Source organism: Labrus bergylta, chromosome 15 (assembly GCF_963930695.1).
Source record: "Labrus bergylta chromosome 15, fLabBer1.1, whole genome shotgun sequence".
Lineage (NCBI taxonomy): Eukaryota > Metazoa > Chordata > Actinopteri > Labriformes > Labridae > Labrus > Labrus bergylta.
This window is the reverse complement of record NC_089209.1, coordinates 1,749,983-1,817,468: the sequence shown is the minus strand read 5'-3', so window position 1 is coordinate 1,817,468 and position 67,486 is coordinate 1,749,983. Positions and strand designations below refer to the sequence as shown.

Below are 67,486 nucleotides of genomic sequence, written 5' to 3'. Positions count from 1 at the left end.
GTCAAAAACTGATGGACGCACAATGCATAAATAAATAAAAACAAACAAAGCGTAGTGGTTTACCTCACATCACATCTGGATGAGATCCGCCTGTTGCTGCAGATAAAGAGTCGCTGATTCTGTCGAGGCTCGTTGAAACAGTCGGACGTGTTTTGACAATGCTCACTCTTACATTGTGGAGGACACTCGAAAATGTCATTCAGGAAACTTTCCTAAAGGTTAACAATCACCAGAATGCAAATTCTGACAATTTGCAGTAAATTAGACCACCATTAGTTTAACCCACCCAGAGAAACACCAACATGAAAATGACTCCCCCCCCCCCCCCTCCCCCGTTGGCTGGAAACCTGCTGAGGAAGAAACATTAAAATGTGATAATGTGATTGCTGCAACATAGTCTCCGTCTGTGTGTACCCATTAGATAGTGAGTGTTTTGTGAACTTCTGCTACCTGATGTTTCATTCCTCTTCTTGGAGAAACAGGTGTATCCTAATATTGTCTTATTGCAGCTGAGCAGTCTGGTTTCAGCAGCAGGTTTCATCCAAATTAAAATTCTTTAACTGCCACTAAATGGTAGCTGTATCATATATCCATTAAGCTAACTATTTAGCCCCATATCATATCCCCAGGGTTATCATTTTTTATGATGATGACTTTAACTATTTGACCTGTTTCATTTGTGATGTTCTTCCATAGAGATATGGCAGTGGATAGAAACAGAAACCGGCGAGAGAGAGAAAGAGAGAGAGAGAGAAAGAGAGAGAGAGAGAAAGAGAGAGAGAGAGAGAGAGAGAGAGAGAGAAGAGAGAGACAGGGAGAGAGAGAGAGAGAGAGAGTGGGGAACACTATGCGGGAAAGGAGCCACAGGTAGGATTTGAACCAGGGCCGCCTGCTTGGAGGACTACAGCCTCCATTATTTAAAATGTTTAAGATAAGATAAAATAATCCTTTATTTATCCCACAACGGGGAAGTTTACAGTGTTACAGCAGCAAAGAGCAAAGATTGCAAACAAAAAGTGAACACAGTACAATTTAAATTAAAATTTAAAATTAAAATTAAAATTTAAAATGTAAAAAAAAATAGATAGGATACCACAATTGGTTTTTCACAAGTTTTTCACAAGTTTTCTGTTTATTTATTCGAAATAATTACAACAAAAGCCTTTTAGATGGTTTTATTTTAAGCAGTAACAATTATAAAATCAAGTGAAAGCAGTCACATACTTTTTAAATAATGAAATTCTACTTCCTGTTTAAAAAAAATAATATATTTGTTTTTATTTAAAATGTATTTTGATAATATGTATTTTTATGGTCTTTCTTCATATTTAATATTCATAATTGTTTTTTCTATGTTTTTAAGGTTTATAACGGGATCCCTGTCCCCTACAGATGTGATGACGAGTTTGGACATCATTCTGAATCTGAGCACAGCTAACCGCGACACCGAGAGGAGTGACACCGAATACGACGGGTGACCGTTTTCTATGTAACACCTGAAGCTAAAAGTCCCGTCTGAGAAGTTCCTGAGGGGAGATGAAGTGAACAGCAGCCGAGTGATGGAAACCCAACAGGACAGCTCGAGAGGTGAGATGTTCCTTTTACTCCTGATAGTCCACAAGTTGAAGCGGTAAGCTCGTTTAAAACCGTTAAATTAACGTAACGTCCGTTAACCATAACGGTTACTCTTAAGCTAAGGAGCTAGCTTAGTGGTTATTAAATATCAGTTATTTTGATATCAACTGTAAAAGCTTCTAAAAAGTGTAGAAGTGAAACCCTTTACCATGTTCATTTAACGGCCTATTGAAGCTTTAATTTACTATTTTGGGACTTTTATTCACTTATTTTGGATTCAGTTTGCAGCCGTGCACAAAACAGTTTCTCACTTTGATTGTCTCTATTAGAATAGAATAAAATAAATAAAATAAGTACTCAAAATATCAGAACTAAGAAGGGAATATAATACACCAGGATTTAACTAAGCATTACTACTCTTAAATAGGAAGATTAAATGTAAATGTGCAAAAACAGAGTAGTAAATGGACAGTATTGACATCAGTTAAAGTGAAGGAGTGTAGACATATGAGCAGAAACTATTCAATATAACGGAGAGTAGTTTGTAAATGTAACAGATGACAGTATGGAGAGACAGAGATGATCATGATGACAGTTCTCTGCTCACATGAGGTGAGCTGTTGTACAGAGTTGTGTTGTACAGTTCTCTGCTCACATGAGGTGAGCTGTTGTACAGAGTTGTGTTGTACAGTTCTCTGCTCACATGAGGTGAGCTGTTGTACAGAGTTATGTTGTACAGTTCTCTGCTCACATGAGGTGAGCTGTTGTCCAGAGTTATGTTGTACAGTTCTCTGCTCACATGAGGTGAGCTGTTGTCCAGAGTTATGGCCTTCAGTAAGAAGGATTTCTTGTATCTGTCCTTGTGACAGCAGAGTTGAATCAGACTGTTGGAGAAGCTGCTCCGCTGTGTGTCCAGTAGGGTGATCAGGATTATCCATAATGGATAACAGTTTGTTCAATATTGTTGAATTATTCTTTATTTTATTATATTTAACTGTACAGTTTTACATATTTGTATATTATGTATTTTGGTAGGTTTAGTATTTGTATATTTCTCTTTTATTTTTCTATTAGGCATCTGTTAGGACAAGTGATATAAATCAGAAAATAGCTTCAAAATGTCTGTGCAACACATCCGTTTCATGCTCTTTATTAAAACCATGTTATTTTGCATCATTCCTATCAAATTTATCAATGAATATCAAAAAGCAAAACTGTTAAATAGCTTAAAGTTTGAACTTGGATGTTTAGAGTTCTTCTGTTGATAAAGCGGAGCGTGATATTCTGTCACAACTTCACCGACTAACAAGGTGCATGAAGAGTGAACGGCTTGAAGAGGTCAAAAAGATTGTAGTATGAAGATCAACTTTTATTAACATTGCTGGAGCTCTTTGACCTCTTCGTTTCCAAACTGAAATACAGTTTAGTCTTATTTCAGACAAGTGGAAGTATGACTTCTTGATATATAAACAAACAAACTGACTTCTTTGACTGATTAATATTGAGATATGTTTCAAAACTAGTAGGAATGACTGTTTAGCATTCCATCCATCCATTATCCAATACTGCTTTTACCATGGGGGGCTGGAGACGATCCCAGCTGTCCTCGGGCGAGAGGCGGGGTTACACCCTGGACTGTTCACCAGCCAATCACAGAGCTGACATATGGAGACAGACAACCAGCCACACTCACATTCACACCTACAGACAATTTAGAGTCAGCAGTTAACCTAAAGAGCATGTCTTTGGACTGTGAGAGGAAGACAGAGAACCCACACATACACGAGGAGAACATGCAGACTCCTCACAGAGAGACTCCTGAAGGACGGGGATTCAAACCAGGAACCTCCTCACAGAGAGACTCCTGACAGACGGGGATTCAAACCAGGAACCTCCTCACAGAGAGACTCCTGAAGGACGGGGATTCAAACCAGGAACCTCCTCACAGAGAGACTCCTGACAGACGGGGATTCAAACCAGGAACCTCCTCACAGAGAGACTCCTGAAGGACGGGGATTCAAACCAGGAACCTCCTCACAGAGAGACTCCTGACAGATGGGGATTCAAACCAGGAACCTCCTCACAGAGAGACTCCTGAAGGACGGGGATTCAAACCTTGGAACTTTATGATGACATGATGATTTGGCACTTACTGTTGCACGTTTTATAAAACAAATAGCTGCAGCTGTGCTTCTTATTTTAATATGTTGTGCAGTCCTTGACAAAAGCAAAACATAATACAGGAAACAGAGAATTTGCATTTTGCGTAAAAATCAACTTAAACAACCAATCCATCCTCAGATTGGTTGGGGAATAGTTTGTTTCTTGAGTAAAAGTGTCACCATTACAAAAGTTTGGTAAAACATTTATTTTCTGATAAAACTATTAATGAGGCTGAGTTTAGAGGAACACTTTTGTATTTCCATGAATGTTTTTGCTTACTGACTCTCTTCCAATCCGTCTCAGGAGCTAGTCAGGCAGCATGGATTCTCCAGAAAGCCAGGGTGGCCCTGGCAGTGGCAATAATAAGGAACAGGCCCCCGAGTATGAGTGGCAGAGAGCACGCTGAGGCTTTAGGCTGCAAGCTGAGGACTCAGGATGAAAGCTGGAAGAAGAAAGCCCAGGAGCTGCAGCAGGAGGTGCTGAGTCTGCGTCAGGAATCACTGATCAACAGAGTGACGTCCAACACAAAGAGCTCCACTGAGGCAGCAGGTAGGACTCTGTTGTGCATGTGTGCACAGAACCTGCTGAGGAGAAGGGTTCAGATGTGTTAGACTAAGTATGCATACCAGACTTAAGATAATACCTTTTTCTAAAGTGTTATATAGCCACTTCAAGCAATCAGCAAAATCGCATGAACTTCTGCAAGCTACAACATGTGGTGACATGATTGGTTAGAAAACACTACTCCACGGCAAGATTCATTTGTAAAGTAGCTTAGGCACTCGGGTAAACAAAGTAGTACATTTTCCTCTGATAAGAAGTGAAGGAGAAGAAAAAGGTGGCATGAAAACAGAAGTTAAAGTAGACAAACTTCTAGCTCTATAGGATAAAAAGGGTTAGACAGTAAGTCATATGAGAATATGATCATAGCAGCAGGAGCATCTCTGGGTCCGACTTGTCTCTGATAACTTTGGTATTCATCCTGAAATGTTGTTTTCACTCTAGAGACGTCAAAGTTTAAGAATAATTCATGCCGTGACCTGCACACTGGCTGTGGAAGGTGAGCTGCTGTTAAAACAGAGCAGACACTTTAAAAAGATACGGGAGCACACAGTGTGACTGCGCTGATGCTCTTTAGTGTGAGGAGAGGAGGATATCTCAAGGACGGGAACATCCTGACACGAGTCCTCAGAGGAGCTCAGACACCAAGCGGACCGTCCTGACGTTATCTCGCAGGCTGCTAATGATCACATAAACACACTGCTCGTGATGGAGACAGGTTTTTATCACTGCTGCTCCCTCCTTTTGGCCCGCTCACCACGGTTACAATAAACACCTGCTTGAAGTGGAAGCAGGTGTTTTACTTCGCTGATGTTGTCTTGTGTTGTCTTGTCTTTGCTGCGTGCCTCTGTTAGAGACGCTGGAATTTTACCACAGACAGTTTACGCCAAGGCTGGACGCTGTGAATTAACTTATTATTTTACCTGCTTATGAAGATGACTCTCCCATTATGATGAGCAAGTAGAGCTTGAGTAGGAAGGAGTGGATTCAAACCCACTGCCGCTGCGATGAGGACTATGGCGTCTGTACATGGGGAACGCAAGATAACCGCTAGGCTAAAGATAAAGATAAAGATAAAGATAAAGATACATTTTATTGATTCCTCATGGGGGAAATTTTCACAACAGCTCAAGAAACAGGAATATAATTATCAAAAATAACAAGAAGTTCAGAAAAAATACAGTAATAGAATAATACTAGATATGACACTTCCACTTGTGGCGCCCCGTAGGCAATAGTAAAATAAAGTCCTAAAAATGTTTTGTGTCTGTGCGGTGGTGGCAGTGGGGCAGTCATATTCTGAATTAATTCTACATTTATTTTATTGAAAAACGACTACTACATTTACAAGTGTGACAGGGAACGATGTTACTAAAGCAGACCAGCAGGGGGAGGGGAGCAACTGTGAAATAGCCCCGTGCCAACCTTTGCATGAATGGTTGAAATGATCCTGTAAAGTTGCTCCTTGTTGCTGAAAGAGCAGAATAACTACACGAGTCAGTTTATTTATTTTGATGGTGACCTCTGTAGAAACCCAGACTCCTGGCAAAGTGCACGTCTCATGAATGATGGGCACAGTATGTACTTAAGTCTGTCTTTATGCCTTGTTTTCAGAGGTTACTCTTTTTCTATTTGCCAGCGCAGAACTTACGTCTTACTTCTGCCTGTTGCCAGATATGACAGGTTTAAATTATTTAGTCATTTATTTCTGTGGCACAGGCAGCCAAGTTTCCCAGTAGATAATCTGTCATTTTGAAACAACTCCCCACTCTGTGTAAAAAGACGCACACAGTGAAAATCAGTGAAGTCTTTATGGCAGCATCGGCTTCAGGGGAAAACACTCGTCCTCCTAAATGTAAAAGCTGGAGGGTCCGAGGGGAGACGTTCAGGAGAACAGCCGGAGAAAATAATAACCAAGGTCCACCTGTTCAGAGAATTATGAGCTGCAGCCTCCATCATCATGACTTTAGGAGCCCACTGAGGAGATGACTTGAAATACAACAAAGAATTATAGTCTTTCCTAAAATATGCTTGTTTAAAAGCACCACTGCTGACTTCTCCTCGATGTTTTCCTTTTTTTAATATTCTTCCTTTTAGTCCGCTGTGAATCAGAGCCACAGAAACAAACAAATGATTTACATACGGAGAAAATGTGAGAGTATAATTTAGCACAATATCCCTCCAGAATATGAAGAGGGGTCCTGATGTGTTTCTGGTTATGACAATGAAAATATACATTTTCAGAAAAAGAACTAAACACACCGTGCTGGATGAGGCACATTTGCAAATTTCCAGGGTGATTTAAAAAGTGTCCTGCAGGGATTATAGTGGACACGCTTGACTGTAATTATGTGTTAATATGATGCTCATGGTGTAATTATATAATAATCATTCAGGAGGATGACTCATATGTCATTGCTTTTTGCTCTCCAGACGATATTGGATGTTTTTTCATCGATCCGCTGGTGTCCTTGAGTCCCAGAGCCCCTTCATGAACGAGGTCTTCTCTGACCTCCATTCTGTCCTTTGATAGTGTGACATGAAACCAGAATGTATAGTCGTTATGTTTCTGTCAAGGCTGTCTCCTAAAAACTAGGGATGTTGCAGTTTAAATTCAGAGTGACTGTAGGTCCAAAGGGAAGAAAACAGTCAACATTAGGCATGGATTATTTTAAAGTTTATCCTAAAGCTTGCTTGATTTCAGACGGAGTTCGCTCTGTGCCAGAGTTTGAGTGTGGAGGGAGCGGTTTGAGAAAGGCCCTATCCGTTCACTGGGCTTGTTTACATCTGGGTTGTAGAGTTACAGCCAGTGTAAGGCTACAGCCCCAGCTAGTGTCAGGGTACAACTTTGGCCCCTGGAGCAGACAAATAAGTCTCCTTATGCTATGTTTTGTTGAACTGTCACGTCACAGTCTCTGATTGCATACATCACTCTAAGCAGAAATATTAAGGAAGCAGGAAAGAACAAGGCCACACACTAGGGGTCGACGATATTGTTTTTTCAGAGCTGATACCGATACAGATTATTAGTAGTTAATTAGACCGATAACAGATATTTGGAACAGATATGCATTTACAGTAAAAATGAAAATCTACTGTAGAAATTTAGTATTTGGAATATTATAATTCCCAACAAAAGACTTGCTGCTCTCATCTCTCTGGGCGAGTCAGTGGCACCCAGACCTCTGTGATGATTGGAAATTACTCGAGAGATGTCTAGCCAATCAGATAGTGTTGTGGGCGGGACCTAGAGGGGAAGACACACCTGCAGTGACGCTAAAGTAGCCATCTTTTCCAATTCTTCAATTCTATCGGCGATGGATACAACAAAACGTGCATACACATAATCAGCCGAATGCTGAATGTCAGCCCCCAATAATCGTCCAGGGTGATAATTGGTCGACCACTACCCAACACACACAGCATAAAAAACACGTGCAAAGACGTCACCAAGTTATTCTAGAAAGTTAAATTCATTTCAAGTGTAAACATGCAACATTTTGGACGTTAGCAAGAATGCCACAATAAAGTAAACAATACATGAGAATAAAAAACAGAAATACATTGTAAACAATTCTGATGAAAATGAGGCCTAGATTAAACAAAAAAAAGTTGTTGTTTTTTAATCTAAATTTCTGTTTTTGAATCTCTCAGGTCAGGACAGCTCAATGGACGTTTCTCAGGATCTGTTTGGTCCAGGTAGTGTGGTGCTCAGCTCAGACCTTCAACCAGGCTTCGACTCAGAGACCCCTGAACTCATGCTGGAGGACCCACAACCTGCCATCACTCCCCCTCCGCCTCCCGTCCCCTCCAGTCTTCAGAAAACTCCTCGCACTAGAGCCGTCCTCCCTCATGTACACTTCCTGCAGTCTCTGTGCGCTCTGCACCGAGTAGAGGGGGACAGCAGAGGTCTGGAGTCGCTCTGGTTCTGCTCAGACGGGGACGCAGGGTCGGTGCTGGTGGACTCTGTGTGCCTGCTCCTTGACTCGGTGGTGTCGGCGTGCAGGGATCCCCCTCCGCTGGGACCTGCCGACCTCGTCCTGCAGGGCTGCCAGGTGGCGGCTCGGGCCATGGACCTGTTCTGCTCCCAGAGGCTGCCGTCTGCGGAGTTCATGAGACGGGTGGAGGAGTCACTGAGGGAGCTGACGGTGATGCTGCTGCACGGTCATCAGAGCAGCCGGGTGAGTAATATGACCAGAGGGATGAGGGTTTCTGCATGAACACAACCGTTACTTATTGATTCAGTACGGAGGTCAACAGCTGCAAAAATACCCCCCTCCTCCACCCCGATAGAGAATGAATGTTCAAATATAGAATAAGAGTTGACAGCCATAAAATGCACTGATTGTTTCTGCTGCTGTGAGTTCACTGAGTCCAATTCTGAGTCGTCAGTATGCAAGTTCAAGAATCTGAGTCATTCACTCGAGTACGACCAAACTGGTGAAAGTATTTGTGATTGAATTTGTGTTTCTTGTACTTTTGTTTCGCAGCTTTAATAACTCTTGGTAGGTCTGCGTGTGCTCTCCTGTAGTCCTCCTCCCTTCAGTGTGGCATGCTTTCACCTTTTGTGATTATAATAAGAAAGTACCTTAGCTGATGCTGGTCACCTGTCTTTTATTTTCTCTGTTCCTGGTGTTTCTTCTGCCTAGCAGGAACGAAGACTGTGTTTAATCAAATTCTTCAATCTCATCAAACTGGCATTAGGATCCCAGTGGGACGTCCAGTTTAAGCTGAGCAGAAGAACGACCTCACAAACACGGATCATAGTGGGTGGTGGTGGTGATGTAATGGAAAAATCAAAAGGGGCTTTTATTAGTATGCCCATCATTTATTTTAATGGGGTGGAGAAAATATATAAAACGCCTCTTAATATAGAGCAGTGAAGTTCAACAGCACAGCAAACTACATTCTTTATGTGAGCAAAGGAGAATTATGTCCCTTCTTACAAAAGTCTGTGAATAGTTATTAAGCCTTTCATCCCTCACAATTTATGACGATGAAAGGTCCAATCAGTGAGCTGTGTAGAGAGTGAGATGATAAAGGTATCTTACTCTCTGATGATTAAGGAAACATGTTGAAGTGCTGGCTTCTCTGACAACAATGCAGCAGCCAGTATGTCCTCCTTCTAACTTTAGATTCTGCTCCTGAATGCTCTGGATTTGTTTGGACCAGAGAAGGTAGGCGCTTTTAAGACACCCCCCCCACACGGCCGTTTTGGACGCCCCTCGGTTTGTCAGATATGAGAGCAGTTATCAGGTCAACAGGTGTTGCAGCGATGGAAGCGGTCAAGAGAAGTGGTTCAGATAGAAGTGATTGTACCCGACCTAAAAAGCCTCTGCATGTTTCTAATAAGCTCCACGAGCAGAAACGTGCTCAAACTAGGATCAATATTGGAGATGCTTTTGAAAAATGGAGAGAGGTTAGAACACAGAAAGGTTTACAGACCTATGCAGAGCTGGATAAACACTGAAGCTTCAGAGTCCACCACATGGTGACCTGAGTGAGCATCGAGGAGGAGGGGGGGAGACAGCTTTGTACACAGAATTAATTTGCATCTAGGCAAGATGGCGTCCATCTGATCATGTTGTTGCAGAATTACTGACTTAATATTCCGATAAACCCAACTTGAGTAGAAGAAGAAAGCTGTCATGTGTGTCACTATTTGGCTCCATGTGTCTGGATGTAATTCCCACAGGGTACATCAGGGCTCCTCTGTTTTAAACGGAGTGGTAATATAATGCAAATGGAGTTGAAGGAGCTTGTTCGGCAGTTTCAGAAGTTAGATAAACATTAACTTCACCCACATTAAGTTTAAATACTACATAGTCCCCCGTGAGCATCATTAAAGTTTCATAATATTTAGCTTACTGCAAGATTATTGGAGTTTGTGTAAAAAGATATGTTGACTCAGTTTAATGTATTCAGCTTTCGGGCAAATGTTAAATTGGATGATTTTCCCCTTAACAACCAAACCAGTAAAATGGGTCGAATACATTTCTGCATAAATATGTTTTTGATTAAAACAAACGGCTGAAAATAATATGATGGAAAACACGATGACTGAAGCTTTTCATTATTTTCAATCTTCTATTTCCTGCCTCCAATTAAATGTTGTTTCTATAAAATACATATTAAATAGATCCATTGACTGTAACCCAATCAAGCAGCAGTTCAAGAGCCCCAAATATGGCGCTGACTGTGATAAGAACCCCCCTCCCCCCACCCCCAGAGAGAAACAGAAAAGCCTCCCGTGTTGGAGCTGCATGTTTGACTTTGCAGGTTTGTGGAGCTTTCTCAACACGCTGAAGCAACGTGCACGAGGATTCACAAACAAAGATACAGTTTGATTTGTTCAACGAGAGAAGTTTCTTTTTTCACTTTTACACCAAACAGCATGGGGAACATGGCTTTAAGGAGTTCTAGGGCTTGTTCAGTTCCCCTTAATGCGTCAGTATCAGGGTGCAAAAGGGGTTGTATGATGTCTCTTTTTATTCCTGGGTGTGATAAGAATCAAACCAATCAGGGTGTCATCTGTCACTCTTGCTGTGGAAACACAATCAGTAGTGTAAATTGGTATGTGTAAATTGGGATTACCCTTCAATTGTCAAAGAAAGGCAGCTTACTCTCATCATTTTTCAGTGAGACAAAGCTTTGCACATGCATCCTTCCTTACTTTCTACCATTATATCCCAGCTTAGTCTTTTTCTTTCCCTTGAAATGACATTGCGAGTGTTTCATTACAGTGAAGATGGCGTGCAGTATATCCTGTGTTATTAAGTTAAGCCTTCACTCAAAGCTCACCCCGGCAGCGGGTTGTACGAGTCACTCACTGCCTCGCTCATGTGACCGTCATGACAGGCCTCAGCAGCTGGGAAATGGAGATGAAAGTGAGCCCGAGCTGACAGGAGTGAAGTCATCCCATCTGGCTTAAACTACGAACATGGCTGCAGGCGGTCCCCTCCTTTCAGCAAAACTCTTTCGCTCCGTTTGTGTCGTGACCAATCGAGGAAGAAGAGGAGTATTTTTTGTGAAGCGTGCAAAGTGATGTTTTGCAGTTGTCAATGAAAACAGATGATTGTGTTGAAGAGGGTGTCGAATGATTTAGATTTAATGAGCCATTAACGGAGCTCCAATCTGTCTGTGAGAAACTTTTAATGCCCCCGCGGAGACATGCCGTCTGATAGGACGAGTAACTCCGAGGCAGACGACCAATCACAATAATGTGGAGTCATTTCAAAGAGCTGGAACACCATTAGTACAACTCAACATGGTGTTATAGTGAGGTGCTTCATAATTATGATGGAATCAGAGCTTTATCATTTTAACCGCTCATAGATTCAGATGTGATGAATAAAACATCTAATTATTAAAGCTGTACTGACTTCCTTTTTTACCTTGTTTTATGTGGGAATGTTCTCGGAAAGCCAACCCATACTTTAGCTGGCTTCAGGGACTCCCCGACTCTATGAATTATTTGGTAATATTTGTTATTAAAAGTTTGAGAAACTCTTATTTAGAATATAAAATAAAAGAAGGAATCGCTGCTCCAGTGAGGTGGAAAATTGGCTTTACCTCTCCGTGCCAGTATATGGGCACTAAATCCAACAACTCATAGAAGAACAAATATCAATAAAGCGCCAACAAAAATAAATACCAATAAATAACTAAAAGAGCTTTAAGGAATGGACCAAACAGAAGACATAAAAACCAAACAATGCATAAAACAGGTTCGTATTAGTAGAGAGGCTCTCATAGAAACCAAGTGTCAGAAACCAAATGTAAAATCAATCTGCCTCACAGTTCTGACCTCAATAGAAACTTTCTTATGCATGGTAAAATGGAGCCAGTAGGGGTGACCCCATAGAGTCGAATACTCAACGATGCATTCAGTCGACTGCCAGTCTCTCAGTCGAGCACAAGGATCGTTCCAGTCCAGCTGTATGGGGGTGTTTAATGTCTAACTTTACATAGATTTGTCTGTTTTCTCCAAATAATTCATGACTCAGAGAGCCTCTCTTGGTATAAATATCACCCTAGTAATACCTTTAATGAAGTTCTGAAAACCACTCTTACTCTAAATCAATCTCCTTCTTGTGACCCAAAAGCCGACGGGCTGACTGGATGGCTGGTAGAGACAAAAGTGGGGGAGATTTATGGAGCTTATCTGGTTCAGAACGGGGGGGAGGCCCCGCCTTTCAACAAAGGCTGTCATTGGCTGTCATGCGGTTGTTGTGTCATTGACTATTTTATGCAGTCCGTGGATCGTAATGGATCTAAAGTGTTTGGATTATATCTTTCACTGGATTTGAATCGTGGGGCTTTAGAATGGTGGATTATTATGATCAAGAGAGTTAAGTAAATCTTCAAATGGTCAGTTTAAAGACGTTGTTTGTTTGTCGGTGGTCTGACAGGTGTGTAGATTGTAGCTGTGGTGGTCTGACAGATGTGTAGATTGTAGCTGCTGTGGTGGTCTAACAGATGTGTAGATTGTAGCTGCTGTGGTGGTCTGACAGATGTGTAGATTGTAGCTGCTGTGGTGGTCTGACAGATGTGTAGATTGTAGCTGTGGTGGTCTGACAGATGTGTAGATTGTAGCTGTGGTGGTCTGACAGATGTGTAGATTGTAGCTGTGGTGGTCTGACAGATGTGTAGATTGTAGCTGTGGTGGTCTGACAGATGTGTAGATTGTAGCTGTGGTGGTCTAACAGATGTGTAGATTGTAGCTGTGGTGGTCTGACAGATGTGTAGATTGTAGCTGTGGTGGTCTAACAGATGTGTAGATTGTAGCTGTGGTGGTCTAACAGATGTGTAGATTGTAGCTGTGGTGGTCTGACAGATGTGTAGATTGTAGCTGTGGTGGTCTGACAGATGTGTAGATTGTAGCTGCTGTGGTGGTCTGACAGATGTGTAGATTGTAGCTGTGGTGGTCTGACAGATGTGTAGATTGTAGCTGCTGTGGTGGTCTAACAGATGTGTAGATTGTAGCTGCTGTGGTGGTCTGACAGATGTGTAGATTGTAGCTGTGGTGGTCTGACAGATGTGTAGATTGTAGCTGTGGTGGTCTGACAGATGTGTAGATTGTAGCTGTGGTGGTCTGACAGATGTGTAGATTGTAGCTGCTGTGGTGGTCTGACAGATGTGTAGATTGTAGCTGTGGTGGTCTGACAGATGTGTAGATTGTAGCTGTGGTGGTCTAACAGATGTGTAGATTGTAGCTGTGGTGGTCTGACAGATGTGTAGATTGTAGCTGTGGTGGTCTGACAGATGTGTAGATTGTAGCTGTGGTGGTCTAACAGATGTGTAGATTGTAGCTGTGGTGGTCTGACAGATGTGTAGATTGTAGCTGCTGTGGTGGTCTGACAGATGTGTAGATTGTAGCTGTGGTGGTCTAACAGATGTGTAGATTGTAGCTGCTGTGGTGGTCTAACAGATGTGTAGATTGTAGCTGTGGTGGTCTAACAGATGTGTAGATTGTAGCTGTGGTGGTCTGACAGATGTGTAGATTGTAGCTGTGGTGGTCTGACAGATGTGTAGATTGTAGCTGCTGTGGTGGTCTGACAGATGTGTAGATTGTAGCTGTGGTGGTCTAACAGATGTGTAGATTGTAGCTGTGGTGGTCTGACAGATGTGTAGATTGTAGCTGTGGTGGTCTGACAGATGTGTAGATTGTAGCTGCTGTGGTGGTCTGACAGATGTGTAGATTGTAGCTGTGGTGGTCTAACAGATGTGTAGATTGTAGCTGCTGTGGTGGTCTAACAGATGTGTAGATTGTAGCTGTGGTGGTCTGACAGATGTGTAGATTGTAGCTGTGGTGGTCTGACAGATGTGTAGATTGTAGCTGCTGTGGTGGTCTGACAGATGTGTAGATTGTAGCTGTGGTGGTCTAACAGATGTGTAGATTGTAGCTGCAGTGGTCTGACAGATGTGTAGATTGTAGCTGTGGTGGTCTGACAGATGTGTAGATTGTAGCTGTGGTGGTCTAACAGATGTGTAGATTGTAGCTGCAGTGGTCTGACAGATGTGTAGATTGTAGCTGTGGTGGTCTGACAGATGTGTAGATTGTAGCTGCTGTGGTGGTCTGACCTGCACACACTGGGCTGTCAGTGTGTGTGTCTGCATGTATTGGACATGTGTTTTATGGTTATAAGTTCATATTAGTGCAGATCTAATGGGTGGAAAAATGATGGATCTAGTCCTATCAAAGAATAACTTGTTATTTAAAAAAAGCCTTTTAATGCCTTTCATGTTTCTCTTTGTTTCGTTCAAATAACTTTGAAACTCTCCTGAGATTCTGCAGTTAATTTATGCAGACTATTTCGGCTTTTCATCATAACACCTTTTTGCTTGAGCTGCGTGTTTGACTCCAGATTACTCTGTTTCTCTTTGATACCAGCGTGGTTTGATATCACCAATCTCTGATGTTCAGTGTGTGTGTAATTAATGTTTTTGAGGTCTTTCTGTCTCCCTCAGCCTGCCTCACCTCGCCGTATTTAGTTTCATTTTAGGTTTTTCCTTTGAGTATTATTTGGACCAGGCCTTGGTGAAGGTGTTAGTGTGAGTCAAACGTGGACCTGAAGACTCAGAGGACTAGCTTTTAAAATGTGCTCACTCAGCTGTGGGTCTCACAGGTCACTGATCTCAGCTGTGTCTGCTGCTCAAAATGCAACACCTCGTGACTTCAGCACATCTTGGTCTGTGGACACAACTGTGCCCGGAGAAACGGGGTTCTCTGCCTTTTCTATTATGGATGACCCTTCTCCTGAAAGAGCTGCAGTCTCAAGTTGTAGCTTTGAGAGCTGGAGCTGAAACCTACACAAAAGAAGCGTTTGTAATAGTTGGAGATCGTTGGACTTAAATGAGGAGCTGCTAAACCTTTGACAGTAGTTGGAGAAAAAAAAAACATCCAGTTTTATTCAAAGCTCTTCAGTAACTCGACCCTGCTAACAGTTTTATTGGAAAAAAAGATTTAAAAATGTTTGCACGTTACAACAGGAGTGTGCACACACTTTTTTAAAGGTTTATCTTTTTACCTTTAATGTCTTTATTTTAGAGACAGGAAGTGGATAGAGTCAGAATCCAGAGAGAGAGAGAGAGAGAGAGAGAGAGAGAGAGAGAGGGAAATGGCATGCAGGAAATCAGCCATAGGTCGAGAGAGAGAGAGAGAGAGAGAGAGAGAGAGAGAGAGAGAGAGAGAGAGGGAAATGGCATGCAGGAAATCAGCCATAGGTCGAATCACAACACTTTTGGGATTTACCATCTGTACATGGGGCGCACACTAATCACTAACCACTAACCACTAAGCCACTGTAACCCCCCAGGAAGCGAGCACATACCTAGGTGAAGCGCTGACGCGTGGATCCGGCTTGGGCAGAGAGCTGAGCAGTGTGTTTGTTTCACCTTTGTCCCCTCGGCTGATGGGTGCCTCACGTTTTCACTGCTCGTCTCTTAGTGTTGCAGTGCGCACGCCATGACACATGCCCGTGTGTGTGAGTCTGAGATTGCCACAAAATTGGCTACATTTGTGAGGACCAGCAGGTCACCGGTCAAAGCTGAGCATGCTGAAAAGTCGTCCGATTCTATTAGTGCATCTTTAGTTTTCAGTGTTGATTCAATCAATCAATCTTTATTTGTATAGCGCCAATTCACAACAACTGTTATCTCCAGACACTTCAGAAAGAGCAGGTCTGGATCTTACTCTTTGTTATATTATCTAAAAAGACCCAGTATTAATCCTCCACGAGCACTAAGCTACATTTAGCAAAGTTACAGTTAAGAAGCGAGCAGAACCAGACTCCTGATGAACAGCCATGTGTTTGAACAGAGGTTATGTAAAGCTGTGCAGGGAGGTCGTCTCTGACATTATCATAAAGCTGTAAACTGCCCTCCAAACAAAACTAACCTGAGAGCCCCATCAGCCCTAAAAACATCTTCATCTATTTTTATCTTGTTGCACACGATAAGAACTTGTTCCAATGATTATCTTTTGGGCATGAGATAAAAAATGCTGCATGTTTTCAGACCGTGAAGGCATCATACTTTAACACTCTGACAGCATGAATACTTTGTCTCACCTTGTGTATTTTTACTTCAACAGAACTCTGAATGCATGACCTTGTTGTATTTATAAAACATGCTGCAGTTGTCTTTACATGAATTAGATCAGCTTTAGGCGGGGTTATTGGACAGTGAAAGGTTGTTTCTCTCACTTTGACCACAGAGCTTTATGATTTCCAGCACACTAAGCATTTTTACATGCAGAAGATGATAACCTTCTCATACTCTCTCTCTTTATCAAAGATTGAATTTCTCTTTGAATTGCTCAATAAGGCTGTTGCAAATGACTTTGAGGATAGGCGCTAATGAATTCTTTATATTTCTGACGTTCAGTGAACACCCCATCGCTCTGCCAGTCAAACTGATTGTTCAGGACAATCCAGATATGGAGGGGAGGGGGGGGGGGGGGGGGGGGGGGGGGTTGGTCGTCGGAGATGAAGGGCAGGGGTAATTATAATATTGGAAAGACTCCCGACACGATCAAGCAGTGCCAGCAGAGGGGAAACGTCCGCCGGGGACACGATTCTAAAACATTCTGACACCAGACTAATCTGTCAAACACGCTGCTCAGAAACAATTTCATATTCAGGCTGGGAAGAGACTCGGATACTCGGGGTCTCCATGAAGCAGCCCTCCATAGATTTCAGCTACACTTCCTCACATGTGACAATATGGAGGATTTTTTGAAGCACAGTTTGAATAGCCTTAAAGAATTAGTGATACTGACAAACTCTGTGTGGATGTCTCACCTCCAGATACTCTGCAGTATAAAAGTCCTACTCTGTGATGGATCCCATTCTGCACGCCCTAAGCTGCTGGGATTTTTTTATTTGGAGGGATTCATTTTCAGCGGCAGTGCCTGGCATGAATGTTATCAGAAGGAGCAGCTCTCCTCTGTTTGTTTTCCATCTTGTTTTGAAAGTAACTCTCTGCTACATTGACGGTGAATTGTTGTGTTACAGCAGTGACCAGCGAGCCCCATCACATAGCTGCGTGTCCACACAAGTACACTGTAGCTCTCTTTTATGTGACACGCCATTTTTTCCCCTGTAAAAGGTGGAAGAAAGGCAGTCGGTCTATGAAAGTCGGTTTCCATGAATCACAGAGCGGGAAATTAGTTTCTGGAGGCAGGATAAGGGAGGTGCGAGGGTGTGTTGCACTCTCTCAGAGTTTGAGATATGTCTTCTACAGGCTCCTGTAGTTCTGCTTCACTGTCATGCAGGGCAGAGTGTAATACATCTTTCTGAACATACAAGCCTGTCTGCAGTGATGTATGTTTTTAACCTTTGGCTGTAGATTCATTCTCTGACACGTCCTCTACATGGAGGACACAGAGCTACTCATCCAGGTGCTCGTGCTTTGGTCAGACTGCAGGAGAATGATTGCCCTCTCTTTTTGGAAGTGATCAAGTGGATTTCTTGTGCAGACATAACCAGTTTTTCTTCTGTTCTTGCTGAAGCTGCTCTGATGCACTTCTGTCACTCTGGATTTAATATCATCTTTGTGTGTTGAAGCAACTTTGACATTCAATTCCACTTGTTTAAAACGTTACAGTCTCTGTTATTTTAGGATATTTTGTTTTGAAAAAGATATCCTTCTCCTCATCAAAGGAGTAAATCAAAAGTAAAAAGTCTCAGAGCTCCTCAAAACATGTGTGTGAAGTTTCTTGTTCTAAATCCACTCTGATCCTGTATTTGATCATGTCTATAAACCTCTCTATTTCAGCCCTGCTCAGAACAGGCTGTTTCTGTGTCTGTACCTTTAAATATGTAAATGAGCTGTGTCTGACCACGCCCCCTCTCTGGAAGGGCTTGGGTGTACTCGGTGCTTTCTCGCTCCATGTCCTATTGTTTACGGTGAGAAGGCAGACTCAGAGGGCAGAACAAACACCTAGCTGTGGGAGTGTCACCCACCTGGGGGAGGGGCTACTGCCCTTTGTGATGTCATGAAGGGAAAATCTCCAAACGGCCTGTTTGAGCACACATTTTCTGAAAAGTGGAGCAGGCAGAAGACTGAGAGGATGGACTTTTCTCATCATCGGGAGGTTTGAAGACAGACTAGAGACACATGTTAGAGTTAGAGGAACATGGTGAAGTGGATTTTGTATAATATGGGACCTTTAAAGAACTTTATATAACATATTACTAACCAGAAGCTGCCCTGAGAGAAAGAGAGGGAACACATCCTAAGTTGCAAAAATACGTCACTGAGTGTTCAGGAGTTTACCTGCACGTTTTGGCATTTAAAAACAAAGAAATTACCCAATAGCAGATGCCTAGGACTTCTGTTTTCGTTGCTGTGGTATTGAATTAAAATGATTTGATTTTAACTAGAATCATATTGAAATTGAACGTTCTGTATTACATCATTCCTATTGATATCTGACTTCTGCAGCAGAGGCATCACGATAAATATGTCGATCTAACAAAAATCTGAAAAAAATCACAATTTAGCAGCTACAGCTGGGGAACATTTGGGAATCTCCCTCAAGTGTAGATTAATAGTGCAGCATTATTGGAAACGGCGAATGGACGATGTAAAGTCAATCTTCCTTTGATACTTCAGTGAGTCTCCATTGTTTTTCATCTCTTCTCTTAAAACCTCAGCGAGCTCGTCAAACAAAGAAAGCGTCTGAACGAGTCCTCTACAAGTGTCAGCAGAGTGCTCACAGGCTGAGTGTGTCCCATCTCGAGGAGAAAAGCCGACGGCAGGCCTCTGCCTTTAGAGCCGCTCACCTCCACGAGGAGAGCTTCTCCTTTCTGAGTCAGATCCTCAGACACACCTGGAGGAGTCGTCACGGTCGAGGAGGAAGGAGATTGTCCGGGGGTGAAGAGCCCAGACGATGAAATTGCAGATCCTAAATCCCAAGTGGCCTCGTTCAAATGTCACTCTCTCTCTCTCTGTGTTCAGCTGCAGACATAGTTCATGTAATAACCTTTCAGAGAGGGGACGAGTTTAGTGTCTCACACCTGCCTCACCATACCGTGTAGCCTCTTGGCTTGTGACCTTTTATTACTGTACATGACATCTATCTCAAATCATGTGTTTAAAAACCTTTAACTGAACGCTGAAGTACGCCTTTCATCACCTTCTTTTTGAAGATATATCGCTTTGGCTGTGGGGCCGCTGTGCCTCAGTGTAAACTGCACGACTAGCGATGTGCAGCCAGGCTGAAATTCACCTCGACTAGCACCGTAGCATTAGGTCATCAAAATGAGGTTGAAGATGACGCCTTAGAATACAGCTGCAAAAAGAAAGTAGTCTAAACAAGATCATGCCCCGCCCCCGCTGGAGGTCTGTTTGTCAAAGGGTTTATCCAGGTGTTACAAATGGTTTAAACATAAAGATATATTGAAGGTCATTAGTCCGCTCACAGTCAGATCTAATTTACTGGAAGTAACATATTTTCTAAGTCCAAGAAAAAGCAGCAATAACTCAAAAAAAGAAAGAGAAGAGAGACTAAAAAAAAACGCCCACCTCCTCACAGACACATCCGATAAAAGCTCCCTCTCCCGATCTTTGGCTCTGAAGCTAGAATACCTGGATCTGTTGACCTGAGAGGTCAGAGAGAGAGAGTCAGGAATACACCGAGGAGCTGAAACCAAAGCTTGAGTGCTTTTTAGACATTTGTAGAAATTCTTTTTTTAAATTCAGAGTCCACTCAAACATTTTATTCTCTGTTTGGCCTCTTCAAAGACATTTTGAGGTCACTAAAATGAAGACTTTTTAAACAGCCTCCTACCATGAAGACTTCAGTTTCTGTTTAACTGTTCGGACATCACAGACGGAGACTTTTGGGGTCAGTGGTGAGAATCTTAATTTGTGCATCCTTCAGCTATAACAATATCAATCAAGCAATCTTTATTTGTACAGCGCCGATTCATAACAGATGTTATCTCAAGACGCTTCAAAAACACAGCAGGTCCAGGCCGTACTCTTTGTAAGTAAAGACCCAACATGAAACCAGCATGAGCACAGCACGAGAACGATCCACTGAAAATCAAACCGTTTTTCTTTTTCATTTTTCAAACTAGTTCTAACAAAATGAAACCTGCAGAGGATCGTTCAGACAGCTGTCGCTCTGTTTGTCACGATTAACAGGGAGATGCTGCTCATTAACTCCAGTGATAAACCCGAGGGTTGTTACTGACAGATTCACGCCAGGCTACAGGATTAAATTAGACATTGTCCATATGAGCAGAGGGAGCAACTTGGGGTTAAGTGTCTTGGCCAAGGACACATCGGACCCAATATTTCATGCCTTTATTTTTTGCACAAAATGATGAAGAGTAGTATTGATAAGAGTGTTGATAATTATCTGTGTCCATCAGCAGTGTTGGTGTTGATAAAATCCTAACGACAGTCGTCCCTACTAAGTAAGAAACTGGTCTCTTTAGGCTGAAGAGAGGGCCTCATCAATCTCCAGCCAGAGACGATCTGTTTTGGGGAAACTGAACAACAACCTCCTCCCTTCAGTTGTTTCAAATTATGAATTCATCTGTTGATAGGATAATCAGACAGACAATTTCCCATAATGTCCTCATATCATGCAGCCCTGGGGCAATCAGCAGCAGAGGCATTACCAAACAAATTGAATTCTGTGATCTGTTTTTTCTCTCATCCCCCCTCTCTCTTTATCCCTGAAGAAAACAACCAATCACGCCCATCGGATCAGCTTTAAACATCCCTTTCTGCACTTCACAGTCCGGACTGAAAAGGCAGCAATGGTCAAAACGCCCTTGAGCCAAATCATTTTTTCCTCAGCTGCAGCCGTGGAGCCTGCCTGCTGGCAGCACAACAGAGGGAGCCATGTTTGGCTGCAGAAAATCTGAAAAACGGAGTGAATATGAATCAGCCTGTTGTTGAATATGAGCGTGCATGTTAAACAAAAGCCCTCGCGGATCAGAAAAATTAAAACCTGCAGGAGCGGCTCACTGAGTGCTGGCTGTGTTTGACTTCAGGATGTAGCAACCAAAAAACTGTGTCTACCAATATTTCATATTCTTCCTTCAGTCGACAAACCCCCAGAGGCAAACCAACACTGAATGTATCTACACGGTTAGTTGTGTGTGTCACCGCCTGATTTCTCATCTTTTTCTGTTCCATGGAGCTCCATTGTTTTTCAAAATCTATGAAAACAAATCAGTTAGCCACAAACACACACTGTCATTTATTTTGACTCAGTCCAACATACACTTCACTGCTGCCAGAATAACCTCACTAAAGCACGAGTCCATGTCGATAAATCCGCCGCTTAAAATAGTCCCTCATCTTTTTAGTTTTGGGATTTCCGTTTGACAAAACAAGACCTTTGATAAAGTCTTTGGCCATGTTTACACAACAACAACGATCTCAGCCGAAAAACCTCTTCTTGCAATTTGGCTGCTCGTTTATACAAAAGCATTTTGGGTGACGCAAGGTTTGAAAACGAGTTCCAGAGTGCAAACTTTAAAAACTGCATCGTTTTTGTGATAACTGGCAATCTGCAGTTCCTCTAAAAAGTTATACTTTTTGCACATGTGCATTACAGGTCCAGTCAATGGTCATGCACAAGTAGTTGGACTACAACAACAATGGCGGACTCCTGAGTAAAGTTTTTGAAAATGTCAACTGGCATGACTCCTGGCTGACTTTTTAGTTGTTTGGTTGAGGTTGGCAAAACTAGATTCGAACTAAGATCCTGATAACACTCTTGTAATGTTGAATACATGTCTTGAGGGGTCAGTCTTACTTTCAATGCAAACTTATTGAAGTGTGTGACTGGTAGAATAAGAATCAAAGGATGTACAGATTTTTGTCTTGTTGATGTTACGTTTGGTAAAAAGGCGGTTCTTAAGTCTTTGTATCAGTGAAATAATGTTTTTTTTCCCTCCCTCCAGCTCCAGGCTGCAGAGAAGCTGATGGAGTACCTGATCACGCTGGGAAGTTGCAGCATGTCAAAGTCCTTTCTCATCCGTCACATCCTCTCTGAAATCAGCTCAGTGGCTGATCAGCTCTGGCAGGCCTTCCAGGTAAATACCCCCCAGCGGCTCTCCACACGTGCTCCTGCATTTACATCGGCCTCTTCATCTCTGTCTGCTGCTCTTCTCTCTGGGCAGCGGTTGATCCCTCTCTCAGGATTCTATTCTGTTTCTGTAGTTTTAGAGTTTTAGACACAACTTCCAAAGCAGGTTGAAAATGTAATGTTTCATATAAACAGAAAGTTAGCCTTGAAATTAGGGCTGGTTTTATTTTTGGGCTTTTTGTGCCTTTAATGGAGAGATAGGACAGTGGATAGAGTTGGAAATCAGGGAAAGAGAGAGGGGAATGACATGAGGGAAAGGAGCCACAGGTGGGATTTGAACCCGGGCCGCCCGCTTGGAGGACCATTGCCTCGATACATGGGGCGCGCACACTAACCATTGCGCCACCAGCGCCCCAGGCTGGGAGGTTTTGGTGAAATATTTGATCACACAAATGTTTGGGAGCTCATGTCACCCATCGGTTTCTGACTTTTGAAACCGATGATGGCTGACAAACCGTTACACCGCGCCCACCTGTCAATCAGGTCAGCTACACGCCTTATTGTGAATAACTCTTATCCTTCATCAAATCAAAACTGATGAGTCATCAAAACATTCACCCCCCGTACAGTGTGTGTCCATCCAGACATGAGCTAATCACACCTATTTGGTTTTTTGAACCAGGCTGTAAACATGTTCATCTCTGCTGTAAAAACAGGCTTTTTAGAATGGGTGTGTATGTGACTTCCTGTGCTTCTGCAGCCAGCCTCTAGTGGACACTCCAGGAACCGCAGGATTGTCCAACCTTTCTTATGTCTTTCACAGAAACATACACTTTCCCCCCGCCAGCTTAAACAATGCTTATTCAGTGAGCTGCAGTCTGTCCTTCAAGTGCAAGAAAAAAAAGGGAGGTAAACTTGTTGCTATGTCTTCCCACTGTTTCAGAGGTAGAGCAATAATGTCCTGTTTATCAGTGATGTTTGCGATCTTCTGTCTAGAGGGTTTTAGCAACAAGCGCTGATCAAATCAAAACGTTTTATTCTCATACTCTTGTTTCATTTCAACTTCTCTGCTTCTATGAAGTCGGCCTTTGTGCACGGCTCCAGGTACAAACAGTTTGCCCTATTGACTTGTTTTCCACGGCCACTTCTGCACCAACACGATCAATACTGCGTCCTACCTGTTGCTTGTTTGCTATGTATTCAAACGTCTCCCAGCGGCTCGGACGGCCACCTGACCCACAGGCTGGGCGAGAGCTGGACAAAAAAGTAGAGCTGAGTGTAAGAACACTGGGGGTTCTTGGAAATGGAAATGTGTGAAACAGAAAAGGATACAGATGATTTCCCCCCTTCACCCCTCCTGCTGAGCTCCCCTCCTACTCAGCGGGGTCGGTCATGCTCACTTGTGCGTGTTTTCTCCACCTCAAGAGAGCCTCTCGAGGCAGCTGATGCCAGAAAGAGGATTTTATCAACACTGCATTTTTTTTAAGGGCCAAGTTAAAGAGAGAAAAAAAAAATAGCTGAACCCACCATTCACTGGAGATTCTGACAATGCAAAACAGCCTTGTGCTGCCAGCGAGCCATTGTCTCCAACAAACCGAGCTGTTATGGGTTTCTGAGAACAAGAATCTGAAGGCTGAATCCTTCTGGAACTGTCAGAAAAACAGCAGAGCTACGTCATCGACCTCAGTGCTTCTGGTTAAACTGTCCCAGTGAACAGAAATTAACCAACGTGTAGGCGCAGACCTCTGCTTGACATTTCTGAGGCCCACTGGGGTCTTCCTAATATCAGAAATGTAATTTGGTACTTGTAAAAACCAAACAATATCGATACTTGATACCACAGAATTACACAAATACACTGGTGAGATTTTTAGAGACGTTGCTCAGGACAGTGAAACGCATTAAAGACGCTCATGCTCTAAAATATGGGTGCACATAAATCACATGCATTCCAAATATAAATTATTTTTGAGACTTTCTTTTAAGATGGTGGGAGGTAATGTTGGGTTGGTAGCCCGTCACCTCAAAAGAGCAGTAGAGGAAACACTGTTTTATTAGTGCATTCAGGAATCAAAGTTCTCCGTCGCTACGATGGATTTCCATTAGTTTCCCAATGGTGATGATATTTTGTCAGAGTTCATCAGACAGAAAAAGTCGAGGAGAGTGGAATTTATATGATGTGGTGCACTGCCCGTAAAGTCTCCCTGTAAACACCACCTGCTGGCCATTAGAAAGAATGCAGGTTTGCACATTTGCAAACTTCATATCAGCCACCACACAAATCTGGTGTCTGACTTTGGTGCTTGCCCTTGAAGCCATCAGTGGCCAATTGAAATGTGTCAGAGTCCACCCCCCCACCACTCATCTTTATTCTTTCAAGGCCAGAGACGGGACAAAGAGATTGCTTTTGAAGACTCGTTGTGTTTGAACAATCAGTCACTGGATGATCTTATTTGCTTGGAGCTCCATGCCTGCTGCTGTCTCCGGTTGGTTCGGCCCGGTGCTGGAGGAGGTCCCAGGGGGAGAGTCTATGCCTCCCATTATGTAAAACCGTGTAGCTGACTACATCTATATTCACATTAACATTTTACGCTCTTAGCTCCAGAGTGAATGATAATGAGTCCAACTTCTGATCCTTCACCCCCTTCTATCACCACCACTGGAAGCAGAATGTGGAAGTTGAGTTTTCTGAGTTTAACTCGAGAGAGTAGAAAGTTTAGAAGCACCCGAGTCCTTGTTGGCAAACAAGAACATTTAAAACACGGATATTACAAGTGCAGGATTTGTCCACTGGCATGCTCATCCTAAGTTACAGAAATAAAACAAAAACATTAACGGTGGAGTCAGTGAATGTTTGTAGCAGTTTGTAAACACAACAAACTGGGCCCCTCCTGCTGGGAGTTGATGTTTTAAATAGTTGTGAAAGTGGCAACAAAAGACTGGAGAAGGTTGTGAAATGCTAAAAGAAAACACCTTTTGGAACATCTCAAAGTGAATGTTTGAATGTTAATTGTCAACAGATTTGTCACATTTTTGGGTATAAATGTCCAAACTTTTTAGGAAATGGGGATATAATTGTTTGGATCCAACATAATAAAAGTTTTAACTAAGTGTGTTTGGGAGTGTTTGCATGAAGAAAAACTCTACTTTTTACTGTTTTATATTTTATATTTATGTTTTATATTTTAGATTGTTTATTTTCCCGATCAGACACGGAGCGAGGAAGATGAGGGTACAAGATATGATCTGTAGGAGGCTAAAATACAGGGAATATCTTACATTTGGAAAAGAGCGGCGGTGACGTCAACAGAGCCGTTCTGAAAAGTTGAAAGATTTTCAAGTTTAGCGCTCGGAGTGGCTAAAACGCCAGGTGGACATGGGGCCTTAGGCAGCTGTAGACCAGCAGCTCCTGTGTTCTGTGAAGTTAGGTATCAGTTTTAGTGAATGTAGTTTGGTGGCTTTGAAAAAAAGCCATGCTACATTTTGTTTCTGGCTCGGAACCAACAAAGACCAAAAACAAGTTGGCCTGCAGGGATCCTTTCTGTAACGTTGTCAGACACTCAGAACAACAATCTGATCCTGTCAGGGACTGAAACAACTTGTTTTAATGGACCTGCTTTGATTGGGCACATTTGCCCCCGAGGATTGTGAAGCAGCTCATTTTGCTGCATGAATCAGTCAACTGGAGCATTTCTAAAAATGTTCACAAACATAGACCCCAAAATATGTAAAGATAGGGCCCAGCTTTTTAAAATGCTAGCAATATCCTTTTGTGAGGTAGCGCACAATAACATCACACTGAGAGTCACTTTGCAGAGGACCTTTTGGGACTCCACAAAAACCCTCTGGGAGTTCCTTGTCCCCTGTTTGAAAACCAGCGAGCTCGGCAGCTTCCACACTGACTGTGAGCTTTAATATACTCCCCAGGCTGAGCCGAGGCCATGAACAGACCCCCACCTCAGCTCTTTGTCAGCAGCAGCAGACTCCTGCCCCACATTCAATCACAGTGAAATGTATTCCCAGCATGGAGGTTTTCCTTTGTGTGGAGAGGTGTCATGGCTGTGACATATGAGAAGTGAGCGAGGGTTCCTCCGCCGGCCTTTTGTTCACTCACCAGGCTCCTGATTTTTTGTTATTCAATGTCAGGACCAACACGACTTTAAAAAGGGAGCGCACACTTGTTGAAACGAGGACATCATTTGGTGACTGAATTGTTTGGCTTCAAGGGGAGACTAAGCATTTAAAGTTGTATCCGCTGGTTTGAAAAGTGTGAACAGAACCAAAAGGAAGATTTCTTTCCTTGCAGATAATGTGTTAAAGAACAATTTTAGAAACTGAATATGAACAAAATCCATCAGCAGACTGTGAACAGTTCATGCTCATAATAAGCACCCTGTATAGGCCATATATGTGTGTGTGTGTGTGTGTGTGTGTGTGTGTGTGTGTGTGTGTGTGTGTGTGTGTGTGTGTGTGTGTGTGTGTGTGTGCAAATCAATGGCAACCATGGTAACAAGCATGTGCGTCACCACGTAGATTCACCTGATCTGAACTGTGAGTGTTGGATCGGGTGCTGGTATCCTGATCTGAACTTTGGCGGTTCATCAGGTCCATTAGAAAGTGTTGAACTGTACAAGATGTTCAATCTGTCTGCACCTGTTTCTCATCATCTGTAACATACAGTCCATCTGCTCTCTTAGGATTCAAATAGTGCTCCTTAAGTAACGGCAGAAAGCTGAATTTGGTTGTGTATTTTTTGCTGCTTCAAATGTACAGTTTGTTCCATATTGTCCTCATGTTCCCATTTCATGTTGTCAGTGTGTGAAACCTAAAGAGCAGCTTTGCATTATTTGCAACTTAAAATCTTCTTCCTGAAACGTTCAGCAGCTGTCTCTTTAAGGCCCGCCTCCCCACGTGCCCACTCTCTTCCGATTGGCCAGCTCTCCTGGCTGAACCCTGCAGGGCTTCCTGGGGAGGGCCGCTCTTGAAATCGGACTTGGTCTGAAAACCGGTCTCGAGACCACCTTTTGAAGGGTCATGGTTACCTCTCAAAAGCATTTTTACTCAGTCTTGTCTCGGTCTCAGACTGGACGGACTCCAGATTTAATATCGAGACCGGACAAGACCACCACCTCTTTCTAAAAGAATAAATAACTTCAATTCTTTTGTAGTTTGATTTTTATCCCCCGGTTACGGCCGCAACCTTCCCGGTGTTACGGTCTAAGAGTGTGACACGCCACCTGCACCCAAGATGAGGATTTGTCAGAGATATTTATGGTCTTGGTCTTCTCTCAGTCTCACCCTGCTTTGGTCTTGATCTCGGTCTTGGAGCTTTCTGGTCTCAGGTATGTCTTGGTCTCGGTTAGTGTGGTCTTGACTACAACACCAGTGAACACAGAGTTAAGAACAACAAAACCAGAAGGAGTTTGACTTCGTTTTTTAGTCAAGGATATTAAAGGACTATATATTTGATATCTGTGTTTTGTATATTTTTACCTTTAATGCAACTCAACACGACCGTCTTTGTGACACTTTAGTAAATGGAAAGACATGAAAGTGGGTTTTTATTTACAGTAAATCCTCAAGTTCTTTGGTTCATATAGAACTAAAGAACTCGAGGATTTAATGGCTCTGAAGATGCATTGGTAATGATAAATGAAGTAATAGAAACTGTCCAATCAGTGGAGAACATGTTGTCTTTGAGGTTGCTTTTAAGAAGTAGGCCTTAAATTAATTACCCAGAAGCTTAAAGTCAACTTTACAGTTTTGATTTCATAGTGTGGACTGAGTGAACACACCCGCAGCTTGTTAAGAGTATTTTCAGCATTGGCCAAGGCAGGTTCAGCCTTTTAACAATTTAGCTAACCAGCATGTGCAGACATGCCTGCAGCAGCCCTGCAGCAGCACATCTGAGAGCAGCGGATAAAATGCCTGAGCTGCTAGAAAGACCCTGCTCTGAGCAATAACAGCTATTGGTTTTTTTTCTTCTTTAGCACTCAGACGTCAATTTCAGTATCGTTTTTTTGAGGCGTGTGCGTCATCAGGTATGTATTCTCATCTCTGTTCCTGGTGAACAACATTGATTACAGCCATAAGAAAAAGGCCATTAGTCATACTAACTGCAAATTGAAAAAAAGTCTGTGCATTCTTCTGAAGGTGAAGTAGCCTCGGTTCGAGACTTCCTCTGTTGGCTGATTTTCATAAAAACTCAGGGACGTTCATTGTGTCTCTCCTTGAAAAATGTGATCATCTACTTTTGCTTTATTCTCCTGATTGATAATGACACACTGTGTCTGAACGATGCTCTGCCATTTACCTCGGTCAGCAGGTGATTTGAATGCACTGTGCGTCTGGCGGGCTTCACCACTAACAATAAAAACTGATGTACAGAGAGGTACTTGTTGCTGAAAAATGCCGAGCATCAAAAACAATGTTTGATTATATGTAAATCTCAAGGGGATAAAGTTAAAAATGCTTTCATCATCTGTATTTCTCCCAGCTCAGTTCTACAAAACAGCCTGCTACTCTTAGAAAGTTACGGCAAAAACTCAGTCTCCCTGAAAAAGTTCATGTCTGCACCGGGCACTAAACCCAGCAAGGTGAAGTCAGTAATACTCACCTGTCTGTCAGCGGTTGATTTCTGTAAAGGCGGGGTAAATACCACAAGATATGCAGGCCAGATTTACCCGACTCTCCCGCTTCAAATGAAGTGTGTAAGGGCTGGATCTTTTGATGTTTCTGAATATGATCTTTTCAGATTTTACTCAGCTTGTAGAGAGCTGATAGCAGAGTGCATCTTAAGGGGAACAAATGGACTTTCCAATCCGAGGGAAAAATGTTCTTTGGCCTTAAAAAAACAAACAGATCACCAAAGTCATTTTTGAGATGCAGATTATGACGGTCACTGTCTGCCTCCCTTATTTCTAGAGGAATTGGTTCGTCCAATTCAGAACACCAGGGCCTGTTGTTAAATACATGTTTCACTTTATAGATATAGAATGATAATAAATAATAGCTTTATTTATATAGCATCTTTAAAAACAAATGTATACAAAGTGCAACATGACAACAGAACAGAGATCAACAGAGAGGGCAAAATTGTAAAAATGCAAATAACAGGAATAATATAGATTCAACAGGCAGGTATGGAGAGGCAGTTCAGTACAGTGAAGGAAAATTAGATTAAAATAAACCAGGAGAGAACAACATTCAAATTGAGGGAGAGTGGGACGACATTACATCACAGGCTGTAAACACAGAATGAAGACAAAAAGAATAAATGAATGAAGCAACAGAGAGCTAAAAGAGTTAAACCATAAAAGGAGTAGGAATTTAAAAAAAACTAAGAGCAGTAAAATGAATACAGGAAGGGATACATTTAAAGAAGAGAAAAATAAAAAGGTTAAAATCAATAAAATTGATAAAAGGAAGGGATAGATCTTTAAAGGAAAAATCAAATAAAATATAAAGTCTATAAAAGTGAGTTTTATGAAGTGATTTAAAAGATGCCACTGACTATATAGCTCACATTAGGCAATGTTAGTCCTCCGGCCCTTCGTCTTCTGCGATGTCTTACAGCCTGCACCATCTGCAAAAAAAGAAACACACACATTCTGCTCTCGACGTTTAACTAAATGTATTTTAGAAATGCACAGTTTCTGCCTTTCTCAAAATGTCTTAATTTGGGTTCTTCTGCAGTTCAAGTTCATTTTGTTCCAACCTTAATCATCCTTTGAACCATGAACCCCGTATTGTGTCGTGTTCTGACCCATAAGCTTTTATATGGCTACCATCAAACTCCTGAGTAGTGGTTATATTATCATTACTGTATGTCTATTCATCAGCACACACCACCTGCCTCAGACCCCCTCTCCCCTCCTCCAGCTGGTGGTTAAGAGAGCAGATCGCCTCCATCTGTGCAGAACTCAGCTGAGCTGACTCAGGCCTTCTCGTCCCAGAGGTTAGAGGACGGGCGATGATGGTTGAAGGGCTTTGTGTCATGTTCACACATCATCACACCTCTCTCGTGTTACCATTCGCGTCATAGCAGGGGAGACCTCTCCGGGCCCCTCGGAGTGTTTGCCTGCACTCACATTCAGGACGACGGGATAACAAGGAAGGCAGCTCGAAGAAGGTTTTCACGCTTATTCAATGTATGTTACACATTATAATGGCTGTAAAAGAGCATAGCTAGTGGCTTTATTTTGCATTGTTTGTAGTTTCTCTTTGTTTCAGTGCAAAAGTGCTGCAAAGTCCAAATATTTTGTAATGGTTTGTTGTTTCTCTTTTCTTTGTTTAAATCATTTCCTTTTAGTTTGGTGGAAAAAAGGCTGCAAATTCAGAAATGATGTAAATTTAAAAAAACACACACAAGTACAAATATGGAAATGTTACAGTGTTACAATTCACTGAGCAGACGCTTTTATCCAAAGCAACTTACATCATAGAGTAGGTACAACACTAATCCATTCATACACCGCCACAGTAGCAGCGGGAGCAATGTGGGGTTAAGTGTCTTGCCCAAGGACACATCGGACATGTTGCTCAGCTGGGGATCGAACCCTCAACCTTTCGGTTGGGTTCTTCTGCAGTTCAAGTTCATTTTGCCCCTCAACCTTTCAACCCTCAACCATTTTGCCCCTCAACCTTTCGATTGAGAGGCGACGACTCTACCAGCTGAGCCAAAGCCGCCCATTACAGAAATGCACTGCAAATACAAAGAACATGTATCCCCAAAGGCTTAACAAGCATTAAAAATAAACCAATGACCCGTGGTCTCAGACTTGGAGGGGCTGACTCTCATCCCACCTGCTTCACACTTGTCTGCAAAATACCCCAATGCCTGCTGGGTAGGTCAGTCTCCCCTGGGCTTGGCCATGAGTTCCTGTCAATGAAAATCTCATGTATTAAAAGTGTATCATCAGTTCCCTGTCTGCACTATCCTTCCAATCATGTACCCTCAGATTCACTTCAAGGCAAATTTAAGCACGACGTATGGCGGCACTCTGGGCACGTTGCCTAGCGATGTAGCATCAACTTGTTGGGCGTGAGAGTGAGTGGAAGTTGACAGCCGTCCAATTATTCAGTTAGCTAGCTCAACTCAAAAACAACTAACATGACAGAAGGCATAACGATGCATCATTTTCAACCAGAGTCGATGGAATATTATTTTCTCAAATTCAAAGTAGAAGCTTAGCCTCTCCAAAGAAGAGCGATTTGAAACAGAATTTCAAGACCGCAGAAATGTTACAAGATAGATCCCTGCTATTCAACTGTATGAACCCAGACAGTTCAGAAGTTTAAAGACCAGTTAGTAACGCAGCAGTCAGTGTTCACCAAGCCTAGCACCAATGGTAAGACTGTGACAATATCATCACCAGTTGAATTCCTGCTAAATGTATTGCCTTAAAGCATGGAAAAGTGTCTACCCTGTCAGAGGTACTTTCTATAAACACGAGGGGTTTTGTGTGCATTATTTGACAGACTCAGGTAAAAGGTGGTGGAGGTGTTACAGTCAGCAACAGGTTTCTGAGGCCACTCTTCCTGTCTGACATACATCCTCAGAGAGGTTGCAGCCGGGTGCCTCTGTCCTTGGAGCAGCGCAGCATACAGATAAGCTGTGCCATCTGGGCGCTGCGTTGTTCTGTCAGAGGGCGTGACAGTCAGCGACACACAGCAAACATCCTCAGCCCCTCAGGACAGAGCCAACACAAAACCCAGCAATAACACTGAACCAGTGGGCAGTGGAAATGTGGCTCTGATGCCATTACTATGCACCCTCAGCTGTCACTGTCCCCGTGTCTGCTTTTCATGCAAACTGTGGTTGGTCAATGGCTCGCTGTCTTATCTTCACCCCACGTTTTTGAACTGATGTACTGCAGAGGACGGTACGTGTATGAAGAAGAAAAATACACAAGATCACATTTTGATCCTGTTCAACAAGAAATAAAAGAAGACAAATTTGATTATATACTTTAATAACTGGGAATAAAGTGCTAATCTAAAAGAGGCGTTGACAATTAGAGTCATTATGTATAGCTGAAAATAATTATTTAATAACTTATAATTTTCATGACTATCTTTGACTCATTTCACACAGGTTGTGTTTTAAAAAAAAAGATGAGATGAGCGGTATTTTTAATGACTTGCTATTTAAAGGAGCAGTATGTGACTCTGACACCTAGTGTTTAAAATGGGTCTGTAAACCTTTCTGTGTTCTAACCTCTCTCCAGTGTTCAAAAGCATCTCCAATATTGATCCTAGTTTGAGCACGTTTCTGCTCGTGGAGCTTATTAGAAACATGCAGAGGCTTTTTAGGTCGGGTACAATCACTTCTATCTGAACCACTTCTCTTGACCGCTTCCATCGCTGCAACACCTGTTGACCTGATAACTGCTCTCATATCTGACAAACCGAGGGGCGTCCAAAACGGCCGTGTGGGGGTGTGTCTTAAAAGCGCCTACCTTCTCTGGTCCAAACAAATCCAGAGCATTCAGGAGCAGAATCTAAAGTTAGAAGGAGGACATACTGGCTGCTGCATTGTTGTCAGAGAAGCCAGCACTTCAACATAGCATGTTTCCTTAATGATCAGAGAGTAAGATACCTTTATCATCTCACTCTCTACACATCTCACTGATTGGACCTTTCATTTGTAAACTTCTGATTTAAAAAAGAGAGCAGAAACCCTCGGAACAGATTAATCACTCAAATGGTAAAACCACATAATTTGGTGTTGACCTGGGAATGGTTACTGCAATATGACTAATTGTGTTTGGCTGAAGCTACCTGTGAAATTTCCACAGTTTTTAATTTGCTGTAATTCTTATTAATACAGCTAGTAAGAAATTGGAAGATGGCCTAAACTTTATTCAACGTATGAAACAATTGATTAATCAAGAAATAAACATGATACTTTGTGCTTCTCCTGGCTGGATTTCCTTTGAGTTATTACAAGTTCCCTGTTAGCAGACGATGTGGTGGCTTTCCTAGATCACCGTCTTATCATCGCTTCTTTTGGCATGAGATCCTGAAACTCCCCCGTGTTATCGTCTTCATTAGAACGAGCTGATGAGCCTCATATCTGTCCGGAGTCCAGGCTGAGTTCTGTTAATGATGTAAAGTTTGTTTTTGGGATGTCTAATCTGGCTTTTGGGTGAGTTTACAGAACATGCAGAGTTTAGCGGTGGCAGCAGAGCCAGAGGTAATGAACATCACAGCTGATGCTTGTAAAGGACGGTGCCAGTTCAATTTGCACCCTCTGGCTTTGCGGCTTTCAGTCAACGCTCAGGGAATATTTTTCTGGAGTACATCACCTTTCATTTCTGCGTATTAGAAGCCGCCCCCCCCCCCCCCCTTGACTTTCAAATCCATTTTTTCAGAGCGCTTGATGCCTGATAGTTTCTCTGCCTCCGAAGAGATGAATCTATTCTCAGAAATAGTAAGTCTAATGGAGCTGCTCTGTCCGTGTGAGTGGGGGTGATAGGAGGTGTGAGACGAGCCGGCGTGCAGATAGATGACATTATCATAGAGTTGAATTCATGTACCTTAAAGCTAAATTCCCCTGGTCCTCACATGTAGCTGCAGAAGGTTGAAGTCGCTGTTTTCAGGACATGGGAGAGAAATCTAAATCCTCGAGTCACTGTAATCTGACCCTTTTGTGAATCTGCTTTTTTAAGAGCAAAATGACGAGACGCTGAGGGATATATGCTGTGTTGGATTGCTCCATGGAGTATCAGGTTTTCCACAGAAATGTCGGGTCTTGCAGTTTGTTTTGCAGAGGCATGCTGAGGTTTGGGGCTTTTTAAGGTGACAGTGCAGAGAGAAGTCAATTAGAAGTTCTAATGTGAAATCTTCCCACCTGGGGGGAGATGTTGCAGGTAGAGCCTGACTAATATTTTCACAGGGTTTAAAGTATCTTGGCCAGATCTCCAGAATGAGGCTGTGAGGGGAAATTAAAATAACACAATGTGGGAATTTGTTCTGGGTGTGGTATGTGTGTGAGTAACGCAGCTCTCACTCTCACTCATACCAACTTTAGAAGCCAATCAGAAGCAGAGCAAGGCAACACTGGATGTAGGGATGTTGTGCTAGCATTTTAAGTTTGGCTCAAAATGGAAAACAGATTCATGAAACCTGGTGAAGATGTCATAGCAGTTCACAGAGGACGTTAACAAGTGACGCTGGGCGTGGTTAGAAGACACTAGTCGAGACCGGAAGCTGTTTGGCAGATGTTGCTGTAAATTGAAGGAACTAGGCGCTTGTTTGTGGACGGTGAGTTTAAGGAAGCTATATGCACCATTGGTCAGGGCCCTGGGTTCTGGTCTTGCTGGGCCCTGGACACTTGGCCACTTTGCCCGGCTGCCGTACATTTTCCCCCTTACATCAATTATTTGTCTTTTGTTTCAGGGCCATGAAAAGCCAGCAAAATGTGTTCTGATCTTCATCTAAGTCTCAACTCTAGACAAACACAGTCTGCTTAAACTAATACAACACAAATAATGACATGTTTTCATGTTTTTGTTGAACACAACATGTAAACATTCACAGTGCAGGGTGGAAAAAGTATGTGAACCCCTAGGCTAATGACTTCTCCAAGAGCCAATTGGAGTCAGGAGTCAGCCAACCTGGAGTCCAATCAATGAGACGAGATTGGAGGTGTTGGTTAAAGCTGCCCTGCCCTATAAAAAAACACACTTACGTTTTGAGTTTGGTACTCTCAAGAAGCATTGCCTGATGTGAACCATACCTCGAACAAAAGAGCTCTCAGAAGACCTACGATTAAGAATTGTTGACTTGCATAAAGCTGGAAAGGGTTACAAAAGACTCTCTAAAAGCCTCGACGTTCATCAGTCCACGGGAAGACAAATTAGACAGCACTACCGGCAAAACATCCTGTGGACAGATGAAACCAAAGTTGAGTTGTTTGGAAGGAACACACAACACTGTGTGGAGAAAAAAAGGCACAGCACACCAACATCAAAACCTCATCCCAACTGTGAAGTATGGTGGAGGGGGCATCGTGGTTTGGGGCTGCTTTGCTGCGTCAGGGCCTGGACAGATTGCTATCATCGACGGAAAAATGAATTCCCAAGTTTATCAAGGCAGGAAAACTTAAGACCATCTGTCCACCAATTGAAGCTCAACAAAAGATGGGTGATGCAACAGGACAACGACCCAAAGCACAGAAGTAAATCAACAACAGAATGGCTTCAACAGAAGAAAATACGCCTTCTGGAGTGGCCCAGTCAGAGTCCTGACCTCAACCCGATAGAGATGCTGTGGCATGACCTCAAGAGAGCGATTCACACCAGACATCCCAAGAATATTGCTGAACTGAAACAGTTTTGTAAAGAGGAATGGTCCAACATTCCTCCTGACCGATGTGCAGGTCTGATCTGCAACTACAGGAAACGTTTGGTTGAGGTTATTGCTGCCAAAGGAGGGTCAACAAGTTATTAAATCCAAGGGTTCACATACTTTTTCCACCCTGCACTGTGAATGTTTACATGTTGTGTTCAACAAAAACATGAAAACATATAATTGTTTGTGTGGTGTTAGTTTAAGCAGACTGTGTTTGTCTATTGTTGTGACTTAGATGAAGATCAGAACACATTTTATGGCCAATTTATGCAGAAAAATAAGAAATTCCAAAGGGTTCACATACTTTTTCTTGCAACTGTATGTGTGCCTAGCACTGGTTTGGTCGCAGGGATTATTGTGGGGTTCTCACTCAAGGACATGTTGACACCTGGACAGGTGCAGCGAGGGATCGACCACCGACCCTGATATTAGAGGACAATCACCCGTCTTCCTGCTGAGCCACAGCAGGTAGAGCCATCGTCCATCTGTCCCGTTTGAGAAAAGTCAAGGTGGAATAAACACATCATTATATTAGAAGAATTAAAAGACAACAACCTGGTCAGTTTAATCCATCTGCTGATGTTGTGTAGTGTCTGTCAGGCACCGTGCAATATGTGGATTTACACTATTTACACTAATAATAATAATAATAAAAGCAGTGAGATAAATCTGAACTACATTTATGTCTTGGTTTTCGTCAGACTCCTTTGTAACTTTTCTGGAATAAAAATGTGATTTTTACTGTCATAGTTATTGACCGTTTAATAAAAAATAACTCTGCAACAGCTTACATGACCATCTCTCCTTCTCACGCAAGTTAAAACCTACTTCCCCACTGACTTCTAAAACTGTCCATAGCTTTCACCTTTCATGGAGACACTCTCAGTGTTGGGGAGGAGCATCGTCCGTATGAAATGAGAACAAACTGGACAAGCTCGTTTTTATTGCGTTTTTAAGGCTCTGTAGGCAAATTCCCCCAGGGGCTACAAAGGTTCTCCACTCTGTCTTTGGTAAAACAAAAAGTTTTGTGCTCTATCATCTTGCCCTGAGCTTCAGAGACTGCCAAAGTTACATAGTGCTGAAAACAGGCGACCGGGGGGTGCTCTGTGGACACGAGAGAAAGACGCCACTCTCCCATTAGATCGACTTTCAAACTACTATTTTAAGTTACTTTTGGGCCGTTTTGGAGTTATTACAGCTGAAGAGAGACAGGAAATGTTGGGAGGAGAGAGCAGGGGGATGACACGCAGCAAAGGGCTGACGTCGGACTCGAACCCATGGTCGCTGTGGCGAGTTCCATGGACTCCACACATGGGACGTGCGACACAACTGCCAGGCCACCTTCATGGATACTTTAACTCCTTTCGATGTTGAGTTTTCTAAAAACCAAGATGCTTCAGTTTGACTTTCACGAGTGAATAAATCTACTGGCATTGAAAGTGCTGATTTTTCAGCAGTCACTCGAATGCAGCAATTACCTGTGTTAGTCATCACGTCTGTTTGACATGTAAATGTTTCCTGTGGAAGAGGTACAAAGCCATCAGACTGCACTGCATATGACTGCATATGGTGTGTGTATGAAAGTATCCAGAGTAACGTGAAAAACAAATCGTACTAAACCGGGCCTGTTCCCTGCCAACATGATTTGTTGGTGTGTCTGGTCTGCGTTCAGTCCGTAAAGCTGTGTAATGTTCACACAGACTGTCCATGAGGATTACAAACAGCCCCCCCCTCAGCTCCAGTTCCTACAAAAAGCTTCGTCAGTGCCTCTCTGCTTCTTTTTATCCTTACTCACCAGCTCTGCACCCGTCCTCGGGGGAGACAGAAATCCAATAACACACCTTCACAGGGGAACAAAAAAACCTCTGTGATGACGACACTGCTTTAGAGATCTGTATGACGCTCAGGCAGGCAGCTGGGGAGGAGGCTTTATGATGAATGCAGCAAGTCGAGATATTTGGTGCAGATAGAGGAAGAGCAGCAAGAGCGGCACCCTTTGTGTGTCAACTGTCAGTTCATCATCAGGGGGCTGATAGAGCTGTAGACACAAAGATGAAACGGGACTAGTTAGGGAACTTTTCAGGATTAGTTTGAGGGCAGTCGTTCACTTCAGGTTACTGATCAACCTGTATAAATGTGGAGCATGGTGACCAATCAAATCTCCTGTGTCTAAACCTCAACAGGGGAGAGCATAAAACACACAGAACACTCTGTTACAAATGTACTATGTCGGCCATTAGCTGGTATCATAAAAACAACATGTGCTAGCCTTGTTAGCACATTTTGATTAGATTAGCCTGCTAATAACAAAATAGTGAGTAGTGATATGCTTTCATTAGGTTTTATGGAAGGAGAAGACTTCCCAAAGTTGATGGCGATTTGTCAAGCTGGATACAGCCACCATTATGTTTTCTTGGTGATATTTCCTTGAATATAAGGAAATATTAAGCACACATATCGGAAATACAGCTCATGGTCATTACTGATGGAAGTGGAGGTTAACTTTCGTAGTCTTAGCGACTTTTATCGCTCTGAAACTGAGGTTGTGGTTGATTCCAGGGCAAAAAATGGCATTTACGGACACGGGCCCTAACGTGTCGACAAAGTGAACTACTGCTGACTCATGAACAGCTTGCACTATGAAGTCTTGGCACAGCTTGTCTTGAGTTGACACACAGTGGTACTGATTGAGTGACACACCGCAGAAGCCATATGGTCAAATGGTGCAACCTTTGTTCATGTTGTCGAATGCACTCGTAGAAACAATACGTTTATTTTCTGTGTTTTTAACCATCTTTAGAACGCTTAGAGCAAAGCTGTTCTTCAGATTAGTGAAGCTTAATAACCAAAGGTTTTTTTATAGGTATGTGAAACCTGCTTCTTATCACAGACCTCAGCTGTAGTTCTGGTAGTTTCCACTTAAATTCTTTGAACATTTCACTACAGCTTCACTTGTTACGTCGACGACATCCATGTTTCTTACTCAAACCCTAAACCCTGAACCCTCTGCCTTCGACAAGATGCCCAAACATCACAAAACAAACACACCTTTTCAAAATCTATTCTCTCATTATGAAGTCTTGCTTTTTGTACTGGTGGTGTTTTATTCCTTGGACGTGGTTACTTCTGTTGGAATAAATGAAAACTATAGTGGTTGCAGATTGAGATGCTCTGACAGATTGCAGCCTCGCTCCGTATCTTTACCTTCAACTCTCAGCGTAGGATTCATCTGTAGTAGAAATCTGAAAAGTGTAAAATGAAAGGAAAAAGAATCTTGTTGCTTGACTGTTTGGTGTTTTTTCCCTACATTCTGTGGTGATTGTTGTTTGTGTCTTTTTGTAACGAGGCTCTGCTGGTGTGCGCGCTGACGGTTGAGTTAATTAGCATTCATTGGCTCTCCTGTCGCCTGTTGTCTCCGTCGCTATCTGTCGTCTTCTTCCTCCCACAGCGCTCGTCTGTCTCAGCTCTAAAATAATCCTCTGCTTTACCTCATCGTTGGTTTAACGTGCATCCTGTGCATTTAGATGGATAAAACCATAGAGGAACATAAGTTAGTGCATTGAATTAAAGAGCAGAAGTGGTTTCCTGATCACTCTGACCTGCTTGTCACATTATGGTTCATTTCTGCAGACGAGACCTCAGGCAGGAAGAATATATGATCCCTCTCAGTTTGACTTTTTTAATGCACAGAAGCCTTGTTAAAAGTCTGATGTGCCCCACATAAACCCAAAGTAAAGCATGCTCAGGCGCCTTGAATGATAGCTTACAGCATTTCACATTTATAGTTATAATGTCGTTGGCATTTGAGTTTGAGCGTCTGTCAGACTGGCCTACAGATCTGCTCAGAGCTGACATATATCATCCAGAATGCTGTGGAGAAGAGACGTCCACACACTGTGGGTTTATCGGCTCCATGAATTATGCAAAGCAGCCACACTTTGGCCGTCATTGCTGGAGAAATTAGTGAAATTAATTGGGCCAATATTTGGGCCATCAGGCAGCCTTTCCAAGTACATTTAAAGAGCAGGAGTTTGGCCCAGAACAAAATTCAATTTGGCAGAGTTTCCAAAAACAACTAGAATCCAAACTGTGACTGTGCATGGACAGAGGCTGTTTAACACTTTGTTGTTTATTCACAAAATCTATTCATGGCTTCATCGTTAAAAACACATCATCGCAGCAGAGGACAATGAAAGTCAACAATGAGCTGTAGTGTTACTCTATGAGGTCATTATTGTTCAGAAAACCAGGGGGTCGGCTGTAGGTTATTTTGTGCCTTTACCTATTAACGTATTTCACAATAAAATCGATTATCAAATTCGTTGACAACTCTTTTTATCAGTCATACGTGCTGAAGTTCTCATAAACAGATGCCGCTGCACCTCTCCACAGTCTGCACAGGTAATGTGTTCATGTCGGGAATCCCTGACCTTTTGTTTGGTGACCCGCCGTCTCTTGTGGCGAGCGCTGCTTTGTTCAGATTTGAGGGAAATGCAGAGAAAAGTTGATGGACAATTAGCCGATGATCAAAGCTGTCCTCTATCCTCAAAGCGCTCCGCTCTCATTAGACGTCCAACATGGAAGGATAAGTTGCCTGCTTGATCAAAGTCGTGAGTCTGTGTCAACCTGTGACGCTCAGAGCCCTGCACAAACGCACAAACTCACCACAGACATACAAAAAAAAGATTATGTGAACATCATCTGCATTCATTTTTTTATCTGAATCTTTACTGTAGCGCTTCTGAAATCACACTTTGTGCAGGGCTACAGTTTTGTTGACTCCAGAAATACAAAAAGCCTTTTATGGAGCACTGATAACAGAAAACCTGAAATGTGTGGCCGCTTTGTGGGAAATCAAATAAGAAAAGACATCTGCTGACCCATGTTTCCACGTTTACAATCAATATGTGGCTTTCATTCCAACCTGTGTTGGGGGTGTTTACAAGTCGGTTTTAAAAGACAGACACGGAGCAACAGTCACAAATCCACCATAACAATCATATTATGAACTGAAGGATGTGTTTTATCTTTATGAAGAGATTAAAACCTTTCTATTAGAACCCTACCGATTAATTGGACCTTCCCAGCGTGACAGCCCTCATATGAACCCAGCTTGGCTCTTTTAACCTGTTGTCTTATAACCAAGGTGATATCTGCATTCACATTAGTGCTTCACCATGTGAGAAAAACATGTGATGTGCAATAAGATTGTTCAATCTTTGGATAACGATATGAAGGGCGACGAATCAACAAAAATCTACACTACATGTCACATTGACCCTTTCATACCACATTCACATACCGGCGGCTTGTCCAAGGCCATGTTGACGTCTAGACTGCAAGAGCTTTGGATAAACTACCAAACCTTATGACCCACTCTACCACTGAGCCACAGCCGCCCCAGATGTACAGTTGGTGCACAATGTCTGATTATAGTTTTCATTCATTTTGGATGCTAAAAATCATCACTTAAAGTAAAATTAGATTAATCACCAAGCTTTAAATCATGCAGAAATATAATCGTACACCAACAACTGAAACATTTAGACATCGTGGGAATGATTGGGAGGTCGATCTCTTTAATTAACCGACCCCTGGAGGCCAACAGTCCCTCAGTGAGGACTGGAGGCGTTTGGTGAGTCATAGGAGATTTTGTTAGAGACAGAGTGGAGGACTTCTGAGTTTTCATGTCAAAGGTGAATCTCTTTTGTCAGCTTTCTGCTCCATCAAGTCTCTAAGTTGGTGAACAGAAGTGACCCCCTCGCCGCCCCATCAGAACATTTAACAAAAAAGAAAATAATCACACGACCCAGCGGACCTTTCCTGGGTTGGCTGAGTCTGAGATAAACCTCCAGAAAACAATGAGATGCACTACGTCTTCCTGTGTTTGTGTCTGAGTGTGTGAAACAGACAAACCTGTGTTCCTCCACCTCCTTGAGGCAGTCAAGATGTCAAGATATGAGCCGAGAGAACGCCGACTTAGATGAGATTGGATCGATTTTCTGTCGGTTGAATCAGTGGATTGTCAGAACGCCTTGAAAGAGACGGTCAGGGGAAAAAATAAAAGCCTGCAAGAGGACGTTTCTACAAGACAGAGGCGAGAAAAAAATCAATTCCTGGGAGTTGTTGTCAGCTGTGGGCTAACGGGCAGGGAGGGCGGGGTGTGTGTGTGTGGTGGTCATGTAAGCCTGAAGCACTGTGCTATCACGATCTCTTCAGTGGAGGACCGCCAGGAAATATTCGTACACCGCACTTCAAGAGGAGACAATAAAAGGAGTTTCATACCAATTATGTGATACATGCTTTAAGAGGGAGAACAAAGGGATTTTCTTTGGTGCTGTAGAGATTTTTCTTCCACTTCCTTTCTGTCAAAATGTTCAATACTTTGATATTTCTTAGACACCACATGTTGTTCGAATGACAGTATCCAAAACAACAGAAGAGAGCACTGTATAATTTACACAAAGTATTTTGCTGTCATGGTATCAACACAGGTAGGCCGATCTATATTTTAATTCGACTAGGATTGTATTAAAGGTCCAATCAGTGAGATGTGTAGTGAGTGAAACGATAAAGGTATCTTACTATCTGATCATTAAGGAAACATGCTATGTTGAAGTGCTGGCTTCTCTGACAACAATGCAGCAGCCAGTATGTCCTCCTTCTAACTTTAGATTCTGATCCTGAATGCTCTGGATTTGTTTGGACCAGAGAAGGTAGGCGCTTTTAAGACCCCCCACACGGCCGTTTTGGACGCCCCTCGGTTTGTCAGATATGAGAGCAGTTATCAGGTCAACAGGTGTTGCAGCGATGGAAGCGGACAAGAGAAGTGGTTCAGATAGAAGTGATTGTACCCGACCTAAAAAGCCTCTGCATGTTTCTAATAAGCTCCACGAGCAGAAACGTGCTCAAACTAGGATCAATATTGGAGATGCTTTTGAAAAATGGAGAGAGGTTAGAACACAGAAAGGTTTACAGACCCATGCAGAGCTGGATAAACACTGAAGCTTCAGTGTCCACTGCATGAGCATCGACCCTGAACCAGGACACCCGCTTGGAGGAATAACCCTCCGTACATGAGGCGTGCAAACTAACCGCTGGGATAACGACGCCCTGGACATAACTGCTGTTAGGCGTGTAACTTAAGTACCAAAACATCATGGTTGTGTGTATGAAAGTTTTATATTTTAATTATTCATTGCCCTCAAGCTCCATCCTAAACATACTTCTTTATCGTCCTTTGTGCAATCTCCTCTGACTCCTTCCCTTTCTCCAATATTATCAACTTCCACCACTAGAGGTCTCCACCTAACGATAAAGTAAATACAGGTCGTTTTAGGTTGTTGCACAGTTGACCTGAATAGTTGTTTGGTGGTGAAGACTATTGCACTATATGGTGAATTATTTAAGACATTTACGTCTAAAAGATAGCTCATTAGATTATTGAAAAGTGCTGACCCTGGTTGTTAACACCATATTATTGATGTAGTCAGTGTTATTAAAGATTGAAAAGGAGTGCTCGCGCTCCACCCCTCCACCCCTCCTCCTCCATGCAGCCTTGAAGATAAAAAACAGAGTTTCTTATATCCAAGAGTTTGCAGCTTTTCACAGTTCAACACGTCACAGTAGATTTATAATCGTTGGCTGCAGACTGGTGGTTGGACCAATGAAAACATGGCAATGGAATCTGGAGAAATTGTGAAATTTTCTGCATTTAAAGGCAAGGTTGGTAATATTCGAGCACTAGCATGATTTTGAAAGTAGCATTCCCTCAGTGCTCCGTCTGCACCCCCTCCCCTCTGTGCTCCCTCAAAAGCCACGCCCCCTCACTGACATGCACGAGTGCTGTTAGTCCAGAAGCGGACCTCAGCTCATGCTTTGAGTGTGTGCTAGTGCACGCTAAGGGGTAGAGCGCGAGCTGGAAGACAGGGAGGCGTCTGATTGGTTCATCAGATTGGTACCTCGTGGCAGACATTGGTCAAAGTTTTTACAGACTTACAAACTGATACAGATGATGGATTTTCTTTGTTCCTTTTTCAGAGAACATGAGTTATTCATTTCTGTCAGGACCTAAAGACAATTTACACCTAAATCTAAAAAAGTGGATCTGGAGGAAATGACCAACCCTGACTTTACTTGAAGAAATGCTGAATCTTAGGATGTACAGATGCAAGTGAAGTGTCTCTAGGCTCTGTTGAAAACACACCTCGTTAAACATGTATGAGTGGAGGCCTTTTTTTGCCTGCTTATTCTCAGCCTTGAATTTCTGATGAGTGTGCGACAGTTTTCTTTGCATCATTGCTTCTCATACATTGTCACATCGATCCAGACTTTCTCAGACCTAAGGAAGCTGTCATATCAGATCAGCCATCTGTGATGAACACCCACCACGTCTTATCGACGAGTGCAGCTGTCAGCCGCTCAAATCAGCCAGTTAGCCTGAGCCTCGCTGTAGCTGAGTCTGAAAGCTGTTTATAACTTGTAGAATACTCTTTTAACTTTCATTTTTTACAGTGTGCAGTAAGCCGTGTTTGTGTTCATTATATGTGTAATATAACTTCCCTAGCTGAGATGTTGTTTACTTTTAATTTAGCCCTGATTTGTTCACTGAATTTCAAAGCTGGAGCATAGAGCATGCGCCATGATAATCACTCTGTGTGTTGAATCAATGATTTACAGCATAAACCATAGGGAAAGTAGTGAAAGAAGACACTGATATGAAATATAAACCCTAAAAGGCACAGCAATGATTACAAAACCTAAAGGAAGAATCTGCGACATGTTCCACATAAATAAATCATAAAAAAGCTGTTTTAGTCAAGAACTAGAGAGAAGAAGAACATACTCACTGATTATTTGGATGTTAGTAAGAGTTTTTAGATCACGCTCATTCTGTGTCAGTTTACATGAAATGTGAAGCTACGAGCTAACTACAGAGCGCTAACATTAGCATGCTAACACAACAATGTGAAGCTACGAGCTAACTAAAGAGCGCTAACATTAGCATGCTAACACAACAATGTGAAGCTACGAGCTAACCAAAGAGAGCTAACATTAGCATGCTAACACAACAATGTGAAGCTACGAGCTAACTAAAGAGCGCTAACATTAGCATGCTAACACAACAATGTGAAGCTACGAGCTAACCAAAGAGCGCTAACATTAGCATGCTAACACAACAATGTGAAGCTACGAGCTAACCAAAGAGCGCTAACATTAGCATGCTAACACAACAATGCAGCTCGATACAAGGACAATTTTGTCCGCCGCTTCCGCGTTCTACTTGATAACTCCTTCATGCGAACGGGAGTAAAGACGGGTTGGAGGTGTGTCTCTGGAGGAGAGCGGAGGCTTCAGGATGGAGGAGGTGTGGCCTAACAGCAGTTTGTTTTGGTTTCATGCTGGAGCTCAGGGGCGACATCTACTGGATCAAAAAGTCACACATTCTTTCTTTGAAATATATTTTCTGATTGAACGGATTTTGGAGATATGAAACAATAAAATGCACTGGAGGGAAATCGATCAAAATAATCAATAGCCAGTCTACACATTGCAATAGGGCTGTCTCGGTAACCACAAAAATGAATCACCGCGGTATAAACAAGCCAATCACAGTGAACGGAGGCAACCGCCATAACATTATGTAAAGTCATCTCCCACCACCTCATGTTTAGATGGACACAAAGGCAACAACACTGGTAAATAAACCAAATGTAACTTTGCTCTTTTGGGAACATTTCTGCTTTTTAGGCAAATAAAAAAGGAGAACAAAGTTCACTGGTTGGTTTGTTTTTTTGGCGGTTAGTTTGTACAGATTATCGATGTGTATCCGGGGAGCTGGTCAAAGGCGAATCCTCCTTCTTAAAGAGTTCTTGCTCCATCGCAGAAGAAATGAAATTTTATTCTTAGAAACTTTGAATCACTGAGTCCTTGAGTGTGTTTGAAACTTTGAATCAGGACTGAAAAAAGAGTTCTTCAACATCAAAGTGGACCCGTCAGCTCTTTGTGGTCTGGGTCGGAACAGACTGAGCCTCCATACATTTAAATGGAAACTCTGCGTCGGCCAGCTGACACTGTTTCTGTGGAGAAGTGGGGCGAAGCTTCTCACTCACACTGTGGGCTTTCTCTTCCACTCCGGTGACAAATCAATCTCTGCCCTTGATCAGTAAATTACTGCCCTTCACACTCCCCGCCGAGCACAGCTTCATTATGGACTCTCTGTCAGCTTCTCCCTCGCTCGCCCCACTCTCCCTGCCTCGCTCTCCATCTGGTCTTTCCCTCTTTCATCAACCTCTCCCTCTCGCATCTCCTGTTTCCTTCAACCTTTCTCTGTTATGATGTTGCTCCTTTTATTAACCTGGATGTTTTTTTCCCTCTCTACAGTTGTCTCAATCCTCGTCCAATCATCTCGCTCTCTTTCTCTTCAAGTAGCTTTAAATATAAGTAGACAAAGTTCCACTTCCTGAACTCTGAAGTTACTCCAGCAGAATAACAAACAGCTGTAAATTGGTGAGGCAGAGAAGGTTGAAAACTAATTAGCGGCGTTTATCAGCTGTTAAAGGGTTCTGCTAATTAGCTCTTTAATATGTGAGGTCTTTTTTTTAGAGCAGCACAAGAGGTCAAATATCTGTACCCGAGTGTCACTCCCAAAAAAAAAAAAAAAACATGTTTGGTGTAACAGGTATCAGCCTGGAGGATCGTATTATCTCCTAAATGACGGTGTCATGAAAATGTCTCTCCTCGAGTGTTGTGCACAGATGGAGGAAGATGATGTCATCCATTTTTTGTGCAGCTTGTATGAAAAGACCTCTCAATTCAAGGGTTAGGTGAGCCGCAGAGCTGAGCGGTGTTTATAGGGGAAGTGGATCTGTGCAGTCGTTCCGCGTCCCTCGGTTTCGGGCTTGTCTTGGTCTCGGTTAGTGTGGTCTTGACTACAACTGTTATGATAATGTGTTAGGAGGATTCACTTCAGTGTCTTTAGCGGTAGGCGTGGTTACTAGGAGGAGAAGCAGGGTCAGTACTGATGACACACCTTGTCCCTGACTGCGTTAGTGGGGCAAATTGGACTTCGGAGGGCCACCAAAGTCCAAGTAAAACCCTGCTGTAATATAGGACAGCAACATGACTCTGTGACCTTCCTGCTCCTTTAACCAGCTGTGTGGACAAACTTCCACTTCTCAGTTTGCAGGACAGTTTTTTTTATTAGGTCATGACGTATTTTTTGTACAATACCTCCGTATCCAGTGTCTAATCTCTTCTTTATTGTATTGTCTTCCACTTGAGAAACTTTCTGTCCCACCTGTCTGTTGGACTCTGCCTCCGTCAGCTTCCTGTGACCGAGTCAGAGCTGTTAACGAGCTCTAGGTCCAATCAAACGGGCAATTAAATCCCATTCAAAGAGCAGCTTGATAATCAGTGCAGCTGATGTTATCTGGGTCAGAGTGCTTCAGGCTCCCTCTGAATACACATCCTGAGGTTTTTACTTTACCTCAGTGCAAGTCCTGATTGTCTCCAGGGAAAGAGACCTGGAAAACTGAACATCCCAGCAGTGATAGGTAACAGAGTTCATCGACGGTGTGAACAGACTAGACTGTCTCTGCTGAAACTTCACTACATGGAATCCAAAGCTTTCATCTCATTATTTCTACAGTGACAGCTTGTAGTTAAATGTACGACTAATATTTGAAGTTTTTGATACATTAAAGGAGCAGTATGTAACTCTGACCCCTAGTGTTTAAAATGGGTACTGCAGTCTAAAAAGTGCCTACCTTCTCTGGTCCAAACAAATCCAGAGCATTCAGGAGCAGAATGTAAAGTTAGAAGGAGGACATACTGGCTGCTGCATTGTTGTCAGAGAAGCCAGCACTTCAACATAGCATGTTTCCTTAATGATCAGATAGTAAGATACCTTTATCATCTCACTCTCTACACATCTCACTGATCAGTTTTTCATAAGAAGGATTTTATGGCTGTAAAGCACATTGTATCACACAATATGGAATTTTAACAATCTCATTAAGGACTCGCTTTTATTGCTAACATAAAAGGTTTCTGTTGAGATTTAAATTACACGATGCACATTAATAAGAAAAACTGAAATGGAAGTAGATTCCTCCGAGCAGCAGCTGCGATCATGTTGCACTGTGCTACCAGATGATTGTGTTCACTTGTGATGAACTCATCCTGCGGGTAGCTAATTATCACCTTCTGAGGGCACAGTTGTAGGGCACGAGCCTCTGTGTAACAGGTGCAGCCTCCCGCAGGTTCTCACAGACTCAACAGCGTCCTGTTGCCAAGCTTCAAAGCCAGAACTCCTGAAGCACGCACAGAAATAAACCTTCCCTTCAGCCTCGGCCTCACCTGAACCGTCACATCCAACCTTTAGCATCTCTTCCTCCGTCACTGGGGGCGGGGAGTGATGTTAGAGATGAAGTTGGTTTTGACTTTGTGGTTTTGGCCTGAATGTGAAAGTCTGTCCTGTAGCTGGCATGGAGGGAGCGGGTAGTTTATCAGCATTATTAAAAGGCAGCAACAAAACCTCGTCAGTGTCAGCCTTCAGCCTGCTGCATCCCTGAGGAGTGCTAACAAGCAGACAGACAGCTCCATCAGTCTGCCCTGCTGTGTCATCCTCTCATTTAGAAAAAGGACACATGCAGATGGGCCAGACACAAACTCATCTAATGTCATTATCTGTGAACCAGGCTGTCACTTTTCACTGGGTTCTGTTCGACTTCTTTTCCTCTTGTTGAACTCTATTTCTCTTTTGCAAACACTACAAAATGTTTGCACTCCGTGCTGCAACTGAAGAAGTTTGCTTAGTATTGACAGTGCAGACTCTTGGAAATTATCCTCACAACTTATTTAAATGTTAAACGTCATGATCTGAGATTTAGTGTCGTTTCACACCTCTACTTCTGTAGCCGATATTAGCAGCCATGTTTCACACCCCCTCTTTCTGCAGGACTCAGGACTGTGGATTAACATCTTGGTTACTTTTTACCAAGGAACAAAGGAACTGATCAGTGATTTAAGTCTACCCCTCAGACAGGCTCTGGAAGACAGGATATTATAAACATTTACAACGCCTAGGGTAAACAACCAAGCAGAAAACAGGACACTCTGCTATCTACGAATTGACCCCAAAGACATGAACTTTGACCGAAACCAGTCTCTGCAAAGTCATAAAAACGACTAAATCGCTCTCTGATTGGTCAGAATTTCTTGCGGGAATAATCCCTGAAGTTGCTGTAGTCGACTCCTGGTTGGCTGTGGCTGCTTCCAAAGACACCTACGGTTTCTAAATGGACAGACGACTACACGGATTCATGTCGGATCTGTATTTATATTGTTGTCACTCACATGATTCCCCACCAGCTTCAACGTCATCTACTGTTCTTGTTTTGATTGACAGCTCCTTGGTGGCAGAAGTTACACACTGTGCGTTTTGAGACAAAGCTGGTGCATAGCTGGTGCAACAGGTCACTGATTTTCAATCAGAACAGAGATTCTGTCTTTTCTGGCTTCAGCATCAGGCTCCAGATTGAGTTGATAGACTTCATGTAGTGTTGCAAAGACTCGATGTGTCAGGTCCTGGTTTTCCTCTCCATTGAGCATGTCAGTCTCCGCCCCCCCTGTGGACGACTGGTTTCTCCACAGACGCTCCATCACAGCTCCCACCAGGTTTTTGTTCCAGTTATTGATTTTTGCCCTCCAATGATCCTGCCTCATGGCTTCATAAATTCTTTGGGCTTGTGAGTGTTTGTTTGACAGGTTTGAGATTAAAGTGAGAATATCTCGGGCTCCTTCTTCTCAGCCTGACTGACATAAACCACCTCCACCTTCAGACTGCTGTTTTATGTGGTCGTCATGAGAAACTGATGGTGATGGTTGTTTGGGAAGCTGAAGATCCACACAACACAGAAAAGTAAATAAAAATCCCTCACAGTTGAGTTTGTGCAGATTTCTGCTGTATAACTCCCAATTTCCACGTTCTCCGTCAGCACCCTGCACTACGCCACCACTCGCTGCCACTTTAATCAGTGCTACTGTTTCCACAGCAAGCGCCGCGATCCATCTCTTACGCATGCCTCTACTCTCTGCTTCATTTTCAAATATGCTGCCAGTCTATTGTCGACGGAGTACGCTGTAAGCATGCGTCAAGCTGGACAGAATGTAACAACCCCTAACAGGAAGTCAAACAAGGAAACGCACAGAGCGTCCGGTCACTTTCAAAATAAAACACAACATACAGACTCCTGATCGTATTCTCCATCACTTTATCAACATGACAAAACAGAATGAACAACAAATCATCCTCAGAGACACAAAGAAACATGTTGTTTACACATTCTCTTTATTCACGCGTGATCTTTATGTTCTCTTGTAGTTCTCTTGTGATCTTGTAGTTCTCTTGTGATCTTGTAGTTCTCATGTGATCTTGTAGTTCTCTTGTGATCTTGTAGTTCTCTTGTGATCTTGTAGTTCTCTTGTGATCTTGTAGTTCTCCTGTGATCTTGTAGTTCTCCTGTGATCTTGTAGTTCTCTTGTGATCTTGTAGTTCTCATGTGATCTTGTAGTTCTCCTGTGATCTTGTAGTTCTCCTGTGATCTTGTAGTTCTCATGTGATCTTGTAGTTCTCTTGTGATCTTGTAGTTCTCCTGTGATCTTGTAGTTCTCCTGATCTTGTAGTTCTCTTGTGATCTTGTAGTTCTCCTGTGATCTTGTAGTTCTCTTGTGATCTTGTAGTTCTCCTGTGATCTTGTAGTTCTCTTGTGATCTTGTAGTTCTCTTGTGATCTTGTAGTTCTCCTGTGATCTTGTAGTTCTCTTGTGATCTTGTAGTTCTCCTGTGATCTTGTAGTTCTCTTGTGATCTTGTAGTTCTCTTGTGATCTTGTAGTTCTCCTGTGATCTTGTAGTTCTCCTGTGATCTTGTAGTTCTCTTGTGATCTTGTAGTTCTCCTGTGATCTTGTAGTTCTCCTGTGATCTTGTAGTTCTCATGTGATCTGTGCTCACGCTGCAGAAATGGACTCAGTGTGGCAGGGCATGTGCTGTCCATCGGACTGTGGAAATTGGCAGTGATACAAACATAACTTGAAGGATACACTGATCGATCAGTTGTGTTGTTTTAATGTGTCGTTGTAACTTTGACCAAGCAGAGCAGCATGCAAAAGACAGTTTTTTGTGTTAAACTTGATGTAAAATGAAAGAAAACATTCAATACAAAAGTTTTATTACCAACAGTTATGCAGTATTTCAAAGTAAAATGTCTGCGCTCTGTTCTCGTGCTCTGTCTCCCTCTCATTCCTCTTGTTTAGTCATGAACTTCAGCGTTTGTTGAGTGGTTTTTTAAATGACGTACGTCCTTCGACTAGAAAAACTTCTCTCCTGCTGGAGCTGGTTTTTTGTTCAAGGTTATAGCAGGAACTTTTTCAATGTTTTCAGACATGAAAAGATAACATAAAGAGGGAATATAAATCAGAGAACACTTGGTACATTGCTTTCTTTCCTGCTGCTCTGCATCACAGTCTGATCAGTCCAGAGCATGTTGGCTTACACAAAGCGTCTTTAGCTCATGAGAAAAAACATACATTTAAATGTCCTCCACATATTTATTTATGAAGACAGAAAGGATTTATTTCTTAATGATTAACCAAGAACGTAACTAGTTTCATATTTAAAGGATACACGCAACTCGAGATATGATATGTATAAATGATGGCTCAGGACTTTTGAATATTCAAATAGTCAGTCATTTCATGTTCAGGCCACTTTAATTTTTACTTGATCTTGAAGTGTTTCCTTTACAATCACGCTGTACCTCGGCGCGGTGGAGATGGGGGGGAGGGGTTACTTTCTTAACTAGCTTAGGCTATATGTTTATAATTATTTAACTCATTTTATTTTGTGTACAAAGGACTTTATCTACTCAGCTTCACTCCTGTTCCTCTTCTATTCTCTTCTCCACACAAGCGCTCACACACGACACAAAGAATGGACGGATCTTACCACATGTTTCTCCCGGTCGTCATGACTACGGTCAACTCAGAGTTAGTTTTCATCAGGGGTGAGTAGCAGAGAGAATCATTCCGCAGGTTCCCCGCCAGCCTCAACGTTATCTTTTGTTATTGATTTGATTGAGAGCCCCCTGCTGGTATTCTTTGTTTCCGACCTGAACTTTAGGAATAAAAGAATATTGTCTGACATTAAAGGCTAGACAATTAGACTTCTATAGGATCAGTGGATCTATTAATGATTGGTCATTAGCAGCCCTGGACTTATGGAAGTCAGGTGTATTTATCAGTGATACAGCTCAAAGCTTCTGTGAAAAGCTTCCATGTCATGTTCACTTTCAGTCGCTTTCTGGAGCCAAACAGGAACAAAAATCTGCAAATTAATCAAAACGCAAAGCCAGCAAATAGGATATGCACGGTTTAATTCACATTTCCAATATAGTAAATCCTTTATGAAATGATAGTTAATTCCCACAGTTGCAGCTTCATTTCATTTCATGTTTTATTTTTACCAGTTTGTGGGTTTTATAAGGATCCTCCAACCACACACGGGGGTAAGGAAGCATTCAAACGTGCTGGAGATGTCTAAACATCTTGAATGTGGTGTAATAATTATCTTTTTCACGATGGTTTGCAGATTAATGTCTCACCCTCACCCCCCCCCCCCCCCCCCTCCCCCCACCCTCACCCCCGTTCATTCAGATGTAGTCTGTCCATCCAACACGTTGACGGACGCTGCAGAGCAAATCTGAGGCCTCGATGTCTCTGTGTCAGGCCGCCTGGTGTCACCTCTTAATGCTAATGTTATTAAATATGCATACTAATCATAGGATGTAAACAGAACATTTCCTTCTCTCACGCTTAATGAATCATAAAACAAACTATTTGAGTTCATCATTTAAAAAAATGATGTTTCTGAGGTTTTCTTTACACCATAGAAACCAGCAGGGGGCCTAAAATGTTCCTACTTCTCAGTTGTCATTTATTCCCCCAGTAAACATTTTCTTCACAATCTTATGGTCTCAATCTGTAGTTTCAGGTCTTCTTCGGTTCAGCATGATGTTCATTTTGAAAATCTTAGAACCAATACGGATGAAGCCGGCTACTGAACAGGTATGTTTGAGGGCGTGGCTACCTGGGATCGACAAATTGTTAGCATCGCGACCTGAAAATATCTTGTTCAGTGTTCAGCTGTGATAAAAGGCCATCACTTTTTCAGAACATGGAGAGCCCTCATTTTTGATCAAAAAGCACATTTATCAACTAAACTGTCCTTAGGGCGCTTGTAGCCTTGTGGTTCTAGCGCCCTATGTACAGAGGCTGTGGTCCCCCAAGAAGGCGGCCCGGGTTCAGGTCCAACCTGTGGCTCCTTTCCCGTGTGTCATTCCCTGCTCTCTCTCTCTCCCGATTTCTAATCGCTCATCGCTGCAACACCTGAAAGCGAACTGGTTCAGATAGAAGTGATTGTACCCGACCTAAAAAGCCTCTGCATGTTTCTAATAAGCTCCACGAGCAGAAACGTGCTCAAACTAGGATCAATATTGGAGATGCTTTTGAAAAATGGAGAGAGGTTAGAACACAGAAAGGTTTACAGACCCATGCAGAGCTGGATAAACACTGAAGCTTCAGAGTCCACCACATGGTGACCTGCATCAAATACCAGCTGCACATCTGTATTCAAGTGTTTTGCGCTCGTACATATGTCGCCCTGAGGCTTATTGTAGGTTATGAAGAATCTAAACTTGTGGAGAAGTAGAGCGGGTTTGTTAAAGGAATGAAAACTGGAGCTTTTCCACCATCTAAAGCTTGAAATGTCAGTAGCCATTAAGTTAACTCTGGCTGACACTGTGTGCAAAGAAAGAGAAATGTGATCGATTACAGATTTAAGTCATTAATCATCATCGTGTCTGCAGCAGAGTTCTGTCTAAAATAATCTGTGAGAGCGGCTGAAGAAACACTCTTCAACAGTTCAAATTGAAAAAGTGAATCGTGGGAAATAAAGAAAACTGTGTGGAAGCTGTTAAGAACAAAGTGCCAAGTGACCCGCTGCTGATGGGGTCTAAGTGGTGTGTGTTTGTGTGTGTGTTTGTGAGGGGGTTAAGGGGTGTTGTTGTCACATACTGTCAGCTCTCTGAAAGTTAAAGCCTGGAGGAATACCTGACAGCCATCTGGCACTTGTTTTTCCCTGTGACACATCTCACACGCACACACAGAAACTTTCACAAGCAGCAAAATGAGGCGCACACACATTTAGAGTGGCACACTGTGATTGAGCCTGGAAGGGATCCAGCAGCTTCTGTTTATTTGAATAATTAACATTCAGTGTTTTGTGTGTTGGAAGCCTTGAACTCGACTTGAGTGTGCTGTGAAAACAATCACACTTTGCACCTTCATATGTCAGTGTTGTCATCTTTTGTTAAATAGCTCCTGCAAGTATTTGCAGCACGTTACATCATCTATCAATCCAACATCACCCCTGAAGGATTACCTCACCGTTTGTGGGAGTCTCCTCTGCTTTATAACTGCTCCATCTCCCTTTTAAGGTCTTCTTTAATTTCGACACCTTGGCTGCAGCGTTTCCCCGTAGAGGTGTTATTTGTGCGGGTTGACCTCCAGGATGTTGTAGGAAGTTCTGACATATCCAACATGTGAGAGCTCAGAGCTGCCGTGCGGAGGCTGCAACTCAGAGTTGTAGCCAGAATGGAAGCGAGCCAAGATCCAGTTAGTCGACTCCGAAGATAAAGAAGAGGCTTTTTATGCTGCAGGAACGGAGACCTCTGGGGTTTGATTAATCCAGGAGGACTCTCAAATCAGTCCAGGTTTTTAATTAAAGAAGACAAGCTGCCATGTATGTGTTGAAGGTTTCAAATCAACACACTTTTTGCAAAGAAATCTGACCAGGAGATCCCGTTGAACTTCTTAATGCCCTACATTAAAACAGTAACAAATCCTCAGGTGCACAGCTCTAAAAAAGACGCTGATGAAGGCTTTGTTCTGAACCCGTCTCTTGTTGATCTGCATGCTGCTGCTCTACCCAGATTATGAAACGTTTAAGGACAATGGGCCTCATTCACTAATACATGCGTAGAAATGTTCTTACTCTGCGCATACACCTGTGAGGTCCATTCATTTATGTGTCTATTCATTAGACACATTCCTGTCATTGTTTTATGAAATTCTAGATCGATAGCATTGGCTTCTCACTATTCAGACCTATTCGTCTGTTGAACTGTTGTTACTGACATGTGAATGCAACTGTTTGAATGCTGCGGTGATGTGTTTGTTTCCTTTATGTTGTCTATGTTGTGTTTTTCAATGGCTTGGTAGAATTGTGAAACTAAATTGCCCTTCTGGGATAAATAAAGTTGTCTGAATCTGAATCTGATTAAAGTTTGTGCATGTATGAAAATCAGCAGATTCATGAGACGTGGGTACCAGACAGTTTTGTTTCCAACACCTTGCGTATGTTAGTGAATCAGAATCGTTCTAACAGGCACATCCCCGCATCCTGAAATCAACTAAATACATGTATCAGTACGAGAGCGGTGAGGTGAAGCAGAAGTTGCTAGAGATGGCCCCAAAAGGCAAAAAAACATGTTTTGTTGTAGGCATCTAAATTCTATATAAATCCAATTGTTATGCTTCAACTAAAAAAAAACATGAAAAAAGAAAATAAACTAGGAGCTGTTTGGTAAACAAGAGGCGAGTGGAAACAAGGCAGCTATGTTTACTCGATCGTCCTGTCACTGCGGTCTGACTGATCCCATCATCAGCATCCCTCAGCCGCCAGCCCATTCCCTTTCCCTTTCAGTTCAGATCTTGTTTGGATTTTCTGATTTTTGTGACGAGAGAGTGGAGAGTTTGTAGCGCTGGGTGAGGACTGTCTCTCCGTGTCCTGAACAGGTTTCCAATGTCCAATCAGCAGCCTCTCATCAACAGCTCGGAAGGAAATTACTTTCTTTTCCCCCCCAGAAGCAATCATCACTGGGATTTGTAGTTTCCACCCAAAATATTAATGGTGCATTCCATTTTATCTCGGAAGTCGGAAATTCAGAGTTGCCGGTCTGATGCGTCATCAGGAACGCCCCCCTGAAGTCAGAATCCCGATTCAGAAACTCTGAGAATCTTCTGGGTGTATTTATAAAGCTAACAGAAATCTCAACTTCAAGGTTTTCTTAACGCTGATGTTTCTGTCCAGGACCAGGAGAGCTCAGGGTTGGACAGGTTTCCAGTGGACCAGTATCAGAACTCGTGCTTCCTGTTCGGGGTCGTGGAGGAGCTCCTGCTGAGGTCAAAGGTACCGTGTCGGGTGGAGGTGGGGTCGGATCAGTCGGGCTTCCTGAGTCACTTGGAACAGCACGTCTTTCTGCTGTCCAACGAGTTTCCTTTGTTTTCCATCTTCATGTGGAGGATAGGAGGTCTGCTCACCTCCTCGGACTCATGAGATCTCCTGAACAGGGACACTACGTTCAGATTTTTAATACTTACACCACAGGACGACCAAACAATAGATGAACTCAGCTGGCAAGGATCTAAAACCACCAACGCAGTGGATAGAGGTGCTTGAAAGAAAAAGAAGGAAAACATCATATTGAAAATGAATCAAACTTGGGTTGTATTATATTTTATTTATTGACAATAAATATTTAAAAAAAAGACTCAAAACAACAATGATTACATTTTTCTCACTACAAGATTCTAAAAAACATAATTCATGTATGTTTAAAGTGGTTCTTTAAAGACACAGTATGTTAATTCCACCACCAGGGGGCTCTCAATCAAAACAATAACAAAAGATGATGCCGATGGTGGCGGGGAATCATGGGAGTGGTTCTCTGCTGATTTGTGTATCTCATGAGCAGATGCAGGACACCTTATCTAACCGTGGTCATCTTCTGTCAGACCCCGGGGAGCTGCCGCTAGACAATCCTGGGAAGCCTTGGGTGGCTGGATGACAGTGACCATGAAGCATAGCGTGAAGCAGAGGAAGCTCTCGGCCCGCCAACTACGAGTTCACTTTTCAACCTACAGTATGTTTTGAACTGATCAGGACACCTGCCAATGGTGCACTACCTCAGTGCGGTTGCTGATTTCGAACCATGACTACAGTCCAACGCCAGCGTGCATAATGCTTAGTATTAATGTATATTTCACTTTAAGCTTCAGGACAAAAACTGAGAACCTGAAGCTATTCTGTCTAAAGCTAAACCTTCAGGCTTCTCTCCCTGTGGAGTCAGGGTGTAAATAACAACAGAGAACAAACCGTACTTAACGAGAGGTTTAATCTTTCCTACTGACACAGAAGATACATTCAGCAGTGAAAGCACAAAATGTTTGTACTTTAGGAGCATTTTTTTTTTAATTCGTTCTTCCTGTAAAGTGCAATTAAACTGTATAACTGCACAACTGAGTGGAAACAATAACCCCAGAATCTAATAAACCGTGTTAACAAACGCTCGCACTGATTCAAAGACGCAATCGTTTCTCCCTTCGGTGTTGTGTTTTTTATTGAATTATTCGACTGAAGCCATCACTAAAAGCTAAATTAGTCATACGTCTTGTTAAGTACTTATAGTTTGGATTCCTTCTTGATTATCTGTCTGTAATGGATCAATAAGGAGTACTTACAAAGGCTTATTTCCTACATGTGAGTAATATCTGAGGCGCTTCCTGTTATTTCTCTCCATGAATATCAAAGGCTCTGCTGTCTTTGAATGCAACAGAGGTGTCACAAAAAGGATCGGCATCATTTCTAGGTTGTTAACTGTCTGCAAATGTGTTCAAAACTTTACACCATCATAGAATTTTGTACACTATGCAGTTAAAGGCACGGTATGTTTGTTCTGCCACCAGGGGGCTCTCCATCATAACAGTAAAGAACTCCGCGTTGACTGCAGTCAAGAGGTTGAGAAAAAGGCAGACTCTACCACTGCCACAGCCCCTCGGGAAATGTGTGCTCAAACAGGCCGTTTGGAGATTTTCCCTTCATGACATCACAAAGAGCAGTAACCCCTCCCCCAGGTGGGTGACACTCCCACAGCTAGGTGTTTGTTCTGCCCTCTGAGTCTGCCTTCTCACCGTAAACAATAGGACATGGAGAGAGAAAGCACCGAGTACACCCAAGCACCTTCCAGAGAGGGGGGCGTGGTCAGACACAGCTCATTTACATATTTAAAGGTACAGACACAGAAACAGCCTGTTCTGAGCAGGGCTGAAATAGAGGGGTTTATAGGCATGATCAAATACAGGATCAGAGTGGATATACTCAGACTATCTCCACACATCAGAACATATAGAATTACTGAAGTGACCCACTGTACTCATGATACTAATTACTGTGAGATCAGGTTTGTCATTAAGGTTCAATCAGATAAGATTAGCAACATTTTTATCTTCTCTCTCTCTCTCTCTGGATTTTGTCGGCTGGACTTTTAAAGGCGTGTTCAGATCCAACAAGCAGAAGGGACAGAAGAGGACAATGAACAGAGCTTTAAGGACATGTCCCCCCTCTCTCCAGGGGAAACTACATCCTGCCTTGAACAAGCCTGAGATGTTGAAATGGAAACTACATCAGCCTTTTACTTTCTGCGTCTGTTTCCTAATGCTCGGAGCTTGTTAGCCTTTCATCATCCCCCGCTCCGTTTCTCAGCCTCTCCTCCACAAAACCCAGTGAATCCATCTGCACTGATGTTCTTCCTCCCTGCTGCTTATTTGCTGTCTGCAATAATGGCCCAGGCATGAGCGCCGCTAAATAAGTTTCCCTGGTACGTCATGAATTACCAGCGGCTCACGGGCCCAGGCTGCGCTGATAGCCATCGCTCCTATTGTGTCTGCTCCGGGTCTCAGCCCGTCTCCGTCTGAGATCTCCTCATCTTTCATATCCTGTTGAGAGCCGAGCGGGGAGAGGCCGCGCGTTAAAAAAAAAAAACGGACGTGCCCTGATGGTTAATGTGCCTCTGTGGGGGAGTGGATCTGTCTCATCATGGAGGTGGTGGTGGGGGTGGGGGGGTTTAGAGGAGCAGACATGGAGGGATGCTTCATCAGCAGAGAGACCCGGTGAGAGTCTCAGCGTATGTGTATAATCGGTTTCATCAGCAGAGGAGATTATCAAAGCCTGTTGCTTTATAAAGACCTGGTTCTACTTCTAAACGTGCCTCAGCCAAACAACTCTAAACCGCTAACAACGGGCGTAACATTCATTGTTAATACCTTTTTTACATCTTGAGAGTGGGCTGTGTCCTTTATACCGGTGGGACCAATATACCTAAGATGCCAAAACATGAGCTGTCATGACGACCATCACATACTGCAAATGACCTGACACAGTTGAATATACCATTATCTACACCAACACCAACATTCTTTGGAAAAATGTGCTGGGATATATGAAGACGTGGACCAGGCTGGTAGCGCCACTTTTTAACATCTTTTTTCCATCATGAGTTCAGAAATCCTGCATTTAAAGCAATACTTACTGTATATATACTGTTCAGCAACTAAAGCTTGTGGAGTGCTGGTTTGATTGAAAAGACTCCTCAGTTAAAGACAACATGTGAGCAGAGGAGGTGGGCAGAGAGACTCGCGGGCTGTGGGTCTCAACTCAGCTAGCGTACAGGTAGCTAGCTGAATTACAAACTCCACATGGTGAAAACAGATGATACTAAAATAGCTACACAGCTGCACAGTAACTGCATAATGTGGACCCTGATGAACACTTATATTCTAGATTTTACTGTTGTCAGAAAAGCAGCTACTGGATATTTACTAGAATCAGCCGTCGCTCCCGTAACCCCCTTCCTGCATCCTTACATTTGCTTTCTGTAGAATCCAGAATAAACTACAAATCATGTTAAAAACATAAAAGACACTGCATAACCTCACCTTTCCTACATCCATATTCCTCTTCACTTCTAATAGGCGTGCACCATGTGAGAAAGATATGCAGTGTGCGTAAACATCATTCAATTATCACAATCGTTGCAATTAATTCAATAATGTGCTAAATATATGTAGTGTGATGGACAAAAAATGAAAAGTTCATAATAGTAGGGATGCATTCGCGGTTCAATAGTCGTTTATGAATTGTGGTGTATTTGGTTTAACGTACACCGAGCTTCCTGCTCTTCTTCATGTGTTAAACATAACCTGTGTTAGCAGCAGGTTTCTCCTGAATCTAAAATGAATTTCAAAAGCTTTTTTCATCACTGAATTATTTTTATCTGTTCAAAAGGAGAGAGCAACTGTAACCCATGAGCATATGTACTGTAGTTTGCACAGTGCATTCACTTATTGTATGTACAACCGTATATTACCCTAAAATGCTCTAATAAAAACAAAACCAAGAAAAAAAGATAACGTAATAAAAAAAATGTGCATTCTAAAAAACAGTAAACGTGCACGTAAATAAACATGAAGCACTGGTACTGGCTCGTGTGTGTTGTGAAGGCCTTTCATGAATCATAAAGTGAGTGTAAATTAAATTAGTAGTAAGTAGTTTTGGGAGAGATGAAGTAAGTGTCCAGCAGTGCACTGGACCGCTCGACTATGAAATACTGTAGCCATTATGAAAAGCATTAAAAAAACACTGGAATAAGGTGTGAGCACATAAATCAGCGAGGCTGTGGAGAGGCTCAGTGTGCAGAGGCTGCACAAAGCGTGAGCAGCTTGTGTAAATAATGCTTTACTAAGGCTTCTCCTCACTCTCACATCACAAGGGGGCTGATTTATGAGCAATATGACTGCTTCAATTTGCACCACCCTGACTGATATGGAAATTTGTTTTCCATATGTTCAGTTGATTCTGTTATAGATCAGGTGACTTCTGAAGGCTGGCCCTGTGATGTAGAGGTCAAATGTTAATCCTGTTTGGCTTTCATTGGGTTTACGAGCAGAGAGAGAAAAATATTTTAAATATTTCTCAATTTTTATTTGTGTAGCGCCAATTCATAACAAATGTTATCTCGAGACTCTTTACAAAAAGCAGGTAGAAGACCTTCATTTTTGTTCTGTTAAAATAGAAAAATGGGATAGGGGGAGATGGAATAAGATAGCAAGGTGGTGGCTGGGCATCAGGGGGTGGTTGTGGGGACAACACAGTCAGATGGTGGAGGCTGGGTGTCAGGGACGTCGGGTGGTATTAGTGCCTGATCAACTGAAGGTTGGTAGAGTTTTGTCTATTCAAGAGCCTGGCATCTGCTGCCGAGATGAGGCCAAGACATTAGAGCTCAGGATCTCCCAGTAAAATGTGTGGTTAGTAACTAAGATGTAATGCAGTGATTTGATGTGAATGCAGAGATTCTACTGTTTTTATTCATCACAAAAAATGAGGAAGAAGAATGGATCTCTCACTCGAGCAAATGCTGCTTGATGGATCGTTCGTCTGCCAGATTTAACAAACGAGACTATAAGTAAGACGGGGAAAATGGACTGCATTGACGCTGACGTGATGTTTTAACAGAAAAAAAAAGACAGGAAACGATTCATATTCTCAACTTGTGGGAGGAATTGATATAAAGAAACATTCGTCTCAATCCTTTGAGCAAGAGAAGAGGATTAAGCGGCTTCACGTCGGTGTACTTTGAATTCAAAAGGAGGTTGAAAGAGAGTTGAAATGACTTTCTTTTATCCTGAAGGCCTGCAAGCTTTTTGAGGGTTTTTTTTGGGCGAAGCCAACAGCTTCATGACCCTTGATTGATTTGCCCACTAATTGAACTCTGACGCTCCTCCTGCTGCTTAATATCTGGCATTGAAGATCATTGACCTTTTCCACAGCTTGTTCACAAATCAACTGTAAGTGCTGTAATTACTCTATTACCAGAGAGCAATTAACACAAAGTGAAAGCCTCAGAAAGAGGTTCCGAACTGGCCTGCCCGTGCTTTTCTTCTTCAGAGATGGAAGTCGAACTCATTTGGAATACAAATCTCAGAAATGATTCTGTGGTTGAACAAAAGAACGATAAATATATTATGTGGAATAGAAACAGAAGGCTTGTTTTTACTCCGACAGTCATGTTTTATGGATGTCAGAGAATTTGGTCCGCTCTGCTTAAAACATTTTCACCAAAAGTAGGACAAGCATGGGAGCTCCGAACACACAAAAGCAATAAAACAGGAAATTCCAACTCACAACATCTCAGTTATATGGTTATGGAACACCAACATGAGTAAGAACTTGTTCTTTTCAGTACCATTTGGGCCTTAGGTGAGCAGAATACTGAAGATTAGTCAAACAGAATGTGCCAAATAGTGGCTTCAGACGAAACTGCTCCAGCGAGGTCTTTCCTCTTATCCATTCTGGGCTGCTATTGGGCCATATATTCTTGATAATGGGCACCTCGCTGGGTCATTATCCCTGACATATCTTCTTCTGCTTAGATGGAGGATTCAGGTTGTGATAGTAAATTTTCTTCTTCAGATCTGAGTACGCTTGACCCCAAAGTCCGGTTCATTTGATCAGTGTGAAAACACAAACGTACCATACTCGGGTACTGTGTAAGCAGGATGGCCTGACCGTGCGAGTGGTCACCATGGTTGCTTCTTCTTCTTCTTTCTGCTTTTTGGGGGATTTGCAAACCAACTGTGTGCATTCTGCCCCCTGCTGTATCAGACTGAGTACATACAAAAGTGTACTCGGGCATGGAACAAGGTTACTGATATGAAGATTGAGATTTTAACAGTTCTGACTTGATAGGAGGATTGTGTCCAAATAAACTAAACTAGAATTCCTGTGACAGATTTGTGGTGTGTGGAGTCAGAAGTGCAGGCTTGTTGTTGGTGGCACTGGTTGTTTTGGTCTTACAGTTGCTTTGTGAGCAAATCCAGGGACTCAATTTAAAAGTAAAAGGATGCAACACGGGGAGAGATTATCACTTAGTCGCTATCAGCATTATTTGTCAGACTCGACAAGTCCTGCATACAAATTATGTAAAAAGTTGCCACTAAGAATAAGAGTGAAACTTGAACCGAGCTAAGAATAGAGCTTTGCGTGACACACTGGAGCCCGGAGGGATTTGTTCTTCAAAAAGGCCTAATTTAACATTTAGATCATGTTAAAGAAGAACATTTCTTAAAAGCTGGAAATCTTCTAATGAATCTGTTTCCTTACCAAGAGGACTCTGAGATCTGAGGCTGAATCACTGCAGATGTTCCAACAGTCTCTCCTTTCTGTTAGCTTCTCTACACGCCCCAAATAAGCCGCCATGTCACATACTTAGACTACAGACAGCAGACAGTGCGCCGTCTCGTCCGCTCGGTCGCTCTTTGAGCACGCAGTCAGGCGGAGGAATGTAATCTGCTTTAGGAAGCTGTAAATCGAGGACGACTTCTGCTCGTTCATCTTAATTTTACAGGTTTTTGCATCTCTGGGAGATGACAGCATTATTTCCACCTCAGACAAGCTGAGTTGACGCATCACTTCTCAGGGCGTCAGTGGAAATACACAGGAACAAGAGACAGTGTCTATCAATCTCAATAAACCAAATAAGATGGCTTTTTTTCAAGGTAATCTACTGAGAGATATCAGGCTGCTGTCAGGATTTATTCTGAGAATCAGTGAGACTGAACACATTTATACTTCCTCTTGTTTGTTATGTGACCTAGAGATCAGGATGAATGGAAAACTTTTTTAGAAATTTTGGTCATCTTATCTTTGTTTGAACTTAAACAAGTCATTATAAACAAGCCAAACATCCCAACATAAATTGTATTTATCAGCAATAAGAATCAGAATCAGAATCAGAAATACTTTATTAATCCCAGGGGAAAATTCGCAAAATGCAAATGATCCCCTTAGACACAAACTTTTTTGTATTTTTTACACCGCATGGGCGAATAAGACTTAGGCTAAGTGTCCACCTGGCGTTTTTTCCAGGTAGAGAAGCGCTGGCTGTGTTTTGGAGCGCTTGCATTGAGCGTTTGTGCGCCGATAAGAAAAGCGCTGCACTTCCTGCCTGTCTCTATGACAACAGTCTGTTGACAACTAGGGCTGGACCTGAAGCTTCGGCTATTCGAACATTCATTTGTCGGGTAGGCAATCGAAAAGAACAATTTGGAGCTATGATCTTAAGAGAGATTTAAAAAGTATTTATTCCTTAAAACTTTATGTTTTCAAATGTGCAGCTTTTAACCGAGGCTTCTCTGAAAAGAAGTGAGCTTCTTTGAATCTATCAGCTTTGCTCCTCTTCCTGGAATAATTCGTAGTTCGATCAGCCCTCCCTCTTCTTCCTGCTCTCAAACACAGCCTGCTGCACTCGGTCCTCATACCTCCTGGTTCCCTCCCCTTTAGATCTACAGATTGAGGATGGGTGTAACCAACAAGAGCTGCACAGTCACATGCACAGTCACATACTTTGTAGATAAGAGGTGAAACTTGTTTTCAGTTATGAGGAAGTGAATCTCAGACAGTCGTTGTTACCGAGAGGAGAAATGGCGCAGAAAGGAGTTCAGCTGAGCCAGGAAACTATTTCTTGTTTGATCTGTCTGGATCTCCTGAAGGATCCGGGGACTCTTACCTGTGGACACAGTTACTGCATGAAGTGTATTAAAAGCCACTGGGATACAGAGGATGAGAAGACAGTCTACAGCTGCCCTCAGTGTAGACAGACCTTCACAGCGAGGCCTGACCTGAGGAAAAACACCATGTTGGCAGATTTAGTGGAGGAGCTGAAGAAGACTGGACTCCAAGCTGCTCCTGCTGATCACTGCTATGCTGGATCTGAAGATGTGGCCTGTGATGTCTGCACCGGGAGAAAACTGAAAGCCTGTAAGTCCTGTCTCTTCTGTTTGATCTCATTTTGTGAGAAACACCTCCAGCCTCATTATGATTCACCTGCCTATACAAAACACAAGCTGGTGGAGCCCTCCAAGAAGCTCCAGGAGAACGTCTGCTCTCGTCATGATGAGGTAATGAAGATGTTCTGTCGCACTGATCAGCAGTCTATCTGTTATCTCTGCTCTGTGGACGAACACAAAGGTCATGACACAGTCTCAGCTGCAGCAGAAAGGACCGAGAGGCAGAGAGAGCTGGAGGTGAGTCGACAAAACATCCAGCAGAGAATCCAGGACAGAGAGAAAGATGTGAAGCTGCTCCAACAGGAGGTGGAGGCTATCAATGGCTCCGCTGATAAAACAGTGGGGAACAGTGAGAAGATGTTCACTGAGCTGATCCGTCTCATGGAGAAAAGACGCTCTGATGTGAAGCAGCAGGTCAGATCCCAGCAGCAAACTGAAGTGAGTCGAGTCAGAGAGCTTCAGGAGAAGCTGGAGCAGGAGATCACTGAGCTGAAGAGGAGAGACGCTGAGATGAAGAAGCTGTCACACACACAGGACCACAACCAGTTTCTACACGACTACCCCTCACTGTCACCACTCAGTGAATCTACACACTCATCCAGCATCAAGATCCGTCCTCTGAGGTTCTTTGAGGACGTGACAGCGGCTGTGTCAGAAGTCAGAGATAAACTACAGGACGTCCTGAGAGAGAAATGGACAAACATCTCACAGACAGTGACTGAAGTGGATGTTTTACTGCCAGAACCAGAGAACATGACCAGAGCTGAGTTCTTAAAATATTCATGTGACATCACACTGGATCCAAACACAGTAAACACAGAGCTGTTATTATCTGATGGGAACAGAAAAGTAAGATTAACGGATCAGACCAATCCTTATTCTAGTCACCCAGACAGATTCACTGAATGTCGTCAGGTCCTGAGTAAAAAGAGTCTGAGTGGACGTTGTTACTGGGAGGTGGAGTGGAGAGGATTTGGAGTTGATGTAGCAGTCTCATACAAGAATATCAGCAGAACAGGGAGTTCGAATGAGCGTACATTTGGATGTAATGACAAATCTTGGGCGTTAGATTGTAACAACAACAGATATAACTTTTGGTACAACAATGTCAGCACTCCTGTCTCAGGTCCTCAGTCCTCCAGAGTAGGAGTGTACCTGGATCACAGAGCAGGTATTCTGTCCTTCTACAGCATCTCTGAAACCATGACTCTCCTCCACAGAGTCCAGACCACATTCACTCAGCCTCTACATGCTGGACTCGGGATGGATTATGCCTTATTTAATGAATCCAGTGCTGAGTTGTGTAAACTGAAATAGACAGAAGTCATTTCAGGGACGGGGGTTTTAATTCAGTGTTTAAACTCTGTGTGTGATTTGGGCCTATGTGTATAAGAAGCATGTCTCTAAATAATGGAGTGTAAACTAGAATTTCTCTCATGGGATTAATAAAGTATATAGAATTCAGAAAAACTATAAACCATTTAAAAAAAAGACGCTAGGCGGACAGGGGGCCTCATTTCTCTGGCTTTTATAATTGTTGAAAATATTTGAGGTAATGTAAGTACTCAACAAAAAAAATATATAACATGTTTATTAAATTTGTAATTAATTTTGATAAAAATAAAAATTCTACATATTATAACTTTAAATGTTGAACAGTTTATTTTTAATCTATTTTTGCTCTTATAGTCAAAATGTTTTCAACCTTTTTCCTTCACTTATACTCTTATAAACTCTTCTGCCTGTGTGTTAAAGTATTTCCATGTCTCTTAGTTGTGTTTCTGTGAGTGTACGATGGAGGCGCTGCAGTTCAATCGTACCATCCTGTGTTATATAATGACAGGGAAACTGAATGTTGACATGTTGGTGATTATCACAGGAAAATATGGCATGAAAATCAATCTGAAATCAGTCAATAAACGGATGATTGGGTGTTAATTGACTCCTGTTGTTTTTAGTCATTACTTTTCCTGAAGGTGTTTCATGACTAAACAAGAGCTTGGCAAATTTTAAAACTAAAAACAATGAAAGAAATATGAGAATGATCCTTCAAATGGGCTCCTACGTTATGTTATGTTATGTTAGTAGAGACAGGAAGCTGCTCACTCTTAAATCAGATCCCAGAGAGAGTACGAGACTTAACCGACTCAAGAAAGACTCAAACATTTCCTAAAGAGACAGATATTCCCAATATTCGGCTATTTGAATATTCGTTCGTCAGGTATGCAATCGATTATTAATTTTGGGATTTGAATATTATTATTATTTTATTTTTATTTTTTTGGGGTAACTGATATTCCTATCCTCACAGCGTTCAGTGAACGTCACACTTCAGTTCACCTTGGCCGTTAAATGGAAGACAAAATAACGAAGACTTCAGCTGTGTGGGAACACTTTGAATTAAGTGAAGACAAGACAAAGGCAGTGTGCCAAATATGCAATTTGAAACTGGCCTACCATGGTGGCACAACAAGCAAGAAAAGTCACCTGAATGCTGTAAGTAGTTTGCTATATTTTGACGGTGTAAAAAACATAGACTATACTAGCTAGTGTAGCTGATATTAGCAGCCACGTTTCACAACCTCTCGCGGACCAGCTGGCGGAGTTCATCCGAACCGCCTCACAGTAAGAGCGTTGGTTCACAGCTGGTGTCGAGAGATTAGGTCGTGAGTCGTGTCTATTCAGAACTCCTTTAAATCCAAATAGAATCCCAAAATTCGTTCATCAACTTTTTCTATTTCAATAATTTGCTGATTAAGTCATTCAAAACAATACCGCGTTTTAGCTCATTATTAAATATATAATGTCACCATACATTATAATTGCATTATCCCGATCCTAAGAATCATATTCTTCATCTGTTTTATCTATATAAAAAGTGGAAAAACTTACTAAAGCTTTGGCCATCGAGTTAGATTAAAACGTTTGAATCAATCCTCAATGTTTAGAGAGGTGCAGGAAAACAATGATTT

General features: G+C 42.5%; 2 protein-coding genes across 2 annotated transcripts; both read left to right on the top strand.

Moving 5' to 3' along the window:
- Positions 1-7,435: 7,435 nt before the first annotated feature.
- On the top strand, positions 7,436-57,137 carry mei4 (meiosis-specific, MEI4 homolog (S. cerevisiae)). The gene is made up of 3 exons (XM_020657240.3): positions 7,436-8,480; positions 22,233-22,364; positions 55,924-57,137. The coding sequence occupies exons 1-3, from the start codon at positions 7,968-7,970 to the stop codon at positions 56,167-56,169; spliced, it is 891 nt and encodes a 296-aa protein (XP_020512896.2). The 5' UTR covers positions 7,436-7,967; the 3' UTR covers positions 56,170-57,137.
- Positions 57,138-64,144: 7,007 nt separating this feature from the next.
- Positions 64,145-66,438, top strand: LOC110001736 (tripartite motif-containing protein 16-like). Its single transcript, XM_020657242.3, has one exon. The coding sequence runs from the start codon at positions 64,149-64,151 to the stop codon at positions 65,829-65,831; it is 1,683 nt and encodes a 560-aa protein (XP_020512898.2). The 5' UTR covers positions 64,145-64,148; the 3' UTR covers positions 65,832-66,438.
- Positions 66,439-67,486: the final 1,048 nt, after the last annotated feature.

What these genes read in the sequence shown, in the direction of transcription:
- mei4 (XM_020657240.3), top strand. Translation starts at nt 7,968, where the DNA reads ATGGACGTTTCTCAGGATCTGTTTGGTCCAGGTAGTGTGGTGCTCAGC. An exon ending in ACGGTCATCAGAGCAGCCGG is followed by an intron (nt 8,481 to 22,232) that starts GTGAGTAATATG and finishes CCCTCCCTCCAG; the next exon opens with CTCCAGGCTGCAGAGAAGCT. An exon ending in AGCTCTGGCAGGCCTTCCAG is followed by an intron (nt 22,365 to 55,923) that starts GTAAATACCCCC and finishes GTTTCTGTCCAG; the next exon opens with GACCAGGAGAGCTCAGGGTT.
- LOC110001736 (XM_020657242.3), top strand. Translation starts at nt 64,149, where the DNA reads ATGGCGCAGAAAGGAGTTCAGCTGAGCCAGGAAACTATTTCTTGTTTG.